Source organism: Mchenga conophoros, linkage group LG15 (assembly GCF_057382185.1).
Source record: "Mchenga conophoros isolate Kocher_MC1m ecotype Shallow Benthic linkage group LG15, M_conophoros_male_GT1.1, whole genome shotgun sequence".
In the NCBI taxonomy this organism is placed as follows: Eukaryota; Metazoa; Chordata; class Actinopteri; order Cichliformes; family Cichlidae; genus Mchenga; species Mchenga conophoros.
The window spans coordinates 9,548,299-9,619,937 of record NC_140540.1 but is presented as its reverse complement, the minus strand read 5'-3'; the positions used below and the strand labels follow the sequence as shown (position 1 = coordinate 9,619,937).

The following is a 71,639-nucleotide window of genomic DNA, read 5'->3' as shown; positions in this document are numbered from 1 at the left end:
TCTTGAATGTTCTTTCTCATTAAGGTCATTGCTGGTGTCTTTCCTGCTTGGCACTGGATTAACACACACCTGAACGCTCCAAACCAGCAAACTTCCAAAAGATCTGCTTGTATAGAGGTGCAAGCACTTGCTGTTTATCAATGAATCGAGTACATTGTGTCTACGTGTACTCGTATGACTTTGCTGCTTCTTTCCTTCTTCCCAATTCCTGTGGATACAGTAAGAAATTTTCCACATTTTGGCTTAATTTTTGTTGATAAATAATGACACAGTATAATATCACATGTGTTGTTACTCATCTGAGGTTGCATTTACCCAATTTTAAGATCTAATTTTAAAGACCACATTATTTTTTATTATGTCCTGAGGATCTACTTTCTCTTTGCCATGAATGCATTTTTTAGATCCAGCAGACTCAGAGTAACACTGCCAATTGATGCTCAGTGATATCTGTGACAGTAAAACAGCAAAGCAAAGTGGCCTGAAAGATCCTAAAATGCTACCCTGAGCTTTTTCAGTTGTGTACTTACTGTACTGTGCAAGAGTGTAAAGGCTGGATCGGTGCCTGTATGCGATCAGCCAACAGCAGCTGTGTTTGTTTGGTGAATCACAAACAGGGTGTGTTGGGAATATAACTCTCTGTGCCTTAACTTTTGAACATCTTCATCCACGATGACGACTGTCAGTTCAATGACAATGAGTTTGCTTGGGATCTCACAATCTGTTTGATGGATCAAAGTTAACGTGGAGGCGATATATTTCTTTTTAATGGCAGGTGATATTTGCGTAAGATGTTCTCTTTGAACACGTGCCGATGGGCGGTGGTGGCCAGCAGTGCATTGGAACAGCGAAGCATGATGTAGTTGTATAAAAAGAGACCTACAATGTGTTTGGCTCTGTGTTTTCTCAGGCTAGTGCGGGAGTCAGAGGAAGAGAGCGAAAGCAAGATTTTTATGATTGCATTTTAAAGCAAAGGTCCTGGCAGGTGACCTCCCACTAAATTCACCAGTGTAGACAGGTTAAAACCTTTCTCCAAAGCTGAACTCTTAATTGAGGGTTTCATTCACTCATCAGAAACAAAAATGCCAAAGCACAATTGATTATTTTTTGTTTATACCTATGAAAACATTCAGGTTTTTAAGGAACGGGAGATATAAGTGCATGCAGCTGATTAAATGTTAAATGCTTCAGCTCAATGGGTTGTGAGGAGAATGAGAGCTGTGAAGCAGGTCTTATAGATATAAAGACACTATGGAACCAAAGACTGTATGTAAAAGATGGGAGTGGGATTTGGCAAGTGGGGGAACCCTAAGTTTTGCTGCAGCAGTGCAGTGAGGTTAAATGACTCACTTAGAAATAAGTCGGCTAATATTGTCTATTGTGAGCTCCAGTAGATTTGTTTTCCTTGTGGACAAGCTGTGGTCGGCTGACCTGTGCTGCTGCTGGTTCAGAGCCTTACCGCTCTTTGTGGATTTGGACAGCTGCACACTACAATATATAAGCAGATGTTACATGAGCCATCATGACTTCAGTCCAAACCGGTAACCAGTATAAGGCTAGTGTAAAGGTGGAATTGCCACGTTTTACAAATTGAACTTCTTCTAGAAGCCTGTTTCACAGAAGCAGTATTGACACCTGATCTGGGCGTGTATTTGTAGAGTTATTTTGAAGCATTATAAAAAAAACAAAAACAACCTTTAATTTCAATAGAGGGCAAAAGATAAAAACTGCATTCGGTACAAGCACTTTTTCACATCATGGAGGTAGTTAGTATATATTCCTATTGTATATATTAATATGAATATTTATATAGAGATGTATATATTACTTAATGGTGTCTCCCTCATGTTTCTGCTGCTACTCAGGACCTTTCCTAATGGTGACTGAGTTTGCACCAGTGGAAAAATTCTTATTTCATTTTATTGTCAGAGATTTTAAAACAAGATAATATCAAGTGTACTTTATGTGCAGATCCAAATAGTAAACAGAGATTAGGACATTGCATTTTACCATATTTACATTCCATATCATAGCTTAAGATATTATCTTGTCTTCCTCTCCTGTCCTCTCTTTCTTATATCTGAGACTGAAGTTATTAGAGACTGAAAAATACAAAAACTTTATCTGTGATTGCTTTGGTAGCAAGCAAATTAACATGATTGCCCATAGTATGCATAGAAGATGCAGACCTATATGCAGACGCTTGCTAATTACTAAACTTGGAAAAAGTGCGATGCAGACTGTAAATAGCCAACATTCGTCTTCAAAGTTGTGTCACGGTTTGTGGAGACAGACCGTGCGGAGGTGTGTGTGTGGTGGACCCAGGTGCGAACACAAGTGAGGAGACGGGAGGGAACTTAAACAAAAAGCGAGCCTTTTATTGTTGCTGATGAACATGAATAAAACAAACGAGAACGAGAGCAGCACAAGAGCAATAACTAAACAGAAACCTAAACTGGGAACAAACTATGAAAGCTAACTATGACAGTAACCGTGACTGTGGCGAGGAAAACAGACGACCTGACAATGACACACTGAAAACAGAGGACTTAAGTACACAGGAGGTGATTAGGGGAAGAGGAAACACACGAGGGCAAACAGCTGACATACATGAACCTAATGGCAGGACAGGGGAGAGTACAACTAAGAACATGAACACAGAACACAAGACCTTTTACAAAATAAAACAGGAAACTAGACATGACACAAGGGGAACCTGATAAACCATGAACTAAGCTGCAAACTAGGCCTGACCGAATAACTAGATAACTGAAAAGAAACTGGAATACAGATGAAATAACAAAATAACATGAAACTCAAAAACACTGGGGCGCATGACAAATGAATTCACTTGATATCATTTTGTGTTAAACTGCTTGTGTTGTATTAAACTGTCACTTAATTACACATTAACTAAAGATACCAGAACACCACGGTGGGTCACCCACTGTAACCCCCCGGGGATTCCACCTCCTCTTGAGCTTCATGGCCATCACTATCTTGTTGCTTTCTTGTACATGTCAGTGATTAAATCCAATGTGTTGCATACAACAGGTTGAAACAAGGACTGGACAATATGTCAAACTTTTCCAACAGTCCATTCTCTCTAAAAATGTGATGTAATACAATCCACGTACCTTACAAATCAGAGCAAAGGTAAACTTGAATGAGTTTGTCACAGAATCTTCAACATTCACCTCGGACATATTCAGGCATTACTGGTCCAGTTCTGATAATTTCAGTTTTCATGCAGGCAAAGTGAAGTAATTATGGGTGTGTGGCACTGTTTGGTGAAGGGGAAGAAAACAGGCACCTGCTGGTCTTCATTAAAACTGAGGTCATTGCCGCTGGCTTATAGGAAGGAAAGCAAGCAAGCTTGTCCTTTCTGGGCAGAAAATGCAAGGTGGGTGATTCGAAGCAGATAGAACTTTGCCTGTAGGCAGGGTGGGTGAAAAATATTTCCTTCAACAATCCTCACATTTGTCCTGATGGTTTTTCTGCTAAAAACACTAATAAATGGTGGTGTTATGAAGCAAGCACAGAAATCAGACGCAGTGCTTGACTGCTACCTTTGAAATGGCTTTAATGAGCTTTTAGATATTATTTTTCCACACTTTTTCAGCTTTAAAATCGAACTACTTAGATGTGGAAAAAATTATAAAAACATGCCAGATAATAAACCAAAGACTGTGTTTTTCTGATAACAGCTCCAAATTACGGGTGCAGAAGTTTCCATCGACAAACAAGCCACAAGAGCTAAGACCTAAAGCCATTTGCCGACTGTGTTATCAGTGTTTTTTTATCGGTTTTATTGAAGCCTATAGAACTGTCCAGGATCTCTGCAGTGATGAGCACTTTGGCTCTGGAGCGCTGCACTATTGGATTTGCCCACGAGTAAACGGGAACAGTGACCGTTTCATTATGACAGAGCTTTTTGCCCATTTCCAGTATTGCACTACCTTCTGATTTACTGGATTCAAACCCTAGCCTGCATATTAAACGAAATGCCTTAAACCTGTATGGCTGGAAAGGAGGCTACTTGAATAGAAGTTTATGACTGAGTTTTCACTCAATTTATGACCTCAGAAAACACCTACCTAATGACGATATGGACTTATTTGCTTAATTGAATTTTTCTTCAGTACAAACATTAATTTCATTTCATAAATCATGGTCCCATTTAGAATGAATAAAATGATAAGCAGGAGAGGATTTGTGGGTATGAGTGTGCACAATTTACCGTCAGATCTCACTTCCAGTGCAAAGACAGCAACAACCAGAATGTTTAGCTTGAGGCTTATCTGTTGAATTCAGACCTAACTAATAACTCTGTTTTTTGCAGTGCTGTTGTTTCTGGAAAGTATAATTACAGATGTCAGGAAAATAATATTATTTGCCACTTTAAAAAGTGCCTTATCAAGCTATATACCTTATCAACAAGCATGGAGTTGCAGAACATGTTACATTAAGTTATTTCAGCAGTTTATTTCCCTCTTTGGACCCCAAATTAAAACTACACATGGCAGAAAATGTGTCTTTTAAGAGAAAAGGTTGAGGGTCATATAGATGTAGACTGATTGTAACTTTTTTCCCCTCCAGACTGAGGACAAATGCTGCATTGGGTGATTAAATCCAGGCCCTACGCTTAGACGCTTCTGGGGCGGATTTTCCGAGAGCAAGGGACTTGGCGCCGGGGATCCTGTGCATTTTCCACCCTGATCTCTGCTTGGCAGAGGCCTAAATAATAAAGCTCTTTTTACTGAGCTGCCCGGGGTTCCCTGTATACAAACACAAGTCCCCTGCCCCTCCACCCCCCTTGTCTATGCTGTTTTAACATGACCTGCTGCCACAGGGGTTTACCTTACACCCCCACTAAGCCCCTGTCCTGCAGTTGTCTGAAAGCCAACCCCCACTCTATCCCTGATTTTCTAACTCTCTCTCACACACACACACACACACACACACACACACACACACACACAGACATGCTGGGGTCAAGCCATTTTGGTCTTGAGGTAATTTTACTTGGACCATGGTTCTCAATCCTGGACTTGATCAGAGGAAGCAGCAAACAACCTCACCATCTAAACCAAATCACACGGTTGAAAAAAGGTATGGAAACCCTCCAAAAGTGAAAAAGTGAAGGTACATTGCACCCATATACCTCCCTGCAGGTCAGCATTTCACATATGGTTTTGCGCTTGACTGTTATTTTTAATTGCATCATGGAGTACAGTCGAGTCCAGTACTATCACGGAAACGTAGCGAGCGGTGATGAAACGTCCATTCATGCGGCCATGCGTGGATGTGTGTTTATTTAACTACTGTGCAGGTTAATCTTGAGCCTCAAAGCCTGGTGCTGTGCGTTAGTGCCAATGCTCACAAACCTTGCACGCTCTAATCAGCCTGCCAGCTTTGAAACCTGAAGCGCCAGAGCAACCTCTTCTCAGAGTTATGACCCAGGCCCCTTAGAGGAAACGTTAAAGGTAAATCAAAGAGCGTTTGCTGCAAGCCTTTGCATGAATACCCCGCTTGTCACAAAATGTGTGCTTTACAGTAGAAAATGTTCCACGTGTCTAACAAGACTGTTTGTCAATGTGTCAGTGACAGGATTTGGTGGGACCGTCACCTCTACATGCCCACAAACATAAAGCGTTTAATGGCGACCAAGTCTGCGAACGACTGTGTAGGCGGAGGGGTGAGCTCTAAAAGCCAAAACAGTAGCTGAGTTGTGGAGGAAAATTAAGTGATTTTTCCATTTTTATATCCACTGAGCCATTTCTCCCATGTACAATAAAATTAAAACAACACATAAGCCTTGGGGAATACTGGAAGAAATTAGTCCCCAACTGCAGTAGCTAATCAACACAGCCACAACACACTGTGTAAACGCCCATTTTTTTTCTTTTTTGCATGACAGAAATTTTTAAGGCAAGTGTTTTTTGTGCTTTAGCAGACCACACAAAACTCGCCATGATGTGATGTTATTGAAAAATTGCAGATAATTATAGAGTAGGGATGTTTAATAAGATTGTGTAAATGTTCTAGGTCTACTGGAAAAAATGACCGTGTTGATAAAGGCTGTATGCCTGAAATTTAAGTCGTCTTCATCTAAAATAATCATCTATACCAGTCTGAATACCTTCAGAGGCAACTTCTGAGCATAAACTACTTCACTAGATTTAGGTTCATTTATTGAAATGAATGGAAATATCGTACTTAAGGCAAAAACAGACTTTCGTATTTGATAGGACTGGCTTAATTCTTCTATGTGGCCTGAACTATCTTTGGCAGATTTCCTTGCCCTTTTTTTAAATAGACTTCAGGAATAGTTCTTCAGGCTTCTTGATGGGCATTTAAAGGTCTTCTTTGGATTTTGGCTGGGGTCTGGGTTCTGGGGAGGCCAATCCATGACTGATTGTGTTTCGTTTTGTCTTTTTCTGTTCAGGTGTGCTTTTACTGCATTGGCATCATTGTCACACTGAAAAATGAAGTTGTTGGCAATCAGACTCTTTCCACGTGGTACTGCGTGTTTAATCAAAATCCAGTGATGCTTTTGTGTGTTCCTAATTTTATCAGTTTTGACAAGATCTCTAAAATCACTGGCTGAAATGCAGCTCTAAACCACGACAGAGCCTCCACCGTGTTGCACTCATGGCTGGAGACCAGAAAGCCTATAGAACTATTGCTCAAGACCACTTTAAAAAATTGTAAGAAAGTCTGAGTCACTCAAGACGTTTTGGATATTACTGTGAGCAACACTCATTAGCATTCAAACAGACAAAATCTCACTCGTGTTTTTAAACAACTAGAGGAGGCCACACACATACACGCTCACATTGGGTAAAAAAAATGACTGAACAAAGACAAACAAGACTGTTTTTTATCTTCTCTGTGGAGTGAAGAAGAAGAAAACAGTGGTACCAAGCGCTGCTTTGCTGGCGCCAGGCCAGTGTTAAATATCAGGACTCAGTTTACAGTTTGACTTCACAGCAGCACCTCCCTTCTCTGCAGTCCATCTGCGAGCGAGTTACATTTCTCCAGAATGTGCAGGGATGAGGTGCTCGCTGAGCAGCCTCTCCAAAACACGCAGAGTGGCCATCTGTGAATGACAAAGTCTTTAGCACACTTGCTTGAATTTCACTTTCAGTACTGGTAATACTTTCATCTCCCAAGTTTCAAGATTCCTCAAGGTCTTTTTGTTGCCATTGTTTTGATATCCCTGTTGTCAGCTAGACCTTCTTGTGTTTTAGTGGCCTGTCTCTGTTTTTCTCATTTCTCTTTTTCTGACTTTTGTCTATCCTTCTTTTTTCCACCCGTGTGTCAGCGCTCGGCTCCACACCGCTCCCTCTTTACTACTGTGTGTCAAATGTGGCCAGCAACATCAATCTCCGCTGCTGTTTGAAAAGGTAAGACAAATAGGAGGCACTGTGTCATGCCGTGATCGCCGCGGCCTCCTCTCTCCACATCTCTCTGTCCGATCCATGCTTTGTGAGTCTGATGGTTATCTGCACTCTTACGCTAACCGGCCGTGTTACTGGCAAACTGATGGCTTATTTCAAGTTTCTAACCGGCTGTGATCAGGCCTACAATCTAGTCCCTAAACCTCATTTGAAATAAACAACTGCTTACAGAATGCTTGCCTCCTGCTACCTCTCCTGCACAAGCTAAATATAGTGTAGAATTTAAACTGTGTATTTTTGGTTTTGTGGGTGCAGGATGGATCATGGTGTGGATAGCTGATAATATCTGTGAGCTAGCACTCTCGGGGTAATGACGCACTTTACCATCATGCACTGCAAAACAAATCATCTTGCCACAGAGTGAGGTACACCATCACCCATCCTGTGGTAATGCTGGTAATACTGGCAGTTTTGTAGTTCCACAAGGCCATACTTCAGCATGTCTAGGAGCGGGCCATATGACGGTATGCACCATGAGGTGTGTTACAACAACGGCTCAAGGGGGGAAAAACAGGAAGGTGCCATTTATCTTGAGTTGGCTCTGTTTTAAATGAGTATTGCTGTTGGATGATATGATTTACTTCCTTGTTGAGACTTTGATAGCATGATCTAGCACTCGTGTGTGAGGCCAGCACTAACCTGGCCCATGCTCTGTGTGTGTGTGTGTTTATGTGTGTGTGTGTTTTAAGTATAGGCCTAGCTAAAGCGGTAAGCTTAGTTTAGCATGAGTTCTATTGAAAAGAGAAATGCCTGCTGGCATCTCTAAAAGCTATAAGATTACAAGATATCTGTTGTTAGAAAAAAAGGAATGTCGACTGTGATTGTGACTTCTAAATTTGGTCGCTCGTTGCCATGGTTGCCCCACGGCAAAGAAGGTCTTTGGGTTTGAAGCCAATGGCTGGCTGGGTCCTTTCTGTATGGAGTTATTGCAAATTCTCCGTATGCCTGCGTGGGTTCTCTCCGAGTACTTTGGCATCCCCTCACAGGCGTGTTTAGTTAATGTTTGATTCTAAATTGGCCATGAGTTTGAACGGTTGTCTTTCTCTCTGTGCCCTTTCATAGATGGTGACCTGTCCAAGGTGCACCCTGTTCAGACCTTGTGACAGCTGGAATAGGCTCCAGCACTCTAGCCTCCAGTGGTCCTGAACTGGATAAGAGGCTGGATGGGTGCTGCACAAAAGTGTTGGTCTGTTGGGTTGTTCTGAGCAATTTCCTACATTCTCATTCATCCAGGTCAAGGTATCTGAGACTCTCCACCGTTTGTTTTTAGAATTGAAATAGCCTCATGGATGAGAGGTGAAATGTCTTTACAAACTTAAAAAAGTCCAGTTGGCTTCTTTTTTCAGGCTTATTTTTAAATAACATTTAGAGAGATCCAGGAGAGCATTTACCACTATGCAATATACTGTTGTATAACAAAAATGCATTTACGCAAATACATATAAACTGCATCTACACTGCTTGGTAGATGGGTGCCAATGGTGATCAGGGTGGTTTTAATCTCCCACTACAGACTCTTCAGATATTTGTCTGTTGCACCTATTTACCAGTCAGAAAGGCCTGGAAATTCAGCCTTGTATAGATTCTTTCAGAAGTTTTCTGTGCCAGAGTGGAGATGTCTAACAACCGTCTCTATGATACTGAGCCCCAGGAACCTAAAAAATGTTCACCTGGTTTATTTCAGCTCCGCAATGTCACACCTGTTATTTATAACCCAGTATAAAATTACATATCTTAGCTCACCCAATACAGTGTTGCGGTTTTCCAACTGTGACAGGCCCTGTTTTATGAACTGGTAAGAAGAAAAAATGTTTCTACCTCCATGCAACTTCAATCCACTGAGACACACACTTGTTGGTATTTAGAGGAGAAAACTAAAGCAACTAAAGAAGTGACAAAAGACAAGCAGAAGCACTCGGTAAGAAACAAGTGACCCAACCTTCCTCCTGCATGTACAGTAAGTTCTTCCAAGCAGCTCTGAAATGTCATACTGGTACAAGGGGCCTTATTCAAACATCCATTTCTACACGTGGGTGGGCAGGAGTTTCCCTAGTGAGACAGAGGTCACACCCTGCCTGTCCTCATGCTTTTGTGACCTTTCTGCATGCGGTTCATGTATTCCACATTAATAAAACTCCTAGTTGTGTGTCTACTGTGTGGTACATGGCAAAAATATGAGCCCCAGAAATTCTCTCTACAGCTTCTCTTCTTGACAAATTTGATAAAATCTTAAAAGCAGCCTTGCTGGGGAGTGAGTGACAGCAGAACTGATATACTACTGCTCAGTAGTATTTCCACATATTTATAAGCTGATGAACCTGTAGCACCATGAAAAACCCATGACTCAAAATCTAGAAACATGTCTGTGCCAAAGGATCAGTCACAGGCTAACTAGAGAACAATGAGATCATCCAAGAACGGCTCTCTCAGTACTGGCCTTAAGTCAGGATGATCTCATAACAAAACTGCTCAGAGGCCAGTTATCTCTTCATGCCAATGAGAAGTTCACCATTGTCATCTTGCTTTATGCATAAGATAAATATTGTCAGGTTAATCTGCACCAGACACTTTTAAAGTTAATTACATTGCAATCAGTAAGCCCCCAAAATGTAAATGAATTCTCTTTTTGCTCCCCCCCAGACGATCCTGTGCCTGTCTTTATGTAACACTGCTACCACCGTGTGGTCGAATGAGGTACACAAAGCCTTGCATGTATATTTGTAAAGTGGAATTTGGATAAACAATGGCAATCTGTGATCCAGTTGAATCCTATATTCATCAGAGCAAACAGATGGGTATGATGTGCTTCCCTGTTTCACTGAAGGACAGAAAAACATCATGCTTTTGCATTTGGAATTTAAATGCAAAAGGAATTTAAATCTGGGACTCCCCACCATTTGACCTTAGAACTGAAGAAGCTTCTCGGATGAGAGGTGAAACGTCTTCAAGTAACTTAAAGAAGTCCAGACGTTTTTCTTTGCAAGCTCCTTTGACTACGATGACCTGGATGACTGAGAACCTTCACAGACATTTTGCATTTGGAATCATTTGTACCTGCCACCTTTTATCATAGCAGCCTTTTACGTTTGAATTGCAATTTTCAAACAGTGTCTCGGTTTAGATCAGACCAGGAAGAATGCTGGGCTCTGCCATGTGCTGTTTGATTTATCCAAGATAAGTTAAAACCCACATATGACTTCATCTTCTCGTCAGCAACTTAGACTATAGTTCCTGGGGAACCATAGTCCCAGCGTGTGCGTGTAGATTTGTGTACTGTAAGACAGTAATGTGTTTATCTTTAAACACAACTCAGTACCGTGTTATCAGTTCACAGGATCCAGATAACAGAATGACACATTTCAATAGCAGATTCATTACTATCAGTTTTTACGTGGCAGTTAGTTTCACATGAATGGCACCAGCTCCTCTATCAACTTAGGCTATCTCCGTGTCTTATTCCCGTTATTGTAATGCCAGACTGATGTCACAATGTGGAGATAAAGGCTACGACAAAAAGTCTTCTTGGGTCATTCTTGTCATTTAGACGAGTACTTTACTTCTGGCTCCGGCTGTATTTTGATGAGATCTTTGTGAAACTGCAGAACGAATTTGGGTCTAGTCAGATGCCTCCATTTAAAAATGATTTAAACACTAAAACTGTGTAACAGTAACAATACTGCATGTCTCTACTCTCAGGCCTGTGATGGGTGTGGTGCATTTGTGTTTGAGTTATGCTGTAACGGTGAGCACACTGTGTTTCTGCATGCAACAAGCATGAGGAAAAAACAAATGAATCAAAATGTTTATGCAATGCTTTTATTTCATGTTAAAGTAAAACAAGATTGTTACAAAAATACTACACAACCTTAATTCATCATATTTTTCCTGTTCTTCCCTCACAGTAGAAGCTATGGATTAGAGAACCTTTCTAAATCTTTCCCTGAATTCTAAATAAATAGTTCCCTAATTTCATAAAAAAAAATCTCTCCCTAAAATTTCTAGAAATCCTACACTGTATTTACATATTGCATACAGTGAAAAAAAGATTTTTCATCGTATACATAATCAGCAGTGCACTATACCAATAAAACTGTTGATGCACAAAAGTTTCTCAGATTTGTCTCGCAGATTCATTCATAACATTTATATTTAAATATTACAAAAATATTTCTGATTAGTGACATTATTTTCATTCATGTAATTATACAGATCAAAGAGCTTTTTTTAGCCATCAAGTTGATCTAAAGGCTTCCTTTGCACTATAACAGGGATGAGATCACGGTCATTTTTGAGGCTTGTTAGTGTGTTTGTGTCTAAAGCTTGGCTTCGATGATAACAGAAGATGCACTCAGGCTTCCATTGTGCCACTCGGAAGAATCCTGGAAATCAAAAGAGATGGGTCAGATCAGTAGGTTTTTTTTAATGCCTTCAACACAAAAAACACAGTTTGTCTCTGTAGACTTTAGTCTGTTTGGGCTAGCTTCCACCAAAAGAGTCTCTGGAGTCATGACAAACTTTAGCCTGACACATCTGTGTACATTCTCAGTCATCCAGGTCACGGTAGTGTCTTGAAGCTCAGCTAAACGTAATGATAGCTTATGCGCATATTCATACACACTATGTAAAGAAACACCCTAAGCCAGATAAATTAGCCTATATATAGCTGAATTTGTTAAATGTGAAAGAAAAGAGTTGTGCTATGTGTTAGAGCATATCTAAGCACTGCAAAAATGTCAGTGAATATAAATAAATATAAATGTTTCACCTTTCTGTCCTTTGTTGTGTTAATACACAACAAAGGACAGAAAGGCAAAAGATGAGACGCTTCAAGTGTTAATTTTCTTTTTTGTTTACCCTTATATGTACTGTAGAAAACAATCTATGATTGGGCCACGTGCAAAGGTTTTATCACATTCCTTACTTGTAAAATGAACCTTAATTAACAGATAAGATAGGTTCAAGAGCCGTAAACCATCTGACTCTTCAAAACCTTTGTGACACTCGAGTCAAAGATGAAGCTGACTGAACACTATTATCATAAATGAGAGCAAATTTCACCGGAAACCAACAGTAAAAAACCAGCTGTGGAAATCAAGAAATACTCTCAAAGATCAAGAAAACTTAAAGATAAAATTATGTGTCTGCAGGGCAAAAAAGGGAAAGAAAATCCTCATAGCACTGCACAAACAGCAGCAGAAAGTGCGCCTCAATCCAGTGTACACTTTACATGCAACTGCAAAAATCAATGTCTGAAAGTTTTTCGCCACAATCACAACGTACTGGGAGGCAAAAACGATGCAACTGTTAAATCAGTAGAAAAGATTTCATACAAAAAAAAAAACCTTCACAGGTTTGATTTTCTCTTAAAGAAAGGCAGAAGATCAGTTATGAAGATGGAAGATACAGGGAGTGCAGAATTATTAGGCAAATGAGTATTTTGTCCACATCATCCTCTTCATGCATGTTGTCTTACTCCAAGCTGTATAGGCTCGAAAGCCTACTACCAATTAAGCATATTAGGTGATGTGCATCTCTGTAATGAGAAGGGGTGTGGTCTAATGACATCAACACCCTATATCAGGTGTGCATAATTATTAGGCCACGTCCTTTCCTTTGACAAAATGGGTCAAAAGAAGGACTTGACAGGCTCAGAAAAGTCAAAAATAGTGAGTGCAAAGCTTCTGAAGCGTGATCATCGAACAATCAAGCGTTTCATTCAAAATAGTCAACAAGGTCGCCAGAAGCGTGTGGAAAAACCAAGGCGCAAAATAACTGCCCATGAACTGAGAAAAGTCAAGCGTGCAGCTGCCAAGATGCCACTTGCCACCAGTTTGGCCATATTTCAGAGCTGCAACATCACTGGAGTGCCCAAAAGCACAAGGTGTGCAATACTCAGAGACATGGCCAAGGTAAGAAAGGCTGAAAGACGACCACCACTGAACAAGACACACAAGCTGAAACGTCAAGACTGGGCCAAGAAATATCTCAAGACTGGTTTTTCTAAGGTTTTATGGACTGATGAAATGAGAGTGAGTCTTGATGGGCCAGATGGATGGGCCCGTGGCTGGATTGGTAAAGGGCAGAGAGCTCCAGTCCGACTCAGACGCCAGCAAGGTGGAGGTGGAGTACTGGTTTGGGCTGGTATCATCAAAGATGAGCTTGTGGGGCCTTTTTGGGTTGAGGATGGAGTCAAGCTCAACTCCCAGTCCTACTGCCAGTTTCTGGAAGACACCTTCTTCAAGCAGTGGTACAGGAAGAAGTCTGCATCCTTCAAGAAAAACATGATTTTCATGCAGGACAATGCTCCATCACACGCGTCCAAGTACTCCACAGCGTGGCTGGCAAGAAAGGGTATAAAAGAAGAAAAACTAATGACATGGCCACCTTGTTCACCTTGGTCCATCATCAAATGTGAGATTTACAAGGAGGGAAAACAGTACACCTCTCTGAACAGTGTCTGGGAGGCTGTGGTTGCTGCTGCACGCAATGTTGATGGTGAACAGATCAAAACACTGACAGAATCCATGGATGGCAGGCTTTTGAGTGTCCTTACAAAGAAAGGTGGCTATATTGGTCGCTGATTTGTTTTTGTTTTGTTTTTGAATGTCAGAAATGTATATTTGTGAATGTGGAGATGTTATATTGGTTTCACTGGTAAAAATAAATAATTGAAATGGGTATATATTTGTTTTTTGTTACGTTGCCTAATAATTATGCACAGTAATAGTCACCTGCACACACAGATATCCCCCTAAAATAGCTAAAACTAAAAACAAACTAAAAACTACTTCCAAAAACATTCAGCTTTGATATTAATGAGTTTTTTGGGTTCATTGAGAACATGGTTGTTGTTCAATAATAAAATTATTCCTCAAAAATACAACTTGCCTAATAATTCTGCACTCCCTGTAGTAGTTAACAACATTTTCTTATTGTTAAAGACTGTAATCAGCTTAATGTTGGTTATTGCTATAATGTCATTTTTAATTTCTTTTCACATACATTACATGTTCATCATTTTAAATAACTAAAGCAAAGATGGAGTGAAAAAAAGGATTAAGTAAAGATCCAACTAGCAAGGACTTTATTCCATTCATGTTGAGCGTCCATACTTTTAACTAGATGAAATCTCTGGTGGTATTAGTAGGATATAGGACAGCGCTGTAAGCAAGCAAAGGCAACAACAGGCAAGAACAGGAAAATTAGCAGTACCGCGCTGACTTCATCTGAAAAATCACAAACACTACGCTGTGATTCAAATCCAATCAAAGCCATGCCGCGGGCAGCAACTTCACACACTGGCCTCCTAAAACACAAGAACACTAAAGTGAATCACACAGCATGATGAGCTGTATGATCTCGTTCTTGATTTCCTACTGTGATAAGCCGCGCTGTTTTATTTCTATATGGAAGTGCCATTCGCATTTATGAGGAAAGTTTAAGCCAGTCAGCTGTTCAAAAATAGGATAGTTAGAAGTAGCTGTAATCCAATGTGAGGAAGTGTTTTGGAATCAACAGGTTCATGCAGGGGTTAATGATTACCCCCAGCTGACTTAATTGTCCTTAAGTGACTTTAGCTGATTTTAGTAGAACTGCTACTGAGAAAATCAGTAGCAGGGCTTCATGGGGAAGAATAAAAAAATCACATGATTTTCACGATTGTGTAATTATGATTTCTTTTGCACGATCCTCAGAAACACATAGAGACAGTAAAACAGGTGTAACAGTGAAAAGGGTGTACAGCAGGTGCTCTTGATCAGTGGCAGTGTGTGGTGATTGCTTTGTGCTCCTACCTTTGTGCACCTTTATGATGAGCTAAGATTTGAGATTTTTTTTCATTTTTTATTTTTTTTGTGGAAGCAGAAAAGTTTTATTGATCAGGCTTGAGAAGAAGTCTGCTGCTCGGAGATTAGCGATGTGGCTCCGTAGTCTTGTCCTGACTTGTGCCTCTCCGCCTAAAACAAATGCTTTTGATCACTTCTCATTCAGTGTTTATAGAGGAGTGGGGCTCCAGTCTGGAGTGAAGTTCACCAGAATCTGATCACACATATATGTTTAGTGGTTGCTCGTGCTAATCAGCTTCAAATAGTGAGGCCGGAGTATGTACACAAAAAGCTCAGGCTTCACTGTGTTCTAAGTGCTCAGTTTTCACAAAGCTTGGCTCTGTGTTCATATTAATAATAACATAGTCATCTTAAACAGACACCTGCTATTTAAATGCTCCATTTGTGAGGGGCAGCCAATCAGAAGAAGTCTTAGTAGAGTCCAAGTATAAAAATCTTGAGCTAAAAATTTGTTTAATTTGACTCTTTTTAAGATGGCTTGAGAGACTGAAACACATTTATATATATGTGAGGAATTAAACTTTAAGCACTTATCAGCAACTTCACCACAGATCTTGGAGACTCACCCAGAAAGAGGAAGAAATGTATGGTGACAGAATGACTTAAGAACAGAAGAAAATCGCAACCATAAAGTCATAACGGCTGACAAGTTCCATAAAAGTTTACATAAGAATATTTAAATGTGCAGAGTGCCAACAGAGTCAGTGAATATTCAACAGCGTCTTTTAGCTAAACTGATGCAGACATGCAGGATCACAGAAGACAAAGGCAAAAAACAGTCCTCCTCTGTGGAGCCCGGGATGCACAGGTGACTTATCGCTCACGACAGACAAACACTTAACACATGGATCATTTTCACAGTAGACATTTTGACACACTATTAAAATATTTTATTTATGGCATCTGTTGCAGTACATGGTACTAGCCAAAGGATGAAGAATAAAATGCTTTTCCTACACTGACATGTCAAAATGTCTTCCGTGAAAAGGCCTATTTGACTTCATAGTACCACCGCTTTTGTTTCATATCCCCAACAAACAAACAAAGCGCTACACCCTTGGCTTGCTTCAAAACTTACGGCTGCTTTGGCCTGCAGGTTAGCATTTTGCCTCCTGAGATCAGACTTGATTAAAGCTGTAAAAAAAGAAAGACAGAGAGAGGGTAAGTCTGCATTAGCTGATGGATCCTCCACTGCAAACACAGAGACGAACACAAGCAAAACAGGATCGTATTACTTCACACAAGTTAAACAGTTTATTGAAACAAAGTAATAACAGTGACTATCCAGTAGGTGGCTCCTATGCACAGACACGTTCAAGTCTTAATAGTGGCATTCAAGTTAAGACACCTTGTTAACTATTTTCAAAGAGTGTGTGGCTACCAATGCAAATCTAAAAACAACTAAGCCTGCTGAGAAACTCCGGTCAAAAGCAATTATTAAAAAAAACAGCGTGATTGTAATTTAATAATTAACTTCAATTTTCATGGAAGGAGGAGACTATTTCACAAAAACAATCACAGCCTTGCCTTCTAATGGTGCCTTCATGTACGTTCATACAAAGGTTTATCACCAATCGGAGAGCAGGGCGGATTTTTTTTTGTTTGTTTGTTTTTTTACAAACATTTTGTTTTTCTTTTAAAACTTCATGACCACAACAAGAAGTTTACTCATATGAACAAAAAGCAGTTAGTGAGTCAGTCTGTTGACCTTTAAGAAGTGTCATTAAAGGTTAAGGCATTTTTAAAAAGTTAAACATTGCTGCTAAACCCATCGATGGGTCATGAAAAATCTCCTAAGTGGTTTTGAAATCACCTTTATTACCTGAAAACACACCCCTGCCGAGTGCGTGTCTGTAGAGCTATGCACTGTCTTTACTAAATGGTTCCAGGGCTTAAGAAAATGTTCACCACTCCTCCCTCTGAACAGTTTAGTTGTATACAGCTTTGTTGTTCTCTAATTTCAAAGAAAATCTCTTCCTAGCGATGATGAAGAATGACGCAGAATGCCACCTCAAGCCGCAGACTCTGTTTTATCTGAGCTGCAGACAGCCTTCTTGTAAAGAGGTGACAAATTTGTCTGTTATGTGTAAAGTGCAATAAAAAATAGCATTATGTTCTCAAGTATTCCTCCAAATTACACCATAACTAAGTCCTGCTTTCTAGGAACGTGACATTCTTACATAGGAGTATTAGTAAACTCGTAACAGGATAAAGTGACAGCAAAGACAATTCTTGTGCATTTCTGTATGTGTGACATTAAATCAGTACTCTATTATGACTCAAAACTGTGTATTTTTCACAGTCACAGAGGTCTTACCTGTCATTATTGTGCCTATCAGAAGAAAGACGCACAAGAAGATGTTTCCTGCCAGCGTGCCGTAATTGTCAATGATCTTGCCTTGGCAAATGGTGAATATAATTCCGAACACCTGTGTGTGGGTGCAGAACATGGGGTAGTTAGGATTAAAGCTAGCGCTTGCACGCACCCGGGAAGGATAAAGAGCAAACCCCGTCCTTGAACTCGGTTTTTATTTTCATGCATCTTGGATCTTCTGCAGCTGGCGAATATGTTTATGCACCAGATGAAGGAAGCTCAACTACACACTGAGTTTTTGCAAATATATCACGCACAGTTGCCGTGATGTTGAGAGAATCTGTCTTGCCTGCTTATGAACAGGCATTACAAATGCATAAACAAAACTACGAAATAAATATATAAACAAGGAAGTCAAAATTGCCTCATAATGCCAAACCCCCCCACAAAAGCACGTTATTCCAAAGCAACGCCAGCCGTCAACAAAATCCCATTTTATTGTTTATATCCAAAATTCCCGTGAAAACCTGCATTTACAGTATAGTGAGTCAATTCCTCCAGAGCAACAGGCTGAATGACTCACTTTTTCCATGGAGGGAACACAGCTTACATCCATCATTTCATTGGTTCTTTTCTTCTTTTTTGCTATCACACTGAAAACATTGATCTGTACCTGTGCTGAGCAGTTGAGGAGGCCAGAAGACGTTCCCTCTGACTCTGGGTATGTCAGTTCGACTGCAAATTCAAAGCCCAGTGGCAGGTAGCCCGTCATGAAGAACCTGGACACAAGGATCCACAAAAGGGATAAAAAAGAATTTGTGAGTTTATTTAATTGCTGCTCGCTTTTTTGCTACAGTTTTATACGTGTAAATGCGTAAACAGGACACCTGCTCCGTTCAATAAAATGCCCCTTATCATGTTAGCTGACAAGTGCATGGACACTTTGTACCTACAACATTTGATTGTTCTTCCAGGAAATCAACACTCATGTTGCCTCAAGTTAATAACACTGGAGAATTTATACAGGAACAGCAGGTTTTTCAAAGCAGTCCAGTCACATCAGATTCTTTTTCTCATTCAACAGCAGGGTGTTGTTCTTCCACTAAAGTGACAGCAAGTGAAACTCAAATCAAAAGCCTCTGACATGGCTGCAATAGCAAAACACATCAGTCTGAGTCAGTAGACAGACACATTTCTTCTCTTCTGTCAATATGATACGGAGACTACAAAGCAGCAGACGCGCTGACCTTTAATGTCAAACACATTTCTTTAAAAAAATCCTGTTTAAAAAAAACAAGGCTAAAGTTATGTCTGCCATAGATCATGCAGATGCACTTCCAGAGGAAAGGAATTCCAATTTGGAAGATCACTGTGTGCTGCTGAGGGTGTAATCATTTCACAGCCACATAAAGGTTAAACTGGATGAACAAGATTGTTTTTTAATTCCAAGAAGAGAGAGGCAACCCAGAGGAAACCTAGTAGATGATTTCCCCCATAAACATTTAAATGGTTTGGTTTTCCCAGTTCATAGAGGTTATGTATTTTTATTTTTGTGATCTGAAATAATCCTGCAACATTATTACTATATGACATACTCTCGCTGTCTCTATTTTTTTGTTTTGCTTTGTTTTGCTCTGCAGCATGGGCTTCCAGGAAAACATCACTGCGAGGGGGTTTTCTTGATAAAACACATTTCAGTTAAGTTAAACTAATGCACATATATGCACATATTTATGTATTTACATAAGGACATTTTTCCTTTTCTCATGAGTTTAGGTGCAAATGCAGGCCTTTGTCTAAACTTTGTAGGGTCTACATGTTTGTAGAAGCTGAAACAACCAGGGCTGTAAATTATTATTGCAAATGTCAACAGAGGTACCGGGCCAAGGGAAATGACCAGAAGCAGAATTTAGGACATGACGGAAGATTTCTGCATGGTTTAACGGCTGAATCGAAAGTGTGCACACATACTTTTATACATACTTTTAAAATGTACAAATACAATAGCCCACTCACTTGCCTACTACGGATACATTCCATATTTTGTTATTTTTGGGTTTTTTGTTTTTTTTTACAGATCCACAGTATGTATCAAAATTTTTATATTCGTGAGGGGCGTTTGTTCTCTCTCGATTCACAGAAATAAAGGTGTTCTGAAGTAGAATCAAAGTAGTAAATGAGTAGAAATAAAGTCCTTTAATGACATTACTTGTGTAAAAAAACAACAACAAAAAACCAAAATGTTAGAAGAAACAATAAAAGAATACCCAAGTACTCCAGCAGTGATGAAAACCACCCAGAGGTGTCCCAGGCTGAGTGTAGCAGCATAAACGATCATCCCCACCAGAGACAAGAGGTAGACTGCAAGGGTCGTCTGCCTGGGGAAAAGAAGAGCATGAGTAATACATGTCACTGTGAGCACAGCAGTGATCATTATGACTGCACACACATATGTAACAGTACGTAGTGCGGCAGTTTTGCAAGTAAAAGAAACAAAACGTAAAGCTGCAGCAAGTATTTGCCAGAAATTTAGAGAATTTCGGGTCTCTGGGGGTGGGGGGGATGGGGGCTAGAGTGTATCCCAGGTGTCATCTGGCGAGAGGCACCAGCCTATTACATAAGAGACAGGCAACCAGTGTACAGTCACCAATTAACAAACATGCATGTCTTTGGACTGTGGAAGGAAACCTTTGCACGCAGAACATGCAAAGAAAAAAGACACCACACAGAGCTGGAGGGTTCGAAACCAGCTCTCTCTCCTTCACTTTTTCCTCTGTGCTCCACCCACCAGACAAAACGAATGCTCCTACCTACCCTACACAGCTAACCACAAGTCATTTTTGGCTTTTAGCTTCATGTGGGCTGGCTAACTTGCTTTTCCAGGAGGGAAATCCCTCAGCTTATGTTTGTAGCACGAGGGTATACTTTTTCCCTGCATTTCATTTAATCTGTGTCTCCAAAATCTTTTATGTGTGGGCAAGACTGCTTCCTATCCTGTTTCATGTATGCCACATTTATTAATCAGAAATCTGACATAAATCAAACAAACAAAGAAAAACGGAGCAAAGTCTAACGGGCAAATGTCGAGGGATAACATTTTTAATGCCTGAGAAAAGAGGAGGTGCAAGGGTGTAGCTCAACCCTACCTCAGACAACCTGTATTAAGGCTGAACGGCTGTTATCATTTTTTTTTGTCCATTGACAGCAAAAGATTGCTGCCTGCATGGGCGTCAATGTCAATATTTTGCCACTAGGTGTGCTGTGGAGTAATCTTTTCAATAGCAGGTACCCTTTTCTGTTTGCCTTACTGTTTGTCACACAAAATAAGGCCTTTGTAAATGTATTGAGAGGAAGGAAGTGGATTCCACACCTCGTGTGAGCCCACATCTCACAGTTCAATACAATGGGCGACAAACACTGAAGGTAAACACCACCTCTGTTTGCTTCCCCTAAACACACAGTCTCAAAGAAAGCTTATTTTATACATCCAAAGCTTCATAACAAATAAATACTAAAGCATGAAAAATGCAGTCCTGTAGAACTGGTAATAATATTCAAATATAAACTGACATAAACTTATGAATGAACACCATTCATAAATATTACAATGTAATAGCATAATTACAATGTGGGGAATTATACAATAAAGCTAAACATTATTGCTTTCCCCCTCATTTGCAATACAAAGCTGTTGTAGCTACAACAGAAGGGAGTCGACTGGCTGGACACTGCTGTCACCACACAGCCTGAGAGCACATGGGGCCGGAGGAAGAGTGCAGAGGTCGCTGCCGTAGCAGGATGCTGCACCTGAATAAACAGATATAGAGACGCAACACAAGATATGCAGGACGCCAAGTTCAGAAGGGAGAAGACAATAAACAATCAGGTGCCGATTTAGCAAAGTGCGTTGAGCGGGCGACCACATTCCATACGACTGCGAGCGGCGAGCCCAGGTTCGAATCTGACCTGCAGCCCTTTGCCACATGTCCTCCCCCATCTCTCTCTCCCTCTGCTTTCCTGTCCTTTCTTCACCATGTCTGTCAAAAAAGGTGAAAAAGGCCCAAAAAAACAGCACTCATTTGGCTGCTTTCTGGTGGCACGGAAAAAGTGGTAAGTTTTTAGATTATCAGCCCATCGCTTTGTTTTTTTTTTTCAGTTTCGTTACAAATAACGTTTGATTTTTATCTCCTGCTCTGCACGTCCCTTTGTCTTCTTTTTCCCAAAACACAACACCCCCTGTGGAAGAACTGCTGCTAATGTACTTTCCCTTTTCGATGTTCGCCTTACTTGTACGTTTTCGTTCTGTCCAACCAAACGCCGCAGATGAGGGAGCCGACCATCCCTGCGATGACGATGGTGAGGCCAATCCTCCCGGCGTTCACTTCTTCTCCCTAAAAAAGCCGAGAACAATGAGCAGCGCCCAAAAACTGTATATCTACAAGCATTAACTAGAGATCCACACAAGGAGGTTGCACACACCTTTTTAGTACTACAAACAGAGAAGATCGCTCCCTTTTCCTGTTGTTTAACTTATAAAATGATTTAAGAGAAATGGCACCTATGCCTTAAATATAGCATTGGTTTGAGCTTGTAAGCGAACAAACTTCCAAACTTGGTTTAGCTGTGATAAATCTGTTATTACAGTGTTGTTTATTGAACTTAAGTTACATTAGTTTATAATATTAAACCTTATACTTGACTATTTAAGTCTAACTATTCATTTGTTGAAGAGTCACTAGAGTTACAGGCAATAGAAATGATTTGAGATGAGTGCAGAGGAAACGGACATACAGGGTAATGCACGATGATCATGCGGTTCAGCAGGGTCCCGACAGCATAAAAACAACCAACGTTCAGACCTGCAAAATAGGGAATAACATCAAATAAAATCTGAAATCAGAAAAAAACACAGGACAAAAATATCTTTCACCTTCCCACTTTTCAGGAATCATGAAACTAACATCATTAACTGAATGATGAAAAAGTTTAGTAGTTGTTTCTAATAAACCTGATCGGAGTAGTTTCTAAAACGAGGATAAATGTGTACTGAATGCGTCCCCACCTAAAAAATAAAACACTACAGCAGGCTTGGGGGAACTCCAGGCCTCAAGGGCCGGTGTCCTGCAGATTTTAGACGTGTCCTTGATCCAACACAGCTGATTTAAATGTCTAAATGACCTCATCAACATGATTCATTCTCCAGAGGCCTGGTAATGAACTAATCATCTGATTAGGTGTGTTGACCCGAGGTGATATCTAAAACCTGCAGGACACCGGCCCTTGAGGCCTGGAGTTCCCCACCCCTGCACTACAGCTACAGCTCAGTTAAAGTGACAGGGACAGGTGTGATAATCAGAGAGTCAGAAACATATTAGTAGAAAGATTAGACACATGACAAGAAAACCCCAACAAAGAATGCACCTTGGGATAATATTTGTACTTTTTTTTTTTTTTTTAATTTTTGTATTATTTTTGTTACTAGTATAAAATAATGAAACATATCCCTCCCAGTTTATCCAATCTCAAGATTACTGAGTTACTGGTTAAACTGTGTGCCAAAATGCAACTACATTCAATTTCCAGCAACATAAAACCTAGATTATATTTTTTTTCTTTATCTCTTCAAAAATACACTTTATCATTCCGTTTTTTGTTTGCTCAAGTAACCAAGAGCTCCCAAAAATAAATGAATTCCTATCTCAGACTCCTTCCACTTCATCAAATCTTTGATCTTCGGGATCTTAAGGTCACATTGACCGAACGCACGTGTTAAACATTGTCAGGTTATAAATGAACTTTGGAGCTCTTAGGGTAAATCCAATTTATCTTCTCGAGGAATACTGTCATAGCTGATGACTGAGGACTACGTAATCTGCGATAAGATAAACACCATTGCACTACGAAGGGAATTTTCAGGTGTGATTCTACCCAATATCTGTGGAGGAATCACCACAGATGACATCATTTTCACTTGGGATGGCTTGTTCAACCATGGTTATGGGAATTTATACTACCTTAGTAAAAATCCGCCTTCTAAAAACATTTAACATATTTTCATGAATTTCTAATGTTGAATTATGCAACGTACGATTTAATGTCTTTTAGCCCGTTCTAAAAGGTTAATGACAACATAATTTAACAAAAATTTGGAGAACAGTAATGACAAACCATAGGTGACGACGAGGAGCATGAAGGGCTTGTTGCGCAGCAGGTTTCGGATGGAGGCTATGTAGGAGTACTGCTCTGGTGGAATGCTGCGAGCTGTGGCCTGGGCCTGAGTCGGTGGAATTTTAGGACGCTCCTGGAAAACTGACATGTGGAAAGATCGACAACAGTGTGAAACACAGTAAACAGCAGCAGTCTGCACACTTACAATGAAAACTGGAAAGCAATAAGAAGCAACTCTATTGGTGGATACGTCCACCTGTAATATTCAAAGGATCAATCAATGCTAAGTGGTAGAAATAAGTTCAGGGTTATATTTCCTCCCTAGGGCCACAGGCTTCTTCCTGGAAGGAGCCAGTGACACATTCAGGCAAGACTGGACAGGCTCTAACGCCTCTATGTAACCCACTATACTCTCATTTGCTCCAGTGAAAATCAGCTACTGTCTGGTGTTGAAGACATCTTGGTGGAGCTACGTGCCCCCGGCCTTGTAGGGATAAACAGATGTGTGTTTTTGTATTTCTTGTAACTGAACCAGGGACACCTTTTTTCCTTCTGGCAAATCTCACATGAGGGTCTGTGTACAGTAAGCTGTTTTCACTAATCCTCCAAAAGTGTCCTACTCTTTTACACAGTTGATCTGCCAATGGTGGTGATGAGACTGAAATTATACCGTGATCTCAACTGCTGTATGCGTAGTCATCACTGCACATGGAAGAATGCAAATTTCTATTCAAATAACCTTTGGAGTTCTCAGACTGATCACAGGTAAAATTTCCTATATGGCTTGGATTTCATCGTCATGGTAATTCTCCTTTTTCAGTGAACAGTAAGTAGTCATATGTCAAAGCAGACGGTCTCCAAGTTTAACTTATACGATTGTTTTAAAGAAAGGCAGAAGCTAAGCATCTTCTCTCACCTCACAGTTTATGCAAATTTCTCAATCCTGGGACTCTGTCTGCCCTGCTGACTCACAGCCCTTTTGCAGGACTACAGATGGTCCTGCCAGCAGGACAACCCTCACACATGGCATCTTGCATGTATGCATGAGGGTGAGCTAGTATATATGTGTCATTAAACTACTGCAGCCACCTGGTGTCAAGTTTCACACTAGAGTAACCAGGAACAGCATAAGTCACATCCCTTGCTTGCTAAAATGTCAGCAGATCCAAAAATCAAGGCCCTACAATAAAACATTTTCCTTTTTTATAACTGTGCACAGTGTTGCCACTTCAGGCCTCCAAAAATATATATATAATGGGAAAAAAAACCCTCCTCTGCCACCCTGGGATGAGTTATATGTGTTGAAATCACATAGCAACATTTGTGACTCAAAAATTGAGCCAGTACAGAAGTGCCAAATCACAAGCACTTCACAAGTTATAATGTTGTGAAATTGTGGGTAATGGGTAACTTGTAGCAGAAAAAAATGACCCCATTTGGGCGTAAAGTTGCCAAACTTTTGAAGCATTTTTATTAAATATTAACAGTTATTCAAAGTATGCAGTTTTTATGTTCTGGTGGCCACTGAAATTAGAATTATGGCACTTTCCACATTCAAGTAGATAAGTCTGGATTTGAGGCAACATGTCTGCCAAGCTGTACTGCTTGTGTCTAGGCCTTTGAAACTAAAAGGCACTGCATGGAGCTTAGCTGAGTTTTTCCGGGAAGAATATTTGTTTTAAGTCTGTTTTTTGATAGCCAAAGGTAGGGGCTCAGGGGGTTGGGAAGCGTATCTGTAACCGGAAGGTCGCCGGTTCAATCCCTGGGCTCTCTGTCCTGGGCATTGTGTCCTTGGGCAAGACACTTTACCCTACCGCCTACTGGTGTTGGCCAGAGGGGCTGATGGCACGGTATGGCAGCCTCGCTTCTGTAAGTCTGCCGCAGGGCAGCTGTGGCTACAATCATAGCTTGCCTACACCAGTGTGTGAATGAATAGTGGCATTGTAAAGGGCTTTGGGTGCCTTGAAAAAGGGCTATATAAATCCAATCCATTATTATATCATAATAACTTTTAAAGTTAGCTTACTTCTGCCACAGAAAAAAGTTATTTCTAAGTACGTTTAAATTTCAAGGTACGCAAGTGGAACTTTTTGAGATATGTAACTTTGGGTTATTGAGTCAAATTTTCTAGATAGGTAGACAGTAAGTCAAAATTTTCATCAACACCTTATGAAGCAAGCTTGCAAGCTAGCTAGTGCTAGCTCAAAAATATGCATGTCCTCTTATCCAAATATGGCCATATTCATCTTCAGAACCAAAAACAAAACTACAATGTCACAGTAATAATGCCAAAATAAAAAAGCTGCAAATATAAAGTTTTTCACAATAGCTCGCTTTAAAAAAATGTAAATGCTAGCCCGCAAACAAGCTATTTTTTTTTTCTATATAAGAGATTTATTGTGTGTTATCATACACATAATACTTGACAGTTGTCTTCATATTGAAAATGATTTAACCACTGGTCATGAGGAATGTGCCCACATTGCTTGAGGGCTGTGTGCTATATTGAATGTGATACAACCACTGGTCACAAAGAATAAATTGCATGTGGTTGGTGACTGGTTCCTTAAGGTTGCTGGTTCATGGTGGATGAAATCGATCACAAAGACAGTGCTGCAACAAATCCTCCTTGGCAGTGATTTGGGTTCCATTAGTTACAAGGAAGATGTCAACTTGTCTGACAAATTACACGCTAACTACTAGTTAAGCAGTAGCACTATTTTACAAAGTGCAACACAAACAAGAAATAGGAAATCTTTGCTTTATATGCAGAAGTTGTGCCTCTGGGCTTTATGTTTTAAAAGGAGTAACTTGTCCTTTGAAGGGAAGCAGTCTCTCTTTCCAGTTTGTGTTGCACCGTTTTCTTTCCTTGGAGAGTAGCTGGAGAGTGTTTACAGACAAGTTGATGTGTTTCGTGCAAACTACGGCCCACTGAAGCATTTTTCTAGTGACCAAAGCAATTGCAAGAAGGTTTTCTTCAGCCAGTCAGGAAATACATATTTCTCCCTAGCGATCAGAGTTTGTCAGGTGGTCACAGGCCAGTTCCTAGGCCTGTGTGACTAGTGTCTAATTCACTTGACCCTACACTGTTGCACATGTCACGTAGTTTGCGGTCATGTGACTGGAAAACTTAATAAGCTACACTAATAATGGTTGGATATTTTGAGAATACACTTTGAGAAGATGAGATGATCAGTGTCACTTGTGTCTGTATGTAGCTGAAGCAAGAAAACAACCAAACACAAGTACCTGTAAGAAATGTTAAAAAAAATAAATAAAACTGCAATTACTGACCTCAACTGAGCCAGTTCAAGCACATTAAACACAAAAATCCCTCTGAAACGTCAGATGACATTATTTGGGCAAATAATAATGTATAAATTAACAAAAGTGCTGGTAGGGGAATTTACTCAACTTGCAGCCATCTTGCAGCTACACATTCACCCAGTGATTAACCTAAACTATCTACCTCCAGCCTCGTATTTACCATAAACAGAGGCATTGTGAGTCCTCCTACCTTACTCTAGGAACCATAAATAACTGTTTAGTGGGTCACAGGCAAATTTGACACAGCGAGAGTCAATTATGTAGCGTACTTATGAACACAAACACCATGTGACTGACCGAACAGTCACATAAGCACTGAATAAGCTGAGGTTTGCATTTCATAGTGCTTCATTAACAACAGCAGACTATAGCCAAAGCACTAACACTGACTGTATAGTCAGTCTAAATGCTGTGCATGGTACTACTAGGAAATTCCTTCACAAGCATCCTTTTGTGTTTAGGAATGCAGAATGCTTATGAGGAACGCCAGCCTCCGTCGTTGCCCCCCGCCCCTCCCTACCCCGCTGCAGGAAAACAACATATTCATACATTCTCCTTATAGCAAGTCAGTGTTTTTAAAAGTAAAAGATATTTATTGCATTTTGATTAAACACTCGTACTGTTATTTTATCTTATCCATAAATGGCACAGCACATGATTCTGGGTTTCACAACAAATGCCACATTTGAAGGGGAATCATATATAAAGACACAGCAAAGCATTTTTTCCTCATCAATCACATGCTGTTTGTCATGTCACTTCCTTCTGCCACAAAGTGCTGAGTTCTCTTTTTCTTATGTCCATAGCTCAAATGACTTATGATGGATTTCAGTACACTTCTGACGACCTTACTTGTGCTACAATAATATCTTTTTTTATGAAAGTCCCCTTTTAACTAAGGTTTTGTGTTGTACGTGCATCCATGTCAGCACTTTTTTTGGTCCACTGAATGGTGCTTCTTGTCAAGAGTGTAAGTTTAGTGTAAATTAAAACCTTCATGAGGTCAGCCTACTCAATAAGAAATTCCCACGGGCATGAAGTAGGAAAAAACCTCATACAATACATGTCAAAATGCCCGAGCCTTTTATAGCAGACAGGAGCGAAAGCACCACCGAATGTCACTCTTTAACCATTCACAAAAAATCCTCGGTTACACGGTACAGTAACATCATTTTCATGCAATTTTATGTAAATTCGAAAACCTGACGGGAAAAAAACGCTTCTGTGCTTCATGATGTCTAGCCATGCGGAAAGTTTCATTTTATATGCAGAGGCGTTGAGGACACAGTTTTTACTACGGTGGAGGTTGTGTAGAGTTTCTTTCGTGCTGCACAAAGCAGCTAGAAATCGTGTTTGAAATAATAATGAACCACAGGCTTCAACTCTTTTCTTTGAAAATGCATTGTATCAAAAACCCTGACCCCCATCGGAAGATGAGTATTAAGGGTTTCAGTGCAACCAACATAATATACCCAATAATTTGGTTTTGCTGTGAAGACACCAAGAGATTACACATATAACCCAAGCTGTCTGTGTAGCTAGAAACCACCGGAACGAAATAAGAAAGTACCATCTTTGTGATTTTTGTTATTTTTTCGTGATTACCTTACCGAAGACAACAAGGACGAAGAGTAAAGTAGCCACTCCTGCCGTTATGTAGAACATGATTCGGATGTGGTGAGCCAGCTCATCCATGTCGTCCACATTAGGCACCAGGATAGGAGGCACAAGGAATCCGATTGCAATACCCAGCTGCAGGACGATGGAAGAATTTAACAGAATTAGAAGAAAACAAGTGCCACAAACAGTTTTCACTAAATTAAAACACTGAAAATCTTAGCTTTTTTAGCCCATTATTTCCATGTCTTCTACATGCCTTGTAACTTTACACAGTGCGTATTAAAAAGTTTTAATACTTGTTATTTGCCTTGAATGATTCTATTTAGAACAGGCTCCTCTATTCCAGGGAGGTTTTTTGCTGAGTTTGCAAAATGTCACATATGGTATACCCCGCTTTGCTGAACCTGATGACCTGAGTCTGCAACTGACCTCAGACCTCCTGCTCAGATGTTTTCTATTTGTGTCTGTAGAGGACTTCTTGGGTTTTCTTTTTGTGTGATTTAGGAAAATAAGACAAGGCCTCGCTGTTTCATTTTAGACCGAAGGCGAAAGAGTTTCAGTCGCCTTCTTGAGAAGCAAAAGTAGACTGAAGTAATTGTACACAGAGCTGGGTGACATCACTTATGACATTGATATCAAAGCTCCAATAAATCCGAAGAAGACATTTGAGCCTAGAATTTTATTTAACTAGTTACATTATAACTTAGTTTAAAATCAGATTTAGAGCACACAACTTGAAGATTTGGACGACCTTTAAAAGTGAATTGGTGCAGCGATTAGCAGTCGTATGTGACCCTGACATCCAGTCTGCCCTGCATAATTTACAGGCAGCTGTCAGACAGCTCTGACCTCACTATACAGACCCTCCTGTGGCAAAAAAAAAAAAGAGATGCTGAATACTGACAGAGTTCACACAAACCTGGTTTCCCAGAACTCCTATGGAGCAAGCGGTGGAAACTTCTTTCTCTCCAAACCACACAGAGGCAAGGTATGAAGGAATACCGAGGATAAACACTGTGGCTACTGAGCACACAAACTGGCCAAAAAAGGTCACTGGGAAAGTATCTGGACTGGCACTACCGATTTTTATCCAAGCGCCAATGCAGTTAAAGGCTGACCCGACGAGGACAACATCCCGGATGCCCCTGTTGTCCAAGAACCAGAGGATGGGCAGAATAAGTGGAATGTAAGTGAGCAGATAAATCATGGCCAACCAATCAATAGCCAGAGCATCAATGTTGTAGAAACGCATGAATATGTTGCTAATAATGCCATACTGTAGCCACATGAAGGCATTGCTTGCTGAGACAAAACTGAAGAGAAACAGCATGAACCAACGACGGTGATACAGCTTGGTCTCAACTTTTGGGGCCAAATCCGACTGGTCACCCAAAGTCTCCATGTGTAAGCAGGACCCTGTGGAGACCGCTCTGCCAAAAGGCTCTGGACTCCATTGCAGTGATGAAAAGCCTGGAGCAAGATTCTTTGCAGCCTTGGAACACAGCCATTCTTCACCGCTGAGCTCCGAATTTGCACGGTCCCCTTTCAAAGTATTGTTTTGCGGCATTTCAACTGTCCTGAAACGGGCCCCCCGAAATGTTCGAGACCAGAGGTCTCAAGATTCAAGAGCTTGTGTCCTAACAGCTTACTGTCCTCTGTTCAAACTGCCTGCAGTAGAGAGATGCCAGAGAGCGAGAGCAGCTGGAATTAGTGTTGCCTTACTGGTGTCCCAGGTCCCTTCGCATGTGATGACACTGTGCTCCTTTACCCCATGTCCACATATTTATTACACCCAGTCCTGTCATGTGATGTTAATATAGGATGTTAATATCTTCCATTAACTAACTAATAACTGAGAAAAACATGTTCCTCTGTTGAACTTTAACCATTTTTCTTGTTAAAGTTCACCCATTTCAGTTTTTCGGTTAATATTTCAAAGTCTTAGTTATTGTTCACTCTGAAGTATCTGTTTTCTGTTGGGGAAAATACCAAGAATTCTCCAATCTTTCAGGTTTTTTTGCATGCAAACTGTTTAAAATTTATACTGCAGAACAGACTTGGAGAAACAAACTGCTCATCCAGCATTGCGGGCACTAAATGTGTAACCTTATGTAACAAACCATTTAGATGATTATGATATTATGATATTATGATGATTATGATGATTATACTACTGTGATAGGATGAAAAGCACTGATATCCAGGCAGTTTAGAATGAATCCAATTAAAAGTATTGGAGGGTTAGACAGTGGTCTAATCAGGTTTTTAAGCATCTGTTATGTTTGTGTTTTATAAAAGAGACAAAAAAAGTAAATTGAGTATATTTGGGAGGTGTTTGCAGATTCCCAGATTGCGAACAACAGTTTGTTCTTAGTTATTCAGACTGTATCCAACTGTTTCCCAGTAAGAAATGATGACATTTCAGTGATATTTGCTTGGAGTTGATGTTAATGTGACTCAAGCGTTGCTTGTTCAGAAACTTTTAGTGTTAAGTCTGATACTTTGGTATTTCATGATACCAAAGGCACACTGCTGATCTTTGCACTCCTTTGTGCTGATTTGACAGCTCACATGATTTTCAACTGCCCTGTTGCTCCTAATTTATAGCGGTACATCGGCAGCTCATGAACTCTTTTATGAGGGGGTATATTTTTTGTAAAAAAGCAAAACAACATTAAAACAAAATGGAAAAAATATATATAGTTGGTTAACTCTTGCTTACATGAAGTGCTCAATATTTATTATTTCATATGTACATTCACATTCAAAACAGTCTCCTCGTGAATGCTTCTACACCTCTGAATTTGTTTTCTACACTAATGGATTTTTAGCTCATCTTTAGTCCAATGCAGTGCTATCTATCTATGCATGCGTTCATGCCGCTGAGTACAGTACTTTCTGACCAGACTTTTGCCCTAGGTTTATCTATTACATAATGCACTGCTGTCTGAGGGTAATAGTAGATTCAACGGAGCTTGTAATTCATGTCTCCCCTAAGTCATGCCATTGGACACATAAAGGCAGATAAAGGTGTGTATATATATATATATATATATATATATATATATATATATATATATATATATATATATATATATAGTTGTTGTCTTTTGGGATGGGGATTACTATTACTATTACTCTCCTGAAAGTGGAAGAGTCTGGGAAACTTTTTGTCGCTCATTAAAAAGTTACATATAAATTAGGACACATAGTTTTTGTTGTTGTAGCTCTTTGTTTTGTCTTGCATGTCAGTCCACGCTGTGTGCATTGTTGCTGTCCCACATCCCCAGCATCCAGTACTGTTGCTTGGTGATGCACTATGGTCACTTAAACGTGCGTAATTACGCAAACGTGCTTGGAGATATGGCAGGGTCCAAGTTATTAGCATTATTAGCCTAATCATAGGATCCATACATTCTCAAGTAGGTTAAACGTTAATTTAACCTACTTTCCAACTATAGGACGGCCTTTGCATCGAACACCCTACCTGATTCCCGAAGACTCCGATGGAGCATGCAGTGGACACTTCCTCTGAACCAAACCACACCGACGCGATTCTAGATGGCATCCCGAGGATGAAGACCTGCGCGAAAGAGCAGCAAAACTGTCCCAGGAATGTCACGTAGAACAGGTTGGGTCTGACGCTGGCCACTTTGATCCACGTCCCCGCGCAGTTGAGCGCCGTGGCGACGAGGGCGATGACCCGGAGCCCTTTTTTGTCCAGCAGCCAGGTTACCGGGAAGATGAAGGGAATGTATGTGAGCATGTAGATCATAGACATCCAGTCTATGGTGAAATCATCGACGCTGTAGAACTTGGTGAAAATGTTGCTGATAATGCTGTACTGTATCCATTGGTAAGAGTTGCTCAGCGAATATAAGCTGAACAAGAAGACGATCACCCATCGTCGGTGGTAAAGACGGGTAGCTTGCAGTCCTTCGCTGCCGTTCCCTTCACTTGAGACGTCGCTGGGCTTCGCAGCGTCGCCCCCCTCCAGCTTAACATGGTTGTCAGAGTCCGCCTTCCACACACTCTGATCCTCGTTTGGTTTAGTGTCTTCCAGCGCTTGTTTCTCACTCATGTTCCTCTAGGTCTCCTCAGTAATACTCATCGGGAATAAACTTGGCACTCAGCTGCTGTGGTTTTGTTAACCCACACTCAACAAAAGTGAAAGAACCTGAATTCGCTCTTTTTTCATTGAGGAACATTCAGCGCTTTAGGAAAGTCTAACCTACCGTAAAAGAAAGTCAGGCCTAACACGATATGTATTCAGCAGCAGAAGCTCCCTTTCCACTCTGTTTTACATAAATATATATGCTTAGAAAGAGAAAAAGTTTTTAAAAGAGGCGAGCTTCCAATGTTTTTGCGGCTGTCTCCAAAATCTATCGGTTCATTTCCTCCCGGCTGAGCACTGAAGATATTTTTGGTACCCGAACTTTCACCCAGATCCTGGGAAAGTTAACAAACTTTGAGCTGCAGATGATTTAATGCCAGTTTAATAGTTATCTGAAGTTTAGTTTCCCGATCGGTACCACGTGTCGGAGAGCCGGCTACTATAACCCTCCACCCGGACTTAAAAGACCGCGTTGGGATCTTGAAACGAACTCGGTAAGCTCATGCACAAGGGCGGAGTTTTAGATAAAACTCTTCTCTCTCTCCGTGGTATCTGAACACGCTGTAACATCGAGATTATAGACACTAACGCGCATAATTGCGCGTCATTTGTTCTCTGGTATCTTAGTAGTGTGTGAACTATAAAACATGCTGGTAATCATCACTTTTATTGCAGTTGTTTACTCTAAAAGCATTGCAGATAACATCATTTATTTTGGGCAGGCAGTTATGAAATAACTGGCTGAGAGGTGACACGAGAGGCTCAGCTGTGCTCCAGGACACACACTCACACACACACACTCACAAAGTTTTTAAAAAGTAAAGTTATACAGGGAAGGTTTCAAAATACTATGTTCTCCTTAATATAAGCTACTTTAATCGTGCATCTCATTCTGGTAAACAGTGCCATCTAGGGACCTCCAGGATGCTGTCACAAGCTCCTGTGACACCACAGCACCACTGGTGGTGTCACACACTCGGCTGTCTTAAAGAAAAAAGAGGTCACAGTGATCATCCTAAAAGGCATTACATTTAATAAATAGATCAGCTGGCTCTTCTCACATATCAGCTTTATCAACAGAAGTCAAGACCTTTTGAACGCCAGGTTCCAATTCTTCATCATCAACAATTGCTTCTTTTTTTTTGGTACACAGTCTGAAAAACCTCTTTTCTTAGGATCTTGACTTTACATTCTCTTTGTCCACAATCAAATCTGTCAAAAGGTCCTGAGAATTAGCAATCAACAGTAACACACTAAAACAGTGAACAACACAAAAAACAAAACGAAAAAACAAAAACAAAACAAGGTGGGTGAGATGATAAAGGTGGCTCTCCTTCACACTAAAAGTATGCAATTTACAAAAATATCGCCTGAGTCACTTCAACATTTATATACTAGGTTGGTTCTTCACTCTGTGTAAACATGGACTGGCTGATAATTCTACTCAATGAGCCATTTAAGTTCACAGATAGATTACTGATAATAAATCAGAAAAGCAGAGAGACGAGCAGAAGCGAAATAAATAATTACAGTTTGGCTGCCGTGTGTGGCAGACACGTTGGTCTGTCATGTTACTCTGTGATCAGGTTTTTAACACTGATTGAAATATCTCCAGTCAGTCTCTCTCCATTGAGGTCAGTCGTCTGTTTCGCAGTACATCTTCAGTAGTCAGTTGGGAGGGGGAGGGGGTTAGCGCTGGTAGTGTGGTACAGCGATTTGCTGGCGGTGGTGCAGTGCCAGTCAAAAGTTTGGATACACCCCAAACTTTTGGCTGGTGCTGTAGCTGCTGTGATGAGGAGGATAGAGGAGGTCCGGGGTCTGAGGAGCCAGGCCGGTGCACAGAGGTTCGTGGCTGCTCAGCACAGACGACAGATACTTGGCCTCCTCTGTCAGCTGCTTCACCTCCTTCCTCAGGGCGGCATTTTCCTTCTCCAGGTTCTCACTCTCCTGGAAACATGAAGGGAGGGGATGTTAGAGCAGAGCTGCTTTATTTACTATAAAAGTGCGTGCTTTTTGTGTGAGGTTAAGTTGGACAGCATAAAGGTGATGGTCTTTACTACTTGTTCATGAAAAAGCCACAACCACATATCCTGCTTCCGCGCTGGTGTTTTTGCATGTTTTAGTGCACGGTATATTTTAACCCCAAACATTTCAAAAGGATAATGCAGGCCATTTTTAATAGTCCATGTATGAATGTGCTGGATGGTTTGTCTACCATTCGATGTAGAACAGAAGAGCGCAACAGCTTTGCAGAATCATTGTCCACAGTGGATGGCCTGACTTTAAATCTAAGCCACGATTAGATTGTCATTAAACTGACATACTTTCATACATGCTCAGTTTAGGGAAATTGAATAAGCTTATTGATTCCCTTAGGCCAAGGGTGTCAAACCCAAGGCCCAAGGGCCAGAATCGGCCCAGCAAAGACTGCAATCCGGCCCACTGGACAGCTTTGGAAAATGTTAAGGAGGGCATACATTTTTAAACTTTTAATCCTTTTTTTAATAGGTTTTACACCTTTTTCTGCTTACAAAGACCTCCCCACTGCGACTCAAATTACACCAAAGTAGTTAAATAATAAATAAATAAATGGTAGAAAAGTTCCTGTTTGTCACTGTTTATTGTAGAAATTACAGTTCTTAAAAAAATGTTTTTGAAAATCCAGTCACAAACAAAAATATAAATATTGGATAGTTCTGGGCAGTGAGCCCAGAACTATTTCTGTAACTTTACACATTTATCACATAGTGTGCTGTTAAAATTACACTTCTTTATCTATATTTAAGATATCTCAGGGATTAAATGTGTAGTTAAATGTCTTCCCACTAACAGAGAGGGTTAAGATCACAGTGATGCCTTACGCCATCATCAGGTCAGAGTTGGAATTTGTTTAATTCTTTTCTTTATGATCAACTTTTATGTTAAGAAATGATGCCTGGATTAAATATGGTGAGTAGTTGAATCATTAAACTATTTCAACCTTTCACAAAGACTGCGAGCACAGTGAAGCAACGAGTCCACAGTTCAAGTAGGAAAACAATTTTATATTATAAAAAATGCTAAAACTGTGGCATCCCTGCCTGTTTCAGTGATCATTTGTAATGGGCCAGTCAGTAAAAGTGTAAAAGTAAAAGCATGTTGTTGCCACTTGAGATAAAGTTGTCTCTGTTTCAGTACTGAAATGAATAGCTTTGGTTACTTAGGAGTTAGTAAAACATGAAATATCTACAACATCTACATTGCTTTGTTCTAAAAGTAGAAATATTGGTGGCAACACTGCAAAAAGGAGAAGGAAAATAGACAAAAATACACATTACCCTGTTACATTGCCCTGCAACTATTGATTGAAACTGTGTGCAACTTGCACCACAGTGTGAAAAGGTACATTTCTGACATTTTTGGGTGCCACATTTTCCAAAACAAGTGGAAAGAAGGTGTCTTTCTAACCGATGATCAGTTTTTAGCAAGTAGAGCAAAAGGTACGTCACTGCTTGATACTTTTTTCTCTCTTTCTTTTCATTCGTTCTTTTTTTTCACCTTTGTGTGGGAATTGTAGGAGAGAAATCTTCCACTTGGTTAATTAAAAGGTCATCTCACCATGGCCAAAAGATCACAAAGCTGAGCTGTGAGTCCTTACTGTCACAGAACCCTTGGGCAAACCCCTGTACTTGCGTCACTTAGCCAAATACGGCCCACTGCTATCAGTGTTTTACAAGAAGTGACTGCCTTTTTCTCCCCTCCTGCCCACGACATGTAGCACTCGAGCTCATTTACAAAGAAGAAAAAAATACTACTGAAGAAACAGGAAATAAGCCACAGTGTCAAAGAGAGGGAAAATTCACCTTCCTGTTTATCTAGCGAGACGATGAAAGTAAAACCACAGGCTATATTCTGTGTGACTGACGGGTTTAAAGAGATTGATAATGTGTACCGTACTTCACAGGAAGGATTCTCACATATTCAAATCAGCTACACTGGATCTACTACAGCCTACGGTGTGGCTTTTTTTGAAGGTCAAAAATCTCTTCTGCTCGTCTGATAAAGTTCACTGAAACAGCTGCTCTTGACACATTACTGTGAAAGAGCTCAGTGCCGCACGCATCTTCTTTTCTTGAACGAGGAAGTCACATGGCGAGTGGTTACGTGATCAGTGTTTTGAAATATAGGTTGATGTAAGAAATGACACCTTGTTGAGCTAGTGGAAGTGTTCAATGGGTCACTGGTTGCTTTTAACATAACAGAGCATCCAGCTGCGCATCCAGCAGAAATGTGCTGACTACCCACTCTAACGTTAAAAAGAAAAAGAACTATAAAAGATCAAACAAATAAAGCGGTGAACAAAAGGAGTCGAGCGTGAACGCACTCCTGTCGTCATACACTGTGCTGCAGTCTCTGATGCTCGTTTCTGCTGTGAAAAGGGAGTGATTGCCCACACGTGCTAATTTATTCCTTAAGCTTCTGAAAACACACCGAACAGCGTCCAAGTGTGCAGCCCAACAGAAGCCATGACACATCGCCACATGGTCAGGTAGCATTTTGTAAATATAGTACAAATCCACTCCCAGAGGCTTCAAAGAGCTGCATGGACACTTAGAAAGCGCTGCAGTCTGTTGCAGTACTCAAAATTTCTTTCCATTTGTGCTATGGAGTTACACTGGAGGTTGAACAGTTGGCAGGGCATTGCATAGCAAAAAACACCCCTGATGCTTTCATCATTATTCACAGAGATAGGCTGAATTAGCAGCTCTGACATACAAGGAGTGTTAAGTTTATCCAGTCAATCTGCAGTTATTGATTTGAAACCAGCATGGCAGACTTGTTTTCAGCATGTCCTGCTGAGACATCTGTTCGCGTTGTGTTGCTTTGAGGGTGTTAAGTGTGGTGGAAGGTGTCCTTACCAAGTGAAGGCTGTCAGCTTTTTGAGTTTGCCTCAACCTGCTCTTCTGGGCAGCGATTCGATTCTTCTCGCGGCGCATCACCTTCTTTGGGTCGTCTGAGCTCTGAAACAAAACAGCAGGCCCTCAGTTAGTGTGTTTGTGCAAATGACACAGAGGCCACCAGACGTCTCCTGAGCCTGAAAGAGTGAATCTGCGAGAAGCTCGGTGAATAGTTTGTGCTGGACGCTCTAGCCGGGGTGTGAAAATGATAGTTCAGGGAAGACTTGCCTAACATCACACCTAATGTGCAAGGGCAGGGTCGGGGAGTGGCTGAGTCATCGGTTAGCTATAACGCACACCCTGTTTCATGTCCTGAACACTCGATTTTCTTGGTATCATAATAACTAATCAATTTCAAAATGCTGAGTCGGTTGGACATCAAAGAGATAAGAAATGTAGTATCTAACCTCGTCTGAACGTCTGTTAGCACCTCTCTGAAAATCCCCCAGACAACCAGCGTTGCTCACAGAAATAACTGAATTTAGATGATCAAAGTTATTTCCATGCCTTGTAGCGTTAATACGTCGCTTGAGCGCTCTATTTCCAGAACAGGTTTGAGCAATAGTGAACACTAGAGACTGACACATGTGAAACCAGCCAGCACCGAGGGTAATGGACAGCTTCTCCCATGCACAGAAATGCACAGTACATACTGTATTTAACACGATGTCTGTTCCCAACAGCTCTCAGCTCTCATTCGCAGTTTGAGGACTTGCAAAAACAATGGAGTCCCACTACTTGGGCAAAGTGGTGCTGAGTTTTTTTCTTTTTTTTGCAATTCACAAAAGCCTACACTTGCAGCGAGTCATGCCTCCAGCCCATGTGTGCATGTGAGACACTCTGAGAAACTGTGAAAAGAGCCAGCAGAGACAGGATGGGTGTCTCTAGTGGTGGCCTTGGTTGCTGCCCACAAAAATATGCATGAAAGAATGCAGCCAATCAAAGGTGCGTGTTTAAAACATACCCACACGAGTACATCCAGAGATGTTAAACTAAAATCGCTCCGACAAAACCGGGCACATCCTCGTAAAAGTAAACGAACCATGCACACTTACCTGTCTGCTTCCAGGTGATGGGGACTTGTAACTTGTGTCATTGCTGTCAGAGCCCTGCGCCATAGCCGACTGTAGCGACTGAAACTTTGTGTCTTTGTCCACTTCTGCTTTGTGTTTTTGAGTGTGTGTGATCTGGTGAAGTGTGTGTCTGTCTGTGTGTGTGTGAAAGAGAGAGAGACAGAACGAGAGAGTGAGAGCCTTTGTAGCCGTACGAGCGCTAAGAAGAACTTGGCTTACCACGAGCACTGAGTCGCTTTCTTCCCTCTTTTCTTTTCTTCTCTGTCCCTCCTCCCTCGCTCTCTCTTTCTCTCTTTCTCTCTCTCTCTCTTACTCTCTTACTCACTCTCTCTCTCTCTCTCTCTCTCTCTCTCTCTCTGATACTAGCTGTCTACCTAATTAGACGTACTGATGTAGTTTCTGGTAAGTTGCACTAGACTGGAAGTCACATGTCTGTTGGAAAGTTAAGGCGAGCAAGGCAATTGTGTAAAGTCCAAAAAAATAACACAACCAGAGCTTAACTCACTCCTTGAATACATTATCAGTGGATGCTCACAGCCTCACAAATGAATTACCCAGTTTGACAGAACTAAAAACTTGTTTGTTTGGAAGCAGCACAATTGTCAGGTTATCACAAAAATAACACATTAATCTTTACACAAGTGTGATTATGTCTGGGTAGTGGGGATGTGTGTGTTTGTGTGTGTGTGTGTGTGTGTGAGGGGGGGGGGGGGCGCACATGTGTGTTAAGCTGGCATTATGGGCTTCCTCTTTTTTTCTTTCTTTTTTCTTCTTATTTCTTTTTGTTTAGCTGTCACAGATATGAAGTTTCGACTTAGTCCTCAAGAGACTGCATCCCAAAACTCCACATGGATGACTGGGCTGTGAGTATTTACACATGCTTCATGGTAATTTCCAGAACTGTGCAGCACTTGCTGGCTTGCGGCTCACCAGCTGCGAAATAGGTAAGGTGATGTCAAGTGTACTGGCAATGAGAAATGCCCAAGGGGCTCCCCAATGCCCCACTCAGAATTCTCTCACAGCCTTTTACTCTAAACGAAGATGTTTATGTGCAAAGAGTGGGGGATCTTTGAGAAAATGTACAATTTGAGGAGGGGGAACATACTGGAAGTAATGTTTTTTTACTCACACTATTACTGTAATAGAAAAGAAAAAAAAATCACACACGCTTTTGTTTAAGTGTCCAACGCAATCCATTTAAAACTGAGCTTTTGGCTCATTTAAGGCATGCGGTGCCCTTTACTCGTTAGTCCTTTTCTTGTTTGCCCCCATCACGAGACAGCATTTGGTCGTGCAAGAACAAGATTTTCTTGTGAGAAGAAGGAAAAAAAAAAAGGAGGAAAAAAAAGAGAATCAGGACTAAAACAGCTTTGCTTGGCAGAACAGTCCTCCCACACAAAAACATGTTCCACCATCACAGGAATTTTGAAGAGCTTGGGCAAGGGCAGACATTTCTAATACTTGGCATTTAACGCTGTCCAAAAGAGTTGAGGCTGCAAAAGAGAGAGAGAGAAAGAGAGAAAGGAGGAAAGCTGCTTTGTCAAATTAGGCTTAAACCAGGGTGAACACATATTAGTTTAAAGATCGTTTTTCACAGCCCGAACCCTCAACGACCCACTGTTGCTGGGAGTGTAGGGATGCTCAGAACCACCCCCAAATCCCGCCGTATCAATTTTTAAACATTGAGTGAATGATTTAAAAAATGTGTAAAAGCTTTTGAAATATCTTTATAACTGTTGTTTGTATGTCTTGCACTAATTCTGCTGCTCGGTGAGGCTCACAGAAGTAGCAGAAGGCTTGATGGCGCCTGTATTAAACTCAAGCTTTGCACTTGATCACATAACATCCAGTGTGAGTAAGAGTTCGTAAAAAAGAAAAAGAAAGAAAGAAAAGTGACAGCTCGTAAGGACAGTTTTGATGAATTTTAATTACTGCTCTAAACAATACTCCCTCCTCTTCATCGGGACTCCCTTACTTGGAAAAACCCCAGACAGGCCATTTATTTCAAATGCAAACTGCGATACCCTCATTTGTGGTCTACCTTCCTTGGAAATGACCGTGGGAGGTTTCTAATAATCACGAAATACATGTAAGGGATAATTAGGCAAACAACAAACGTGACAAATAACGGTTAAATATTTAATTCAGAATAAAGGCCGATTATGAGTCATTTCAGTGAATGTGTCAAGTCCAGTTTGAGAGAAATATTGCTCTTATTTTCTTGTTCTTTGGCCCACTCTTTCTGAGTTTTACTGTTATGCAGGCGTGAATTGTATCAGCCACTCGTTGTTTACTTACTTAGTAACTTTTTCGACATTTGAAAAGTAAAGGGCTAAAAACAAGTGAGTTTTGTACTGGATTTCTGTTATGTTACAAGGATTTGAGTTTCAAACATATTCCACCCGTTTGCCATGAAAAAATAAAAAAAACATGGCGATAATACTGCATATACTTGAGGCTGTTCTTTGTTTCGAAAAGACTGAACTATGTAATATTGTATTTTTTTGAAGGGGTGGAAGGGTAGGGCAGTTGTTTTAGGTCATTCGAGACATGAGTCAGTCTTATAAATCAAGAACTGCCTAAAAGTTGATGCCCAAATATTGTAATTTTCCATCTGTCATAACTACTGTGCAATACAAGTGAAATCATAAAATGAGGCGATCACTTCCTCCTGCTGGGAACTGACACGAAGGACTGTCAGTCGCTGTTGTTTTAAATGAAAGACGTGTGGACAACAATACTGTCAGTTAAGGTAGGTATTAAAAAAAGAAGAAGAAAAAAATAACAATTTGTTCTTCTATTTCCATCACTGTCACTCATCGTTATTTTTAATTAACTTAATTTGTTGAACAGTTCTTTAACTGGAATCGTCTCACATGGATTTGTTGCAGTACTGATATTTGCGGCTAACCTCCAGGTGGAGGTGGTGTAGGACAGGCAGAGCAGCTTGTTTGTGAGATAAAAGAAAGGCTGATGAAACTCATGAATGATGGAAAATGATGTGTAATGATGGTTTTTGTCGTGTGAGTGGTTTAAAAAGACCGGGTTTTGCTATCTTGCTCAGGCTGACGCTGCTTGTGTGATGTCATCGGCACCCCGCAGAGAAGAAAAAACAAAAGGGTAAAACAGTCGCAACATCCAAGTCATTAATTTGTTTGTGTGCTGATCTCATTGAGAGTCCATGTTTTATTCAAATACAACAAATACAGCTGAAAACGAAATATTTAAAATGAAGCTCAAAGGCCACACCGCGCCCACATAGGAGATTTCAGAGGCTCGCTGGGCTTTTGATGTGTTAAAGGTTTAAAGTGTCCCTCTCCTAACAAACGAGCACAACTGGAAGTTGACATAAATGTCAAACAAGCTGTTTGTCCCTCATGGGAAGATTTCTGGTCAGGTAAAAGTCAGGGAACTTACTTGCGTGCGTGTATGTGTGTGTTATGCCAAGGTATGTGGGTTGTGCCCATGAAGATTATGCCAAATCTTCTCTGTCAGTGGTGTTTAAATGTTATTTATAAGTAACTGTTATTTAGTGGAGTTGAAATGTTGAATGTTCAATGAGTGGGTTAAACCCTAAAGGGTAAGTAAAGTGCAGTTCACCAGACAGTGAGGGTTTTTTGTTCTGAAAAAAAAAAAATGTTTGTGCGCTGACAGAAACAGAATAAAACACAATGAAGGCGTTTATAGAAAATGATTACTTAATTAATAATGACCCCAGAGCACTGATGAGACTCAGCACTAATGTTATCTGGTAGTTTATGAGGGAAGTCACCAAGCCCAGCTAAGAACAACTGTAAGGTGTCATCTAAGAACTTTTCAAGTGATCCTGAATCATCCATTACTTATGCTGCTGTAGGCTCTTGCTACTGCAGGACTTAAAGTTTTGTCTTCTCTCTGATTTAGTCTGTCTCTCTATGCTTTCTTTGCTCTTTCCTCTCACCCTCCAGCTGGTCACAACAGATGGCTGTGGGTCCCTGACCCGGGTTCTGCTGGAGGTTTCTTCCTGTTCAAAGAAAGTTTTTCCTTCCCACTGTCGCCAAGTCCTTGCTAAAAGGTCATTTAAAAATTATTTGGCTTTTTCTCCACAATAAGGTGGGATCTACACCTTACAGTAGCAAGTGCTTTGATGCGACTGTTTGATTGTGATTTGGTAACTCAAGCATCTGAGATCTTTCTTAGGTTTTACACCTGATTTCAAGACTTTCTTTTGAACTTGTGATTAAAGGCTGCAAATCGCAGAATTGTGTACAAGTAATTTCATTTCTAGCGGACCCATTTTATGTTTCCTCAATTGAACAGATGTTCCAGACAAAAAGTTGTGAGAATAAATTTTCTACTTTGAGTTTGTCTCCACCTGTGGGCCAGCAGGAGTATTTAGGGTGGAGGCTGTAGTTGCCGCTGTGCTGCAGGTGGAGGTGGTATAGGACGAGCAGAGCAGCAGGTTTGTGAATGTTTTTGACGTAAATGAAAAAGACAAAGAAGTGCTGATGAGGCTGCTGTGTGAGGTAGAGACAGGTATAATGATGTGTATAAAGATTGTGTCTTGCTGTATTGCTCAGGCTGAACTGCAGCGTCTATTCACAGGCGCGATCCCACTACTGAGCGACACGGGGGCTTTGACCTGCTCCGTCTCCGACCTGGGCCGGTGCACCCCTCTTTAGACGACCTGGTGGTCCCGGGCTCCCCCAGGATCACCATATCGATGCCGAACTTAGTGTGGACACCCGATCGGCCTAGTCCGCTGCAGCTCAGAGCTCCTGAGCTCAAACGATCCTCCAACCTCAGCCTCCCGGTAGCTTGGATTACAGGCACGCGCCACCGCACCCGGCGAGAAATACGCACGCTCACTGAGCTTTTAACTGTGAGTCATGTGACGTCATCACGAAGCCGCGACAGAGCCGGTGTTGTACCAAAACGTGATCGTCTGCCATAAAGTGATTTCCGGTGTCTCTCTGTCTCTTTCATCTCTCTCTCTCTATATATATAGAGATGTATATGTGGAATGTCTTTGTTTATATTGTCACTATACTGTATTCAATAGTATTTATAAAGGGATTGCACATAAAATGAAGAAATCCCTGTTCTGCAAGTTCCTTTATGACTGTGTTACGGAACCTACATTATACTCAATCCAGCGCTTTTTTGGTCACTTTAATGCAACTTCAGCTGCCCATTAATGTCAACGACACATTCTAGCTGATAAATAAAGGAAACAAAGCCACAAAAGCCAAAAACTGATTCCAGGTTATACCTTCTGCAAGGAATGTTGTCTTAGGCTCAATGTGACGCCATATTATTCCTTATTGATATGTTTGATGTATGTTTCACAGATTATAATTCAACAAGTCATTCACATGAGTGCCACATCTCTGATCGAGAATCATGATCAAAAACATTGATGTTTATACTTTTCAGAGTCACAAAAATTATGTCTCATTATTACTGGTTAGTCAGCTTGTTTTCCACAATCATAAATCAACCAGTACATCTATACAGACGTTTTGAATTTGAGACATTGCCAAATTTAGTTTAAACCTTAAGAAACACCCAAAGCACAATTACTAACAGGGTAATCTGTTAGTAATTGTATCTGCATATGAATGTGCACAACTAAGATTGCTCAGTGGCACCTGTAATGCAAGTTTTGGAAAGAACTCTAGAAACACACTTAACTTTAGAAATAAACCAATTGCACAGGATATCCTCCACCATCCTGCTATAACACAGGCCAAAAGACACAATCATAGGTCTATAGTCACCAGGTGAATGAGAGCAGGTTTGGGACTATTTCTATATTTAAATGATTGGTAATAAGTGGCTTTCACACTTTAGAAGGATGCAGGTGTTATTGCACACAGCTGCAGTGCTGAAGGCGTCTTTAGCTCACTGACTGCATGTATAGATTTTACAGTCTAGTTGGATCCATGTGTATTTAATAAAAACAACTGCAGACTTTATAAAGTCACTCCAGCAGAATTTTGATAAGCAAAAAAAGGTCAAACATGTTCGCGTTTTATGCTTTTTCAGTGTATGTTACTTACCTTCAGTTAAACCGATCAAGGTCGGTGTCCCACCAAAGTACACGAATAGCATGAGCAAAATGATGATGTGAAACAGATTTTTATATAACTGTATTTATTATTTTGACAGCATGACCCACAAAAAAACTTGACTCCTCAACTTAAAAAACTATTTCCTTTAAAATCACTCCAAACAATACATTAAAATAAACTGAAACATTCGGTAAATGAAATATTGACAGCCCACAGACACAAGGACTTTCCACAGCTTCAAACGCTGACCGTCGGGCTTCTGCCGTAGTCTCTGTACTTTAGCTGCGAGGGGAGAAAGACCGTATTTATTAGGTGCATCATCAAATTAAACACATAATGCTGAATTAAATATTAAATGATGGTCTTTATCTGAGTTGCATTATCTGTTCACCTGCTCTGTGCTTTTGTCCACTTCAGGGCGTGCCTTGGAGGCACGGTTGTGGTCGGGTGGTAGAAGGTACACCCGGCTCGTTTACACATCGCAGCAAAGCGACACGGCTGTAGTTAAGAAGGAGGGAAAAGAAAAAAAAATCAGATTCGCTGTGAATCTGAAAGCGATCTGTCTGCGTTGTACAAAAACAGCTCTTGTGCAGCGTTTTTACCTTGGGATGATAAAATGGACAGTCCATCTTCTTGCACTCTGGGAAGAAGCGACAGATGCTGGTAGGCTGGGTCTGCTGCACTGCTGCAAACATAAGGGTCAAGGATAAGCTATCAGGATGATTATGATAGTTTAGAAACATGGAAGTGCTATGGATACGTAAAAACAGTGTCACATTAAATGTCTTTGAGGGAAAACAATAAGGACTTCTTTGTTGTAACACTGACATCATTGAAAACAATTTTTTGGGGAGGAAATCAACAATGATTCATTCGAATACTGACGTGGGCCACTGTTCAGTTTTTGTGAGACAGTTTTAAATTCACACGGGAATACAACTTCAGCAGATGCCAAGTCAGCTCAACACCAAGGACAACAGAAGTGAATGTACTGTCACCCAGTTCTCAGGGCCGTCCTCCCACAGGGAGGAGCATTTAAATTCTCTGCCCTCTTTCTAAGCCCAACATCTAAAAGGGAACAGCAAGGTCCTGTCTTATCTTCTCTAATCAGATTTTTTTTTTTATAAAAGCACTGGGGGTTTCCACAGACGCAAGCACAAGATGCCTGATAGAGAGTCGGGTCAATGCACTTGACAAAGATCTACTCTGCGTGATTATTTTAAACCTTACCAACAGACTGACCTGATGAATAGATAATCTATATCACAGGTGTAGATTAGCCCGGCAAAGACTTCAGATCTGTATCATTTAGGTTAGGTCTACTTTATTCAGAATAATGCAACAAAACTGGCTGAAGATTCAAGTGTTTTACATGAGTAAAAGGTAATAGTAGGAACGCATTCTTCCTCTGCTAACTTTAAACAGATTAGCTTCACTTTCTATCTGCACACCACCAGTTTTTTGTGTTTTGTTTTTCATCAAGTAACCGTATGTGAACTTGCTTGAGGTAATTTAGGGAAACTTTTAGTGGATCCACAATAGCTGAAAATGTTTAAACTACTAATCGCTCTCACAGAATTTAGCCAGAATCCCATCAGTGAACAGGAGGCTAGAAGAAAACCCAGCATAGGTCAAGCTGGCGAGAGAGTACCTGGTCTGGGTGGAGGAGGTGCAGCCGTGCTCCTGCGGCTCACATGAGTGAAGGGACAGTCTGGCTTTGTACACCTGGCGTCATATTTACAATTTGGATGCACAAAAAGGCATTTATCCCCAAATTTGCAGTTTGGAAAAGTCCTTAAGGAAAAAAGCAAAACACATGTAATCAGGACTTATGACTGAAAGTGAAAAAAAATACCCTAAACAATCATTCTTATTGCATTTAACATAGCTACTTACTTGCACTGTGTTGTTGGGTGATGATACAGACACTCATCCCCACTTTTGCACACCGGCCAGAACTTGCATCGCTCCATGACCTTTTGTTTTTTCAAAGGGACCGCATTCTCCTCTGCCATGTCAATGTCCATCATCTCATCTGTCAACAGGTAAAAGGACAGGACTAAAGAGGCTAAAACTTGGCTTTAAAATGCAAAACAAAAATAAAATAGCTGATTATCATATCACTTTAATAACTCCGCTGAGAGCACACACACACCTTCTGATGTGATGCCTCCCTGTAACCTCTGAAGGACGCTGACTTTGGGCTCTCTGTGGGCATGGCTCGCTGCGTCAGGTACGTTCGCAGGTGGTCTCACATCTTCCAGGTCAGTTTCACAGTCTGCAAGGTTACCAAGCGGGCTTGGTACCCCATCTAATGTCACTATGAACTTCGGGCTGGCAGAGTCGCCTCTCTCCTTGCTAGGGTAAGTCAGAAAAGCAGAACAGATGAAATGACAATCCAGTAATAGCACAAATGTCTCTTTATTTATACAAAGACACAGGCCTGTACTATGAAACAGGATATGGTCTTATCTTCGTGGTTAACTCTGGGTTTTCTGTACTACAAAGGTAGTTCACTTCTTTTTGAGGTACATCCTCGTAACATCGTCAACAGAAACAATGGCACCACCTACTGGCCAATCAATAGCATCACCATTAAATAACACTGTAATAAGTGATCCTTAAATAGTAAACTTATTTGCACTTCCTGCTCACCTTACATCGCACTTACATGAGCCTACATTTGAATTCTGTTTTCATTTATCATTCATTACTCTCAGACCATTAAACACCACCAAGACTGCAGGTGAAAGAACAGAAAATAAAACTGCCCTTTAAACATTAATTCAATGAGATACTTGATTATAATCCACCAAATTCTCCTGTAACTTAATGATTTTTTTTGAATTTTTGCTGCTTTTCTTTCCTGCTTCACACATCTATACAGTATGGATAGTACCACACTTCTATAAGTGCTTTTCCTCTCGTGCACACACACACACACGCTGCTGCTTTGTCTGCAATGTATGTTTCAGATCTTCATATTTTTGTAATGTTATAGATTTATCATCATTTATAAAATCAGTCGCTCTGCTGCCAGGACACAACGATTGATCAGATGTCAACAGCACCTGTTTTATGAGAACTCATTGCATTGACAACCAACTTTGTGCCACTACTCAGTCCATTCCACTCATAATGGAAAGACACCTTCTGTATGCCACCTCAGTAAAAATACAAACATACAAACCTGGTCTGGACGGTGCGTGGTACAGCAGACAGGACTTGCTGCTGATTTCCAACTGGAGATTCTCCCACTTGTGGTCGACTCATTATGAAAGAACGCGTATCAAATGTCTTCACTTCACCGCCTGCAGTGACCTCCACCCCTAGAGGCATGACAGATTGAAAAAAATATGTAAATAGAATTTTGGGAGCTATCAAGTGTTTTTGGGAAGACTCATTACTTCTCAATAGTTTTGAAACTTTCTAAAGTTGCATGGAATATCATTCGGAAATCGCTTGTCTAAAACTAAAACTCACCATATTCATTTGGTTCTCCTCTACCGCTGCTCTCCAACTGAAGCCGCGATGCTAATGATCTTGTTGGAGCTGGAATAAAATGTATTAAATAAATAAATAAATAAAACAAACAAAACAGCACTTTGAGAACCTCACAAAGTTTTTTAAAATTGTTACTTGCCTGCCGAAGTCAACACACATCTAATTATACAACTATTTCATTACTATGCTGTTCAGTTATGATGATCCATAGTTCTGCTATACACTAATCATCCAAATAAAAACCATCCGGGCTTGTGACATACATAAAATATATATATAGACATAAATAATTATGGTCATCTGCTCCTTCAGCTACAAAACATCAGACATAGGTTGCAAACAGACATATACTTGTGAGCTAATGAGACTATGTGATCATCTGTGCGCATGAAACTCTATTATATATACCAGATGTTCTGGAGGGAGGTAGATCTGTGGCGGTGTAGGTCTGCACCCGGGGCGCCAGGCTGTGGAGGTGCTCCTGGACTAGCTGGATGGCTGCACTCATCTCCTCATTGCTGGCGAGACGAGTACGAGGCGCCACAGGAACAGTCTGTTTCTGTGGTACTGCGGGGAAAGGTCAACGTAAGAGAATGACACAAACAACAATGGAAAATCAGCTTAACTTACAGGATGTTTGTGGTTAAATGTACGACAGTGGGAACGCACTTGTTGGGTAGGTAGTCGTTTTGGTGATTGAGTCCTGTGCCTCAGAGATGGCTTTCAGTATCAGATTTCTGTTGGCTTGCTTGGCTGGTGGGAGAGTAGGTCTGAAACAATACAAACCTCAAAACTGTTAGAGCTCAGCAAAGCGCAAAATTGATCATCTGTGACTCACTTCTTAAGCTTTACTGCAAGAAAACACACATGTGGTTTGGGTACACACGACCTACAAAAGTCCCATAAATAAAAGCATCCACGAGGCAGATAAACATTACCTTACTTAACCGTTTTCTTTCCACAGTATAAACCCAACCCTGAGGTTAATATGACATCAAGTGTTCATACTGACTTCCGTTCTGGTTTGGAGGGGAGGGACACTCTACTGGAGAGGCCTCTGCCACTGTAGCTGCTTTCGTCCTCGTCCACATCGTCGCTGTCCTCGTCTGCATCTCGGTTCACTCTTACGACAGAACTCACTACCGGTGCCTTCCGCTTCCTTGAAAACTCTTCTTGCTGAACGGTGAAAGCAAGGCATTATTACTATATCCAACTACCTAACACACCGTCACCAGAAAGTGAGCAAAATAAGCACTCTGATAATACCTTGTTGGATCCAGTTCTAGAGGTTCTGCTGGTTCTGCTGCCCTGCTGTCTAGCATGAAAGGACGCTTCCGCAGAGCTTACTGATGTGAACTGGCCCTGACCGGGTCTATAGATATCAGCGCTGTGTCTGCTAGCTGCTCCGTGTGTACGACTGTGGTTGGTGCTGATTTCTAAAGGCTCGTCAGCGATGAGGTCGTCGTCCATCTCTGGTTTGATGTCAAGAACTGCCTCCGATGGGAGCGGCTCCACCAGGGGCCTAACACTGGAGGAGAGCTGTGAGGAACCCTTTTCCAAGGTCCCCCTCCTGATAACAAACAAACAAACAAAATACAAGAAAAATGTAACCACACTCAAACACACTTCTTGGTCTGCTCTGACCAAAGACTTTCTTTGTTGATGAGTACTTCTTTGTTCCAGTAAATAGTCATTTTTAACATCATAATACTTTCTGGGGGAAATCCGGACATGCTTTTGTGTTTTGTGTGAATTATCACTGACTTGCATCATAAAAAAGTATAACAAAAACCTTAAACAGTACAAATAATACAAACACACAGAAGAACTGAGCCACCATTTATGAGACCTTCCAAAGAGGAAATGGATATTACCACAGTTAAACTTGGAAAAATAGTGGTTGGAGACCTCAGCATGAGCAAAATTATCCCAAACAATGAGCAATCAATTCACAATTTGCTTTAAGTTACTACATAGATTTTCCTGCTGAAGCATAATTTGGAAATTAGGGGGCAACCTGAGAAACTACTGCGTCAGGTACCTGCTCTCATGTGCAGAGCTGGATACACGGGCTTCTGTCCTATCTCCTCTTAATTCCTCCGCTCGGCCGTTTTCACCTACAGACGATCGGCTCTTCCCGCTCACAGTAGCGCCGTCTGACTGCAGCTGCTTGAGGGATGCGGGCTCTGAGAAAAACAGAAACATGAGCAATGCTAAACTCCTGAGCCTCACATGTTCATAAAAAAGACAAACTTCCCATTGCTGGTTAAAAAGTGCAGAGATGTATTCAACGCAGCCGGGCTTACCTGCTGCAACAGATCTTAATTTCTCCAGAACACCATGAAGCCTAAAAATGAAGAAACAAAAACAAAGTTAAGGCAAAAAGGTACAACTTTCTTTCATATTTTACATATTCAGAGCGCTCTGAATACTCCAGGAGAGTAGAAAAGCGCCATATAAGAACCAGTCCACAAATAAACAATATAATCGCACCAGCTTGTGAATTTCATCGTGTTGTTTCCGAGGAAGAGCGAGAGGTCGTCGGCCATCTGTTGGGAGGTTTTCTTGTTTGCCACCATCACCATAATATAATCTGGGAGTTCTTCATCTGTGAAGAAAAAGAAACACGCACATCGTGTATGGTAAGACTACACAACCAGGTAACTGCTGTCTCAGAGGTAATCACTGAATATCATTCACGTACCAATATATGCACCAAGCTCCTGAAGCTTTCCTTTGATAGCAGCCTGGAAGAGATTAAAAGTACAACCGGAAGATGTTATTTCAACAAATTCTAGGTAGCGTAGCTAGCTGCGCTGTTATCATTCAACAACCCAAGGATTAACTTAACGTAGCACTGAGTTTATGCTGTGGAAACTGTTCAAATCAAAAAGAAATTATTGAGTCTATGACGATGCCTGCCGGAGTGAGGTACCAATCCCTCGGCCTTGAAAATAAAACAATAAGTTAGGCTAGGCTGACACATTTAAGCTAGCGAGTCAGTGTTAGCTTGTAGCTCCTTTGTTACGCAAACATTAATCACGCAGACCACTCAGCTTCAACCCGCACTGTTACTCACCCTTATTTTCTTACTAATTTCTGTACCGATTTCCATTATTGTTGTTTGAGTCAAGCGAATTAGTTCTAAAAGAGGCAACTGTTTTTCCAGCTGCACCGCTAAACACCAGGGACAAATGTGACGTAGAATCACGTGACAAATCAAATCAAGGCAACCGAATAGGGACAAAAAGCATACATCTGTCTATCGTATGCGATGTCTTTTTGTCTTTGTTCAGCATTTAGAGTAATCACTTTAAGTTGATGCTGGAAAAAGTAAACTTGTTAGTAAAATGTTCCAATTAAAGGAAAGGGTTTGAAAGCGCTGGGTGACTGAAGCTGGGGTGAACCATGCCTCAATCACAACATCTCTCAGATGACCTGGATGGTCATCAGCAATGTTCCCTCTAATTTTTCATGTGTCTGAGCGAACACACAAACTCCCTGAGCGGTCCCTTGGACCACTGTGAGCAACAGCAGACGTGTGCACTGTGGTCACGCCAGCATCGAATCCATCCAAGTCACATGGTTTATTAAAATAATCAAATTTATGTTAGACTACTTTTAATTAACTGCTTTAGCCCACTTACAATGAAATTAAAAAAAAAATCTTGTTCATGACCTGTGTAGTATGTTAACACTATTGGAAGTAAAAATAACTTGAACTCCAATTTTGAAAATACAACTTTCTTTTTTTTTCTTCTTTTTTTAAATAAAGCTCTGACTTGTATTATGAGTATGAGTCTGTGATCTGGGAGAGAGTCATGTAAATCTCTGTCTGCAAAATACAGTAAATAATAACCAATGTTGGGCAATTAATTATATAGTTACTTCTTCAAAAAAGTAACTGAGCTTTGCAAACAACAAAGTTTTTTGCAGCTGTTTACCTAAAAATGCAGCCAAGGCGGTTTTTAAAATAAACTTCAAACTATTTACAGAACAATCAGCTGTTCTGCGTCAAATTTGATGGCACACAAATTATTTGTGCCACTCCAAAAAATTATTTCTGTCCACTATGAGATAAAGGAGAACAGCCTGATACCTGCAGGCCTGACAACAGGAGATGTATCACTCCTGTAACACCTGTAACATTTAGCAGTCGCCTCATTGTTCTGACACACACAATAAAACTACTGACTACACTACACACTAACTACACAAGATTTGCGCTAAACGTTGCAAATCTCTGTCACTCCTAAAAATTCCCCCCTTTCTAAACAACTAAATGTCATGTTGCCATATCATTTTTTGGATTGGTCGACATGGTACATTTTTCGACCAATAGGAAAGGGTGGGGGTTTTGGTTTTTGCTCACAGGCTTTCGAGTGTTTTCCTTATAAAACACAGTTTTTACCATTTCTTCCCGCAGTAAATATAAACAACGATAGTATTCAGGAAAAAACAAACAAACATTGCATATATTTTTATCATAACTCTGGTTTTACGTGGCCTATCAACACAATTTAAAAACTGGTATAAAGTCCACACATTTTCCGTCAATTGTTCCGTCTGTCCTGCTCACATCTCCAATGGTTGTACACGTTGTCATTAACGTGGCGTCACTCCACATCAGCCACACCGCTTTGCTAGCTAAAACACTGGTGTCGGCACATAAGGACGCTGTCATAGCCTGTCAACAACGTTGACTAGCTGCGTATATATGAATGTGAATCGCATTATTGGCTGGACTATGGGATAAGGTGGCATCGTTCTAATCCCATACGGGAGCAGCCAGTCACTTACTGACTAACACTGCAAAACAGAATTGTTAAAGTTTTAATTTCAATTCAGGTTAGATTCTTTTGTGCGCAACGCAGATTTTCTGTGCGCAGAGACCATGCCAGCATGCGCAATTGCGCACGCGTGCAGCTTAGAGGTAACATTGGTCATCAGTCCACTCTAAGACGAAAAAAGATCTTAGTACTCTTCCAGGGAGTGCGTGTTCTGCAAAGGTTAGTTTATTCAGTTTTTACACGTTATGGTACCCAGATACACAGACAGTATAAACAGTATGCACAAGGTCCTTACTCTATGTACACAGGAGTGACCAGATACAATGCTTACAGTACAGTGCAAAAGTAGAGGCAATATTTCGTCTTTATTTGTTGTTTGAAAATTGGGAAATAGGTGCAATGGTTCACTGAAATTGGCAAACTTGTAAGAAAATATAGTAAGGCAATCTAAAAACTTAGTTTAGTTTATATACTTCTAATGAGCTCAAAGGTCAATATTTCTTATGAACAGTGTGTGTGTTTTTCCATCCAGGTATATATATGCAGTGTGTTTGGGATCACAGTCTTGCTGAAAAATGAAGCCTTTCTCAACCATACAACGATAAGTTGCAATGCCAACTTTACAGGTTGTATTGCATTGCTTGCTGCTTTGCTCATTCATAATTCCTATTTAAGTCTGACAAAATCCCAAACACCACTCGCTGAAATGCAGCCTGAAACCATGACAGAGCCTCCATCATGTTTTACACGTAGCTGCAGACACTCCCTGTTGTATTTCTCGCCTGACCTCCTCCGTACATACTAATGGTGATTTGAACCAAAAATGTCACATCTGGATTCATCAGACCTGTTGTTACTGATTTTCAGTCCAGTTCTTGTATAATTTGGCACACTTGAGCCTTTCCTCTCTGTTTCCTTATAAATGGCTTCTTGGCAGACAAATTTCCACCGAGAAGCTTCTGACAAGGTTTCAGTGAACAGTAGATAAATATAGATCAACTGAAGGGTTTGGGTTGCATCTCTTAGGTCATATGTCAGCTCTGTGCTGGATTTATTCCCATTTCTTTTGGATTTGCTGTAGATGTATTTTAGGAGTGCCACTTCTTCTTTTGTCCACTTGTCAAGTTTACTCAGAGCTTTTAAGGACACACACCATATGCCAAGCTTTAAGCTAACAGCTTTTAGTAAATCATGCACAAAAATACAGGTATAAAAATTAGATTTTATGCCTGTTAGACTTATTTAGGGCGTTTTTCGTAGATTCGACTAAAGAAATTGGAACAAATCATGTGTTTTTTAAATACGCTACTAGTAGCATAGTGCCTAATGGTACAATTTAAAATTGCTTCTTGCTAGTTTGTAGTTCTTTCCTTGAGTTGGTGCCTTTTTATGATCAAAATGTTCAAATGTCACTTTTATTGACAAAGAAACAACAACAAAAACACTCCTCTAAAAGTATTCATGTACAAGGACTGGACTGAAAATAAACTGAAGTCATCTTGCTAAGAAAAAGTTAGCAAGATCACCTTAAAAATAATAACTGTAAACTGAGGAGTGGGTCAAATCTTTGTCACATTACTTCAGTGGTTCCTAAGGTGGGGGGCACGCCCCAAGCTATTGCAGTGGGGGTACGGTATGAATAAAAAAAAAAAAGAATGCTTGGACACTGTGCGCATAATGGACAAGTTTTTGACGGGGCTCCCACACAAACGCAAAGCAGAAGATGAAGCATAGTGAAATATGCTTCCAAACCAACTTCCTCCCAAGCCAAAGAGTAGAAAAAGTGATGAATGAATGATGAATGATAACTCTCCTTTAGCTTCACTTGCACAACGGTGGTGCCAAGGTAGGTATCCCCATCAGAATTTCCCCTGAGTCGGGAGCACGCGCTGGGCTGTCCAAATCACGGACAAACAGTATCCCACAGCTACAGTAAAAAAGCAACAACAACTACACGTAAAATAATTACAGCATAAAGATGGTTTGTTTTTCTGTTATGTAAGAGAGGTAGGATTTCATGTTATTGCAACCTGTAATCTATTGCAGTTTACTTTTATTTGTTTAATTGTTTTCAAAAATGTTTAAGGTGTGAAATAAACTGCAATGGAGTTTGAAAAGAAAGTATGGGTGGGGGATTTTCTTGTTAAACAAAGGGGGGGCTAGCAAAAAAAAGTTTAGGAACCACTGCTTTATATAATCTTTACAATATAACAATCAGGCGTTACTTATTTGCTTTTATAATGTAATAAAATGTAATTATATTTGAATCTGTGGTTGGTCTGGCTAGATCAGATAAAGAAGCCATACATTTTGTTGTGTGCTGAAGTGAAGGCAAACACTTAAGACAAATAACCCTCCCCCAACAACAACAACAACAACAACAACAAAAAATCTGTATCCACAAGATGGTGCAAGAGACCATTATGAACAAACACCCCACTGAGAAGGGAAAATCAACCAGTTTGACACACTGAATACTGAGCTAAGCAAATACCTACAGTTGTGGTCAGAAGCTTATGAAGAGTCATCATGGGCATGAACGTCATGTAAACTTTGGTCTTTTAATGATTTCTTTGAAGTGTTCTTTTTCCAGGGTGGATGAGTTTAAAAAGCAAGAACTAGGTGCACAATTTTTAGAATTTTTTCTAATCCACACGTGTCAAAAATATACATACAGCCTCACATTTTTCCATGCACTTTTGGTAGCCATCAACAAGCTTCTCGCATAATTCTGGCTGGATATTTGACCACTCCTCTTGGAAGAACTGGTAGTGCAACCCTGCTTTATCCATTCCAAACTCAGTTTTGATGTGTGTTTGCGAACATTGTCCTGTTTCAGTACCACTGGCAGCCAAACAGACCCAGAGCGTGATGCAACCACCATGCTGTGTTTTTAGGTTTGAAAGCCTCCCGTTTACGCCTCCAACAATGCCTCAATCTTTGTCTGGTATGACCATAAAACTTTTCTCTAGAAGATATTCGCCTTGTCCATGTGGGCAGTTACAAATTTCAGTCAAGCTTGTCGACTTTCGAGCAGAGACTTCTTTCTCAGTTGGCAGCTTCTTATTTCATAATAATGTAAAACTGACTTCCCCATAGATAGTGACGCTGCTGTTCTCTTCATTAGCTCGTCACTAAGTTAATAGACCTTGGCCATGTCACGTTAACAGAACCTTCAACACCACTTATTAAAATATTTAAGTCAGTGTATTTATATAAATAAATTCAAACTTGTACACTTAATTCTTGGTTTTTAAAGTCATTAAAGATGCTGTACAATCATTCCACCCTGGAAAAAGGGCAGTTCAAAGAAATTATTAAAAAGCATTCTGATATTCGTGGCAAAGATGAATGAATGCAAACATTTGACCACAACTGTATAGGGTTACGATCCTTTTTTATCAGTCTTGTTTCCGTCTCCTGGCTGCACTTCATCTTGGACAATGTGTGGTGTTTTTCATGCAGCGGGTGCAGGTGAAGCAAAACAAAGAAAGAAAAGAAGAAAGATTACCAACCCCCGCATTGTTAAAAGCACCTCTTTGCATGTTCAGAAAGAGTAAAAATGTAATTTAGTTTCAAAATAAATATCGCAAATGCGCTGTTTACTGCATTTCTCATTGAATTTCTAATGTTCTTAGCTGTGTTTTCCCTCGGAGATTGCTTCCTGTTTTGCAGCCCCTCAATGCCAACCAACAATGACGGGAAGGATCTCGCTTGCAGTCTAGACGAGCGCCTAACACACTCTCAGCCGCGACTGTCTGTTTCTTTTCTGCGCGCTCTGTTTACGCAGTCTGGCTTAATCAAGCTGATGCACACATGTTTAATATTGTTGCTTTTGTCCTACGGTTTCTTCTATAAAAATATGCCTGTGGTGATTTGCATTTATATGCTAATCAAGCAAGTTGCTGTGATACTCACCAGTCACTTCACTAGTTTGTCGCACACATCACAACAGAGTGTAGATTCCATTCATCTTCAAGGGCAAACAGAGGTAGATGAGTTTGAGGGTGTGAGGGCAGCCTTTTCTATCCATTTTCAATGGGAATGAAAGGGAACCTTGAATGGGCTCAGGAGAAACCCTGGAGTACGTCTGCAACAAATTCAACTCAATGCGAAAAAAAAAAGAGGCGCTCTATTTCACTGTTGTTCCTTTCACTGTTGCTTAATTAGATCAAGGGAGAGGCAGGACCTCCGCAGTGACCCCTGTAACAACAGCCGCGCAATAACATCCATCAGCAGAGCCATAACAGTTCTTGTCTTGCACCACCACACATAACCTGTCTGCTGCGTGTTGTGTGTTTCACACTCTTGTGTTAATGTCCTTGTCTGTCTGTGCTGCATGCATAAAAAAGTAGTATACTTTTATATAATGTGGCTTGGCAAACGTTTTGAAAGATTATCAGTTGAAGCAATAACAATTGCACACATACCAAGAGCAGCAGAAAGACTGTGAGAAACAAACTGCAGTGAATTCCCTCATCTCTTATCTTGTTTGTCTTTTCACTACCTATAGCATGATTACTACATACAGGTTTTTATTTGTTTTTTTTTTTTTAGAAATGTATGTTAATCTTTTGTACTTCTGCTTAAATTAAGTTTGTGATATTATTAAAATTTCCAGGGTATAACCTATATACATCTGCATGAAACATTTGCTAACGAATCAGTTGTACCACACAAGATAAGAGTGTGAAAAGCATTTCTGAGAAAATTCTATGTTAATTCCAACTGCAGCTGCTTCGAGTCACTACGCAGTACGCCTGTGACCACAAATCTGCTATTCTGTGGCTGTCATTGGCCTCCCTCTCACACCTACACAGAGGTAATTGTACTTCCCTTTTCTCTGAAATGTTATCATAAACTAAGACAATTCAGATATGAATCAGCTGATAAACTTCCGCTAATTCTTAAACCGCAAGTGCGGTGATGACGATAGCACTGCTGCCAAGACCTCTTAGCTCTTCCTGACAGTAAAGTGCTGTCAGCGACTCTGAAAAGATGAGTCAAGAGCTTGAATTGACACTGAAAAAGGAGTAAAAGTAAAGCCAAAGGTGGAAGGTTACAGCAAAAAAGGGGAAGTAATTCATTGCACCTGCTCTGACAATGTCCAGAAACCCTACACTGCCTTTCCTCGAGACGAGATGACACATGTGTGAATGAGGCTGTGGCATCTGGGTGTCAGTGCACAACTGCACTGCGCGTGCACACACACACATGGGTAGATGAAGCGATATATTCTCAGACAGATACAGACAGAGTTAATGTCACATGAGTTCTAGTGAAATTAGTGGCTAGCTGCAAGGACAGAAAAACAAAAAAAACAAACTGCAGTTTAAGCTTTTTTTGCAACCACATGTGCAACGGTGCGGGCTCTCTTTCCTTAAACTCTATTGTGTGTTGGAGCAACTCGTCAAATCCAGAGAGCTTTTGCTACAAACAGCATAAGTGTCAGGGTCTGTGGAGGCAGACCGTGCGGAAACGTGTGTGGTGGACCCAGGTGCGAACACAGGCGAGGATGCAGGAGTGGATTTAAACAAAAGCGAGCCGTTTATTATGGCTGATGAAAAGGAACAAAACAGAGTGAAGGCAGCATAAGAGTAACCGTTCAAACGAAAACCTAAACTGGAAATAAACTAAGGAAAAGCTATGGCTTGGAATACGGAACACAGAGGTGGTAACACAGACGACGCGACACAGACTGTATGAAACACAGAGACTAAATACACATGAGGGATGATCAGGGGAAGTGGATGCACACGGGGAACACATGTGACACTGATAATCATAACAAGACACGGCAGGAGTGAACGTAACACTGATGGGAGATGGGCAAAGTAAAACAGGAAGTACACAGAGGTTCAAACAGGAGGGGAGAGAGCACGGGGAGAACGCAGACATAACGGGCTGGGGAAAACATAGAATAAAACACAAAGAGAGACGAGGGCTCATAAATACACAGAGGGGCACACAGGGGGTGAGAGTCACGAAGGGAAAACACATAAGGAACAACGTAACAGATCAACCCAGGAAGCATGGCCTAAATAAAGAACAAAATACAAAAATACATGAAAACTAAGAATACTGGGCCCACATGGCCCAGGACCATGACAATAAGAGTACGCACAGATGTTTTAACAGTTAATCCATTTTTTGATTCACAAAAATTCAACGGTGAAGCCTTCACTCAACCACTCTGGCAAGGAAACAAACCCATTAATATTTACAGCTGCTCTAATCACTGCTGCCAAAGCTGCAGGAGGTTCAGCTTAGGCAGTTGGCGGGTCACTGACGCCTGGATGAGTCAGGGTTACGCAGCTGGAAACATTTTCTAATATCCATCTTTATGTTGTGTAAGAGAGCGGGTCAAAGACTTGACTTTGTGTTGAACTTGGAGAATGATGCACCCTAGAAAGTGTTCTCCTGACCAAACTTTAGTTCAAAGAACTTTGTGAACTCTGGGCTGCTGTAGCCGTGGCATGCACTCACATGCAAGTAGAAATACATGCATGTGAGCATGGGTTCAATCGGCTGACTAATAGTAAAAGCAAATAAGCTCATATTCTGCATGATGCATTTATATTCTTGCAAAGACTCTGATGCAAAGAGTGATATCACCCTTACGCTTGAGTGCAAACTGAAACAGCAGCAAGCAGCCAGTTAGCTTAGTTTTGATTAGAAAACTAGACACAGCTTGGCACACCAGTGCGTGTAAAGCCCCCCCCCCCATGTGTAATGCTTACAAAAATCTAAAATGACTGAATGGATGAAATGTGCTATTTTTTATAAGTTGGTTGTGTGAATTTTGAATCAGCCCTTTTACCTTTAGGCAAGAAAGCAAATATGTATTCCCTGAAATGCTGAGCTGATCTCATTATTTATGAAGCTACCAAGCATTACATTTAGATTCTAATTTGACTCATGTCCCCACAGGATTCATCTATGGTTTTGGTTTTCTGTTCTCTTCGTGTTGATGCTGCAGGCCTAGTAAAATGTGTTACACCAACAACTGTAGAAGAAGAACTGTAAACCTCAACATCAACAGTTTTACCTGCAGAAGATGCAAGCACATGTTTAAAACTAGAAAATTGCCCCATCACAGTTCTATCCTTTTGCGCTTTATACATATATCTGTCCAGACTGATGTCATAGTAAAGTTGACCTTTGACCTTTTCAGTGTAAAGTTAAGAGCAAAATCAAGACTGAAGTGCATACTTTTGCCTTCAACTCAATAGGTTTAACAAACGTATTGCATTAAATATAAGCACTATAATTGAGAGGCCATTATTAGGCTGGAAACAAAAAATATCATGGAGAAAGAAAAACTTTAGGAGCGTCCCAATCTATAGTCTGCGCAGCAATATCAAAAAGTCTGAAAAACCACAGAAGACAGCTAAAGTGATGACAGAATTCCATGGTTAAGAAAAACAACTTAAATATCCAACCAAGACAGCCCGTTCTCACTCCCGAGGCGTAATATACTGACGATTTGTCAAGGCCCAAGGCGTTCCTGAGGAACGCGATAGGTGACCTTCCGCGTTATTATGCTACGCGGCGGGTTATGAATGAAATCCAGTAGAATGACGCTCCCGTGGTAATACACGTTCCAGCCATGTATTCCAGCTCTAACCATAACCTTATCCCTAACCTTAACCAGCACTTTAATGACGTTAGATAGCGTTTTCCAAAGCAATTTAAGTAAAACGAACGTACATGTGTAGATTCATTCCAAACGGTTCTCATGTTTCCTCGTTTTTCCGATCTCGTGATATAGGGACATGTTGGGTGCCCGGACCAAGAACACTGTTGAGGAGGTAATTGCATTACGGTCAAAATATACAGGGAGGCTATAAGAAGGTGCAAAACACTGGTTATACTGAGGAACATGTAGGCTAGATTAGACTTTATCAGAAAATACCTGAAAGAACCTGCAAAGTCCTGGAAAGTCTTTGGAAGGCTGAAACTAAGGCCTTTATACCCAAGGTGTGTAAAATATAGTTATGCAAATATTATTAAATAGCTGGGGGGATCAGCCATGTGTTTTCCAACTATAAGAGCAACCTTTTAGTTATTAAATTTCAAAAAAGAAATGAATTCAGAAAGACCAACAAACAAGCATTAACTGATTGTGACTGTAGTGACCTAGCAGAGCACCTGAAGGGAGGAAATGCAGCATATGGTGACGTTCATGGTTCTAAATTAAACTGCACAGTTTGTGTTTTGTAAAACCACAGAGACGAACACGTCTGCCGTGAATCTAAGTGGTTCTTTGTGTAATAAAACTGCCTCATGCCTCAAGTCATCAGAAAGTGATAGATGAATGAAGGGACAAGCTGAGAGCTGAATGTAGCTGAAAAATAATAGAATGAAATGCAATGTTTAAAATATCATCAAAGCGTAGGAAATATTTAAATAAAATGGTAAATGGCCTGTATTTATATAGCGCTTTACTAGTCCCTAAGGACCCCAAAGCACTTTACATATCCAGTCATCCACCCATTCACACACATTCACACACTGGTGATGGCAAGCTACATTGTAGCCACAGCCACCCTGGGGCGCACTGACAGAGGCGAGGCTGCTGGACACTGGCGCCACCGGGCCCTCTGACCACCACCAGTAGGCAACAGGTGAAGTATCTTGCCCAAGGACACAACGACCGAGACTGTCCAAGCCGGGGCTCGAAGCGGCAACCTTCCGATTACAAGGCGAACTCCTAACTCTTGAGCCACAATCGCCCGTATTTACATAAAGAGAAAGCACTACTGAATACACAACAGGAAGTGAATATCACAATCGTGCCTGTCACATACAAATTTAATGGTTTACAGGTACAGCCAATAAAAAGATAATATTAGCTCCACCTGACATGTTTACATGGAAATGCACTGATGTGTTCATTCTGGTAATTTTAAGTATAAATTTAAATGAGACACCACCACCCATTTGTACTCCTGCCTACCAAAGATACAGTCACACAATTATTGAAATGAAACGTAATTTGAGCCATGACAGCAGCACGAAATGGTTGGCAATGCAAAAATAATCACAACAAGTTTAACATCTCTAACCGAGATGTTAAATAGTCAACCATGTGGTTTTCTCAGTTCTTTTTTGCTCTGTCTATTTGGATCTTTGCATTGCATTGCTGTCATTCCTTTAGTTAGGGGGAAGAACGTTTCTTTTCTGATTTAACTTTGTCATTATATTTTAAAAAGGAGATTAACTGCATCATAAAACTATCTAATAGTGTGCATGCTGAAGATTCAGGCACAGATGATCACCTCTGAAATGTTGCATTCACTTTCAATATGATTTGTCTTTACCACTGGGACATGTTTTAACCTTGTTTTTTTTTCACAAGACTGCATGCATGACATGCGTGTAATTACAAGAGCATTTGTTGAGAATGTGTTGGATCAGTGGTAGTGAGAGGTTCAGTTTGCAGTGAAGCCTGTTAAAAAGCTTCACAGCTTGGCACGCCTCGTCGAGTCGTGTAACAACCTCAGCTCATTTGATTTGCAGCTGGTTGGCTTCAACGAGTGCATTTTCCCGTTTGAATAGACGGCATATGTGAAATCTCTTTGTTTGCAAAGACGCTAAATCCCCGAGAGGGCTGACATTAGGTGCTGAGGTTCTTAATATTTTAAAGAACCACACAAAATAGGGGTCTAAAATGACACTTAAGAATATGTAGTCCAGTAAAATCACCACTGAGTGTAGCTATAAGGATTTTTTTTAAAGCTAATACTGTGCCTAAGGTTTCCTTTGGCTTTTTAAAACAAATCTTCTCCCACCTCTCCTGCATCATAAAGCACATTTGGTGCAGGCTATTCTAATTATAATCGTCCTATAAAGACAGAATAAGGGAGATAATACAAGTTATTGTGAAATTGAATCTCAGTGAAGGGCGGGGTAACTGATTATGTGGTGGACCACGCTGTGTTCCTGTTTGACTTTAATTAGAGCAATAGCAGGAAGCCGAGCTGTGCTTTTCATCAGTGGACCAAAGGAGGAAGAGAAGTTTCACAAGGAGACACCCTGCAGAGTTCAGACATATTATTCACTGCAAATATTACAATAATTAACACAGTGCCTTTGATTATATTTGGAGATGCTATTATGCTGCAGGACAGATAATTATTTTTCATTTATGGTTGCGGGTATGTGGTCTCTTGGCTGGCTGCGCGTTCAATTTGACCTTTGTCTCTGATTTGGAAAAGACTAACGACTATGAATGCAGTTTTTCCTCTCTGATGCATTGATTAACAAGTTTATAGTTTTCCTTAAAATAAATATTAGTGAATACTTCATTACTTGGATATTTACCTACATCCACATGGAAGACTTGCAACGGGAAACATTCATTTAGACAGATCGGCTGGTGGGAAGTTTCTCTCTGTGAGTCACTCACTTTGAATGCATTAGAAAGTTTCTTCACACTTCCCAAACAGCTCTCAGTGCATTAGCCTTAAAAGCTTTTCATAGGTTTATCCTATAAAAACCTGTTTGCTTTGCATGCAGGCTGATGACCTAACAGCCTAATTAACTACAGAGTGAAATTATGTATGTGTCTTTAAAGACTATAGAAAAGCTTGCACTGCTGAGCCAAAGCATAAAGTAGGTTCAAATCTGCCATTCAGGTGGAGCATGTCTGTTTGGAGTTTGCATGTTCTCCCTGTGCTTGCATAGGTGTAGTCACTCTGGTTTGCACGGTTAGATTAACTGGCAATTGTAGAATGACCGCAAGAGTAAATGGTTGCCTGTTTCTCCAAGGCGTTCATAGCTTTGATTGAACCGGATAAGCAAAAGAAAGTGGATGAATGGAATATGAAAGTGAGTCTTTAATAAGTCACTGAGTCATATTTAAAATGCATATTGTCAAGCATTTATAAGAGCATATTAAGGATGGTAAATAGTCACTGGGAATAAACATAGTTAAAAGTAGGGCACTGAATAACACTCCTGCTCCTACATTGACCCTGAAATTAGTTGGTTTTGGTTTTGTGTCATAGAAAAGTTTCACGGTTTCATTCCTTTTTGTCTACGACTCTAAGGAGAAGCCCCAACATGACCAAGGATGACCCATTGTGAGTAAGCACTTGGCAACAGTGGGATGGAAAAAGTTAAAATAAAAGTACTTTGCCACCGTGAAGTCACTCACTGGTTTTTGAATAACTTGCTATGAAGTCTTGGTGTCACATTTGAATGACAGGAGTTAAGCTTCATGCATGATCTGTATGGGTGCATCACACAGACAAAGAACTGGGGAAAGGAAGCGTTTGAAGAGAAACCTGAGTTTAATATTCATATTCATAGCCAATAAGCCTCACAGCAGTGGTTTAATAGCAGCTGCCTTATGTCAGACTTGTTCACGAGCAAACAGAGTCTGATCCACAGGGTAGGATGCTGTTTAAGATCAGTTGCTGGCTCACAATAATACCACATGCCTGTGCACTCGTTGTGTTACAACAGCTGTCTTTTAAGCAGTTATCTTTATCCAAACAGCACTTACAAGACACCTGGGCTTTTCAGTATCTTAATGTCTGGCTGATGGATTTGAGCTGATAAAGTAATCCCACAGATCTCGAGGACTGTCCAAGCAACAAATCTCTTTAAAATGGCCATTTCTGTGGTCATGGCCTCGAGGCTTGAACTGCGCCCTGGTGCTGTCAGCCTCATCTATCAGCACCCTCATCAGCACTGCTCCACACCTGCCCCACCCCTGAGTTCCTACCCTGACCTTTGTCATGAGAAATATAGATGAAAGCAATTGCTTAAATTTGTGATCTAAAAATCCAATTTTTCACTAAATGTTCTAACAAAATACAGATGAAAGCCTTTTTTGTTAAATGCTTTTCTCACAAGAGCAGCTGAGAAGAGAAGATGAACCTAGAGGGTTCAAAAAGATTAAATACAAATGTTCAGTCTTTTATTTAATCCTGTCTTTCAGTGCATTCATTGCCCTTGTAGACCTAAAAAGCCTGTAGCAATAATTATGTATCTAGTCTGTCGTGAATGGGGAGTAACCTTAGGTTTCGAGATTAATTACCTTTGTGTAAATTTCACTGCATGAATAAAGATCTCTAGCATGGCACCTGATGGAGAGGCTTACAATGAGAAGCTAGATACTTAAACTAGACTTTGTGGGTAGTGCTAAATAGTAATTTAACTCTGTGCTTTTTCCACATTGCCTAATAGACAAAATAGGGAGAGTTCAGTTAATAATTCTAATTGAGCCTGGCTTCCTGATGAACGTCAGGCTTCAAACATGGCAGTGATAATGGGTGATTATTTAAATAGTTTGTTTTGAACAGCCCAAAATCTAATTTCACAGGAAAGTCATTTTTTATGCAGGCAAATTAATGGACACAACATCAAATCCGTCTGGGCTTTAAATAACTTCTAATCACAGAATACAGTGGGGCAAAAAAGTATTTAGTCAGCCACCGATTGTGCAAGTTCCCCCACCTAAAATGATGACAGAGGTCAGTAATTTGCACCAGAGGTACACTTCAACTGTGAGAGACAGAATGTGAAAAAAAAATCCATGAATCCACATGGTAGGATTTGTAAAGAATTTATTCGTAAATCAGGGTGGAAAATAAGTATTTGGTCAATAACAAAAATACAACTCAATACTTTGTAACATAACCTTTGTTGGCAATAACAGAGGTCAAACGTTTACTATAGGTCTTTACCAGGTTTGCACACACAGTAGCTGGTATTTTGGCCCATTCCTCCATGCAGATCTTCTCGAGAGCAGTGATGTTTTGGGGCTGTCGCCGAGCAACACGGACTTTCAACTCCCGCCACAGATTTTCTATGGGGTTGAGGTCTGGAGACTGGCTAGGCCACTCCAGGACTTTCAAATGCTTCTTACGGAGCCACTCCTTTGTTGCCCGGGCGGTGTGTTTTGGATCATTGTCATGTTGGAAGACCCAGCCTCGTTTCATCTTCAAAGTTCTCACTGATGGAAGGAGGTTTTGGCTCAAAATCTCACGATACATGGCCCCATTCATTCTGTCCTTAACACGGATCAGTCGTCCTGTCCCCTTGGCAGAAAAACAGCCCCATAGCATGATGTTTCCACCCCCATGCTTCACAGTAGGTATGGTGTTCTTGGGATGCAACTCGGTATTCTTCTTCCTCCAAACACGACGAGTTGAGTTTATACCAAAAAGTTCTACTTTGGTTTCATCTGACCACATGACATTCTCCCAATCCTCTGCTGTATCATCCATGTGCTCTCTGGCAAACTTCAGACGGGCCTGGACATGCACTGGCTTCAGCAGCGGAACACGTCTGGCACTGCGGGATTTGATTCCCTGCCGTTGTAGTGTGTTACTGATGGTGACCTTTGTTACTTTGGTCCCAGCTCTCTGCAGGTCATTCACCAGGTCCCCCCGTGTGGTTCTGGGATCTTTGCTCACCGTTCTCATGATCATTTTGACCCCACGGGATGAGATCTTGCGTGGAGCCCCAGATCGAGGGAGATTATCAGTGGTCTTGTATGTCTTCCATTTTCTGATGATTGCTCCCACAGTTGATTTTTTTCACACCAAGCTGCTTGCCTATTGTAGATTCACTCTTCCCAGTCTGGTGCAGGTCTACAATACTTTTCCTGGTGTCCTTCGAAAGCTCTTTGGTCCTGGCCATGGCGGAGTTTGGAGTCTGACTGTTTGAGGCTGTGGACAGGTGTCTTTTATACAGATGATGAGTTCAAACAGGTGCCATTCATACAGGTAACGAGTGGGGGACAGAAAAGCTTCCTACAGAAGACGTTACAGGTCTGTGAGAGCCAGAGATTTTCCTTGTTTGAGGTGACCAAATACTTATTTTCCACCCTGATTTACAAATAAATTCTTTACAAATCCTACCATGTGAATTCATGGATTTTTTTTCACATTCTGTCTCTCACAGTTGAAGTGTACCTCTGGTGCAAATTACTGACCTCTGTCATCATTTTAAGTGGGGGAACTTGCACAATCGGTGGCTGACTAAATACTTTTTTGCCCCACTGTAACTGCTCTTTGCTCTGGACCTTCTCTTTTGATTACATATTTTATTAGCTGCTCAGGACGTCCTCATAAAACCAACTGTGAATATTATCCTTTGCAAATGCAACTTTTGAGCTCTTGCTGACCCAATTTTGATGTCAAACCTTTTTTTGCAGAGGGTTTCGTCTAAGCAGCAAGAGCTGACAACTAAGGCCATAGGTCCCTAATATTGTCCTCATGCCTTTATCCTGGTCTTTCGCTCTGATAGAAAAGCCTCCAGGGACAGCCCCAGCAAAGTCTTTGCCTAATCGATTTCATGGGACTTCAAAGGGGAATTCCTTCATTATCTCGTTCCAAGTTTTCCCAGAATAAATCACCGCTGAGTACCTGGATGAAAAGTCAATTAAAAGCACATTATTATATTTTTATATACTAAAGTCATAATTTGCAATTGATGCTCTTTGTAAAAAGGGAACATCAATCACTCTTTTTGGTGCCTGTGGTACCATGAATGTTTATGAGTCATAAAGTTGGAAATCTCCCAGCCAGACATTCAGAGGAACAAAAGGGCAAAAAAGAGAAACCCTTTATAAGACATGACTTATTTTTTCTTACCAGGCTTGACTCTTAGAAGTATTCACATTTACACGAGAATATACATACATGCCATTCAAGGTCTCATTAAAGTTAATAATACTCAAATATGTGACAGCTATGAACTAGGGCTGGAAGGTTTTTTTTTTATTTGAAATTTGAATGATATTTTGAATGTGGGTTAATATCAATACTGTTAACATGCCTCTATCTTAAATTCCTTTTAGTGCTAAATTTAGCAGAGTAACCTTGGACCGGTGGCCAGTTGTTGTCACTGTGCAGCAAAAACTATTTTATGGCTGGTAGTTGTAATGTGGTAAAATCCTGTGTTAAAGATTGTTGTTGCCCTCAGTTCAGTTTTTTCACACTGAACATATTACATGATGCACAGTTTCAGTCTGAAACTCATTAACTTCAGGGTTGAGGCCAATAAACAAAGTTTATCTATTGTCAGAAAGGTCTTTAAGCTTATGAGGTCATTGGCTATTTGATTTACATACATCATTTGTGAGGATTGTATGATAATTCCACCACTTCCTATATACTAAACCACCACTTCCACTGTCCTTGGCATTGACAGAAACAGCAACAACCGTATTATACTGTTACAAGAAGTATTCGTGTCTTTGCAAGCATCTGCACAGACAGCATGTTAATGCTGAGCTTGCCAAGAACCCAGAGTATTGTTAAAGCTAAGTGTTGTCTGACCCCAACCCAGCAGCCAGACTCTGGACTTCAACAGGTAAATGGTAAATGCATTTGTATAGCGCTTTACTAGTCCATAGGACCCCAAAGCGCTTTACACTACATTCAGTCATTCACCCATTCCCACACACATTCCCACACTGGCGATAGCAAGCTACATTGTAGCCACAGCTGCCCTGGGGCGCACTGACAGAGGCGAGGCTTCCGGACACAGGCGCCACCGGGCCCTCTGACCACCACCAGTAGGCAAACATGGGGTTAGTATCTTGCCCAAGGATATTTGGCATGCAGCCAGGAGGCAGCCTGGGATCAAACCTGACCGACCTTCTGATTAGTGGCTGACCTGCTCTGCCACCTGAGCTACAGTACAGTAACAAATGGATGTGCAGTCAGGTTGAAGCCTTCTTTTCTACCTGTTCATGTTTCTAAAGTAGAATCACTGCAGCGATCGCTTTTGAAGTCTCTTTGTGCTGGTTTGCATCTTTGCTTTGTGCTGTCAGCTTTCTGTTTATACCTAAATACTAAGCATTTAACATCTGTATATATGTAGCACACCTGTATTTTTATTCATAGCACATCTGTATATCTGCCCATCTAGCAATATAGAGCATCTGTATGCTGTACAGTTCATCTATATATCTGTACATATGTATACCACAGTGCATCTGCACATTTGTCTGTAGTTCATCTGTATATTTGGTCTCTGTATAGCAATATAAACATCTGTATACTTAACTTATTTGTACATAATCTGTTCATAACTATCCCTACCTTTTTTGCTACCCTTATCTGTATATAATCTGCTCCTATTGCACTTATTGCTCTTGATCTTCTGATTAGATGCAAACTGTATTTTGTTATCCTGTATTTATACATGTGTAATGACAATAAAGTTGAATCCTAATCCTAATCTTCCAGCATGACAAAGCCAGGATTCACCAGACTCAACTTGTGAAAGAATGGTTCATAAAAGCATGGCACAACATTTGCACACAGGGACTGGCTATCAGGCCTTAACTCCATTGTCCTGAAGAAGACTTTACACAGTGGTCAGACATTCCCATCATCAATACAAGATCTTAGGCAGAAGTAAATGATGGCACAGGAAATTTATCTATCATCAAAGGTAAAGACAGTCCAACTAAATGTGTGCAATTGAGTTTGTGACCATTTTTTGCCAGGCACTGTGGTAAGTGGATGAAATGCAAAATTTGAACATGTCCCTTGTACATGTAGTCATATATCTATTAAAGCGTCAGTAATGGCATCAGAAAAGTTGTGATGCTATACCTTTAGGTTTAGTCTTAATGCAGAGTATTAAATTGTGTGTCTGCGTAACCTTGTGTATGTAGCCATTATACTCTTTGTGACAGATGTGAGTTGAAAGTTATCTTGAATGAAGCGTGAGAAAGCCTTAGGCTATTCTCTGGGGACTTTAACAACCTTCAGGGGTCACTGCTTTGTCTCACTCTGTGACACATTAGCAGGTAATTACAGAGCACACACAGCTCAGCTGTATGAAACTTGTCTGTGCATGCAGACACAAGCACACAATTATAAGTGTATTCTTCATACTGGATGTGAAGAGTATTATGCATTGCAGTTCTTTTCAAAAATACCAAAATGTGCCCTTTGTGTCACATAAAAGTGCACAAACATTTTTTAGATATTTCTCTTGTTGAAATTAGATTAACTTCTTTCTCAGGGCTCATGTAATTATGGTTGTGGATAAGAAAGGTAAAAGGGAGAGGTGTTGTTTGATATTGCCCTCAGGTTGCCCACTCAGTTCTCATTGTGTGTGGTTTTGCCTGCCAACACAGAGTGGAATGACTCATTACTTACTCATGTGACCAGTTTTTATGTGCTAGGAGGATTTTCTTTACCTGCGTCTTCAACCTTTCTTTAAAAAGAAAAACCAGAATAAAGCGTACAATGTTCATTTGCAAGAAGACGAACAGCTGTGTGTTCTCTTTTGACTCACATTGTTGCATTTTGATTTTTCTCTTGCTTTTTTTATGTAATCACCTCAGTCACATGGGGGTTGGATCAACATACAGTCGATCTATGATGCACACAAAATGTGAGTCAGAGGAGTCATAGGAAGTCATCACCGTGATCTGGACCCTCCCTGGGAACAGCACAATCAGAGAACTCATTGTATACGTCCTTCCTACAGAGGAAACAACTGTCAGTGGTTATTCACAGTATTTTAACCTCATCTATCAACATCATGCCACAGGGCCAATAACAAACGAGTGTAAGATGACTAACAATGGCACCAAAGGCAGATTCACATCTGCTCTATTTCCTAGCTGAACTTCAGAGTGAGTTTAAAGACAGGAGGGGGATGAGCATATGACTCGCTGCATTGGCGTCAACACCACCTGTGACCCCGAACATGAGAATCGCAGTGTGAAAGATGGATGGATAGAAAGTAAATAGGAAAAAAAGGAAGAAAAACTGAACTTTTGCACTTCTACAAAGGACATTTATAGACAGGAACTGATACAGTCCAGTATCACACACAGAAAGATGTACTACCACTACTGATTAAAAGCTAAAGCAAAACCCAAAGAATGTTAATAAAATTTGCATCATATTTTGTTGTGCCTGCTGGAGTCTTAACTTCTGTTCATGCTCTGTATAATCACAGCAGGACATGTGGCCTCATGCTCATAATAAATCAAGTATTTTTTTTGTACGTTTCAATATTAGAACATGTTCTGTTCCATGGACATGATCTCAAACTAGAACTGAGGGACTGAGCATGTTCAGTTTGATGACATCAGCATTACATCACTGCTTTTTGCTGGCTGATGTGGCCCTTCTAGAGGTGTCGTGATAATCAATAATAATCAATATAGTTGAGTATTCATTGTTGTACTATTATGGTTACAGACGTGTTTGCCACCTTCGTGTACTAAACAAAGCTTGTGTGTTAGCTCGATAAGGAAGATCTGTAATCACTCACCAGCCCACTTTCACAGGTGTTCGGCTGCTAGTCTGTTTTCTATGTCACTTCCGCTTTCCCACACTGTCAAACTCAATACAGACGTCATTACACTAATCCAGTCATCATCTTGCTCACCTTCTTTGATCAAATTAACCTCCACTCTTCTCTCATTCTTTCTTTCGG

At 40.6% G+C, this 71,639-nt stretch overlaps 3 protein-coding genes and 1 non-coding gene across 5 annotated transcripts; all 4 read right to left on the bottom strand.

Moving 5' to 3' along the window:
- Positions 1–11,269: 11,269 nt before the first annotated feature.
- On the bottom strand, positions 11,270–33,337 carry flvcr2b (FLVCR choline and putative heme transporter 2b). Of its 2 annotated transcripts, XM_085246356.1 has the most exons (11): positions 32,224–33,336; positions 28,727–28,868; positions 23,790–23,930; positions 22,413–22,480; positions 21,909–22,012; positions 19,889–19,999; positions 18,295–18,400; positions 17,625–17,736; positions 16,386–16,441; positions 15,257–15,418; positions 11,270–11,842 (listed from the first exon to the last, which is right to left on the bottom strand). In XM_085246356.1, the coding sequence occupies exons 1-10, from the start codon at positions 32,815–32,817 to the stop codon at positions 15,341–15,343; spliced, it is 1,512 nt and encodes a 503-aa protein (XP_085102482.1). In that variant the 5' UTR covers positions 32,818–33,336; the 3' UTR covers positions 11,270–11,842; positions 15,257–15,340. The 2 variants fall into 2 exon arrangements, with proteins under 2 accessions (XP_085102482.1, XP_085102483.1); XM_085246357.1 differs by lacking the exon at positions 15,257–15,418 and having other exon boundaries at positions 32,224–33,337.
- A 173-nt stretch (positions 33,338–33,510) lies between these two features.
- On the bottom strand, positions 33,511–39,090 carry batf (basic leucine zipper transcription factor, ATF-like). Its single transcript, XM_085246358.1, has 3 exons — positions 38,843–39,090; positions 37,749–37,850; positions 33,511–34,797 (listed from the first exon to the last, which is right to left on the bottom strand). Exons 1-3 carry the CDS (start codon positions 38,903–38,905, stop codon positions 34,591–34,593), a joined length of 372 nt encoding a protein of 123 aa, XP_085102484.1. The 5' UTR covers positions 38,906–39,090; the 3' UTR covers positions 33,511–34,590.
- A 4,300-nt stretch (positions 39,091–43,390) lies between these two features.
- LOC146557736 (signal recognition particle RNA) lies at positions 43,391–43,689 on the bottom strand. Its single transcript, XR_014888800.1, has one exon.
- Positions 43,690–44,978: 1,289 nt separating this feature from the next.
- Positions 44,979–51,640, bottom strand: zc3h14 (zinc finger CCCH-type containing 14). Its single transcript, XM_085247754.1, has 17 exons — positions 51,497–51,640; positions 51,122–51,164; positions 50,911–51,025; positions 50,724–50,764; positions 50,459–50,603; positions 49,684–49,987; positions 49,430–49,593; positions 49,087–49,187; positions 48,826–48,984; positions 48,397–48,465; positions 48,104–48,242; positions 47,069–47,271; positions 46,810–46,948; positions 46,565–46,707; positions 45,516–45,598; positions 45,305–45,411; positions 44,979–45,195 (listed from the first exon to the last, which is right to left on the bottom strand). Exons 1-17 carry the CDS (start codon positions 51,530–51,532, stop codon positions 45,192–45,194), a joined length of 1,995 nt encoding a protein of 664 aa, XP_085103880.1. The 5' UTR covers positions 51,533–51,640; the 3' UTR covers positions 44,979–45,191.
- Positions 51,641–71,639: the final 19,999 nt, after the last annotated feature.

What these genes read in the sequence shown, in the direction of transcription:
- flvcr2b (XM_085246356.1), bottom strand. Translation starts at nt 32,817, where the DNA reads ATGAGTGAGAAACAAGCGCTGGAAGACACTAAACCAAACGAGGATCAG. An exon ending in CTTCGTCCTTGTTGTCTTCG is followed by an intron (nt 23,931 to 28,726) that starts GTAAGGTAATCA and finishes TCCACATGTCAG; the next exon opens with TTTTCCAGGAGCGTCCTAAA. An exon ending in TCCTCAACTGCTCAGCACAG is followed by an intron (nt 17,737 to 18,294) that starts GTACAGATCAAT and finishes ACCCACACACAG; the next exon opens with GTGTTCGGAATTATATTCAC.
- batf (XM_085246358.1), bottom strand. Translation starts at nt 38,905, where the DNA reads ATGGCGCAGGGCTCTGACAGCAATGACACAAGTTACAAGTCCCCATCA. An exon ending in CATCACCTGGAAGCAGACAG is followed by an intron (nt 37,851 to 38,842) that starts GTAAGTGTGCAT and finishes GTTTTGTTTCAG; the next exon opens with AGCTCAGACGACCCAAAGAA. An exon ending in AAGCTGACAGCCTTCACTTG is followed by an intron (nt 34,798 to 37,748) that starts GTAAGGACACCT and finishes TCATGTTTCCAG; the next exon opens with GAGAGTGAGAACCTGGAGAA.
- zc3h14 (XM_085247754.1), bottom strand. Translation starts at nt 51,532, where the DNA reads ATGGAAATCGGTACAGAAATTAGTAAGAAAATAAGG. An exon ending in ATTAAGATCTGTTGCAGCAG is followed by an intron (nt 50,604 to 50,723) that starts GTAAGCCCGGCT and finishes TGTTTTTCTCAG; the next exon opens with AGCCCGCATCCCTCAAGCAG. An exon ending in AGGAGAACCAAATGAATATG is followed by an intron (nt 48,243 to 48,396) that starts GTGAGTTTTAGT and finishes TCATGCCTCTAG; the next exon opens with GGGTGGAGGTCACTGCAGGC.